Source organism: Equus asinus, chromosome 2 (genome assembly GCF_041296235.1).
Source record: "Equus asinus isolate D_3611 breed Donkey chromosome 2, EquAss-T2T_v2, whole genome shotgun sequence".
In the NCBI taxonomy this organism is placed as follows: Eukaryota; Metazoa; Chordata; class Mammalia; order Perissodactyla; family Equidae; genus Equus; species Equus asinus.
The window spans coordinates 92,904,181-92,976,269 of NC_091791.1; the positions used below are offsets into that span (position 1 = coordinate 92,904,181).

The window sequence follows — 72,089 nt, forward strand, 5'->3', positions numbered from 1 at the left end:
TGCTACATGCTGGAGAAATGGAAAAGAAAGGGACATGATTTCGCATCTTGCAACACATACAGGAGAAAGAAAAATTATTGAGTGATGACTGTGCAATGTGTGAAGTGTGACAAGAGAGACTTGCAAGGAACGACAACTGAAGATGGAAAGTCTTGTAGAGAAAATGACATTTGAGTTAAATCTTAAGTGTTCACAAGGCAACACTTGAGAGGTGGAAAGAAAACATTTATGAAAGAGAAGAGAGATGTGCTAGAATGTAATATGTTTAATAAAATGGAATTCAGTTATGGGGGAAAAATGCCTGAAGAGAGAGGTAGGCATCACCTTAAGGAGAAGCCACACTTAAAAATTGAAACTCTGTTCTGAAAGAATAGACTCTGGGAACACTGAGAGATAAGGCTTCACTAGATTTTGAGAGAGAGAAAGAAGCTACGCAAGCTTTCTGATTCCTAATTGGTTCAGCTGGATGGATTATGGCGACGTACTTTGAGATGGGAAGCACCAGGGGTGGATCACTTGACAGTATGTGTATATGTGTGTATAATAAAGAGGAGAAGGTGTAAGGTGATGTGTTCACCTTTGGTCATGTTAGTTTTGAGGTACCCCTGGGTCATACAGGCAGAGGTGTACATAAGGCAACTTGATACACAGTCATGGAGATGAAGGCTGAACTTTTGGATGGAGACAATGACTTAAAATTCATACAAATTTAAGTGAAAGCCATGTTCCTGGGGCAGAATGTGCAGGTAGAACAGAACATTTAGAGTGGGAAGACAAAGTGATGCTATTTAATCAGAAGTTACAAAACTACGCAATTTTCATAGATGAAAGTTATTCAATTCTGCTACAATGGCCTTGTCTTAGCCAATGAAAAAATGTGAGCACATAGCCGGCCTTCATTCAGTGGCTGAGTATGTACCACTTGCCAGGCACCAAGAAAGACACGGAGCATATTTATACAAAAGTTACGCAAGTTATTTTTTAAGCAAATTAAGTCTCACAGAACTACAGTGTGTGTTGATTTCTAATTGCTGTTTGCTAAAATCCTGGAGAAACAAGCTTCCAGTTCCAATGTAGCAACATTAGGAGGGGATATGTTAGTGAGTATGGCGTTACATACTGGGGAAAGCTGAACCAGTAAGGAGAGCTCTTTGCTTCTAATAACAGGTGGAGCGAGATGGAAGGGTGAGAAGACTGAGACTGCTCATAGATAGGACACTGGTTTTATATATCCAGCTGATTTGAAAGATGCATTAATATCTACCTCAATGGCTTGTTTTGTGAAAGCAATTGAGCCAAGAGCATAGCAGCAGGCAATGAAAGGTCTACCAGTAGTCACTATACTGCATTCACATGTAGGACATTCTCCTGGTATTTGGGAATATCCTTCCTTGGGACCATGGATGGACATGACTATAGGAATTCTCCATTCTCTGTCCACAGTTTCTCATTAGATAGAGATAATAGCAAAGTAAATAGAGAGATAGACAGTTAGCTAAACAGACAGACACACAGACATATGCTTAATGTGCAGGAATCCAGGATCAAGGAGAATTGAAATAATGCTGCTGCCCTTTGTCCTCCTCACCCTGCTCCTAATCTTCTGCCCATCTCTGAAGCTATCTATGGATTTTAATCCCTAAAGCCTTTTATGCCTAAGCATATTCAAAGCTATTGGATTTTTCTTTGACTATACTGAAAAGTAATTTGAGCAGAGATAAGCTTGGGCAAGTCTGAAGCATTTTGACAAATGTAAAAGGATGGATTTCAGAGTTATCTAGCCAGAGAATCATTAAAGAAAATTGTCTGTTCATCATAATAGACCCATAAGAACCCCTCAATTTTTGAAACTTTGAATCTAGTATGGAAGTAGAAGATTAGGGATGTAACCAAAGACTTTCAATTTCAATTACTTGAGAAATAATTAAAATTGATTTCTTATATATTTTATTGTGCTGTGAGTTTAGTCATATTTCTTGGCCTGCTGTTAACCATTTTTTGAGTTAAGGTGTGTCTCTGAGAGAGTTGTATGCTTTTTTCCTCAGTAAATATCAAAGGTCCCTCACATCCTTTATTTCTTATTAACTCTATTAAAGTTAAGCTATAAAGTACGTGGTACCAACTGACAATTAAGGGGTTGAAATTTTAAAATACAGGCAAAAGTTAGACAGTGATAATATGGCTTTATTCACATGTAGCTTAGCACTTTGGAGAAAATAGGCAAATAGTCCTACTGTCTGTTTCAATAGCAGAAAAAGTAATAGATTTAGCATTACTGTCTGCTATATTTCAGTAATTATAAAAAGAGTAACACTTTGGGAGTTGGCAGACCTATGTTCTCATGAAGACCTTTTTTATAGCTGTCTCTGTGATCTTGAAAACCTACACCCTCTTTGGGTCTCATTTTTCTCATCTTCGAAAAGAGAGAGACTCATTCCTTCAAGTCTGATATTCTACGAGTCTATGAAATAGTGTGAATTCAAGAGCACCTAAGCAAAGCTTGGGAGGGGAGACGTGTGCCATCTTAGGCTCAGGCAGATCCATGCTCAGTTGCCACAAACGATGATGTAATGAGATCTGCAGGGTCCAGCAACTTCTGTGCTGGATGCACGGATGTTCTCGTTGTAGTTTGCATCTCAGACGCCAGGAGCTGACAACTTTTCCTGATTCAAGTAAGCAGATGCTCTTCTCCCAGCCACCCTCAGTCATCTGCTCCCTGACACTAGTAAAAGGAAAGACTTCAATCAGATCCACAAGGTCCTCGGTGCCACTGGGCATTATGTGATTAAGTCTCTAAATAACACTCGGGCAGAGATCAAATCAGAAAGCCTGGATTGCAATTGTCAGGGCATCCGCTGGCTATCTGTGTGCTGAATAAATATTCCTCTTCCCTTGGCACAAACTTGCTAAGATATTCCTAATTTTTTTCTAGCGTGAGGGCTCCCAACCAGGAGCTGTGTCCTGGGAGATTTGGGGAAGCTCCAGTGCACACCATTTCACACACCTGTTTTTGTCCCCATAAATTTGCAATTACTTTTCCAACAGGCTCAGACTGATTCCAGCATTCTTCTTTCCCCTCCAGTTGTTACGCAGGCAGTTCTAATGTGCATCAGCTCGCAATGCCAGAACAGGTCAAACCTTTACCTTTTAGCTTCCCCAATGAGCCCAGTTTGAGTTTAAAAAAGGAGCCTTTAAGCCTTGCTGCGTACTGCTGTCTCCTGGCCTCTGAGCAAGGAACAGGAGAGCTGGTAATGATCACAGCAGAGAATTCATTAAGCTGCTTTAATTGAGGGCTGGGGCAAGGCGGGAGTGAGGGCCAAAAATTTGACCTCATTGAGCCTGGAGACCGGAGTGGGAAGACAGCTAACACTTTGTGAAGCCTCTAAGAACTAGAGGCTTAAACATTTTAATTTACCCTCATGGCATCTCTCTAGGATGAGAATGAATGTTACCATGTTACAGATGGCTCAGAGAGGTTAAGTAATTTCTCGAGGGTCACATATCTTCAAGTAGAAGAGCCATGTTTAGAATGCAGATCTGTCAATAGGCCAGTGTTGTTTTATCTGTTTCCTAGCCTGCAGGGGAGAAACACCCAGACTTCGGGAAATATAAAGCAGTATGAAGAATAGTTTTGGGAATCAGTTTCCTGTGGTAGCAAGAAGCTGAATGAAGCCTGTTGTTGGAGCTGGAGGCGGGAGCATGGAGAAGGAGTGGAGAGCACGTCTGAATGAATTATGGGTAGGAAGCGCAGGGTGGGAGAGAAAGCAGCTTGGTATCAGGCTTTGCAGTGAATTATCCGAGGCCTCAACAGTCTTCATAGATTAGGCTCAACTTAAAATTTCTCTTACTAGCAATCAAGACCCTCCAAAGCTGGCAACACTGGTGCTCCAACCTTACTGCTGATTGCTAACTCTCAGATTCCCCGTGTTTCAGTCAAGTAGTATGACCACATGTGCTTCTTCCCTGGACTTCACACACTGGAGAGCCTTTCCCCAGGTCTGGAGATCTGTTTCTTCTCCGTTTCCCAACTCCTTCATCAAGGTCCAGAGCCAATGTCTGTAGCTTTCTCTGACTCTCCAAGGTGAAAAATGAACCTCGTCCTACTGAATTTCCTCAGCACGTTTATTAACTTCTAACCACCTGGTGGTTTCTGTACAAGCTTTGTATTCTGTGCTAGATTCTCAGGTCCTTAAAGGTTAGAGATATGGCAGAAGAAGCACACGTTTGAGGTTTGAAAATCTTCTCCTTTCCCCTCCTGATCTCCTGCACAGAGACGATGCTCAGAAAATACATACAAAATAAGGGAATTTGCTCCCTCCATTATGCTTCCTTTTTCTTTTCTTTTCCTCTGTAGAAACCACTGATCATCCATTGAGTGAGTTTATTTAGTAAGCATGAACTCTGTGGATGTTCTGTGAGGGGCTAGGTCGTAGAAGGCTTCCTCTGTCATGCTAAGACACTGAGTGTACTTTTGTTTTAGGGAGATGTGAACATGTATGACTCAGGAAAGTGACATGATCAGATTTGTTTTCCAGAGAGATTCTTCTAGATGCAAGGTTAAAGATAAAATAGAGAGAGCTGAGCCAGGCAGTAGGGACAACAGAAGGATGCGGCAACATTCCAGGCATGAGATGATAATGGCTTAAATCAATCTTTACAATGGAGAGGAAACAAATAATAGAACCGTGGGTGTGTGTTCACAGCCTTTTACAGACCAGGCTTCATCACCTCATCCTTTACCGTTGATTCTTGGTACCTGACTATTCCTTCATTTTCATTCCACGGGGTTTGATTTTCTTCTTTGTAGATTTGCCAAACACGATAGAAAAAAAATAATGAAAAATTATTACTAAAAGAGAAAGAACATGTGTTACTTTTAAGTAGTAGATAATTCATATCATTAAGCAGAAATGAGTTCCAGAATGTGAGGATCTCAGAAGGCTGTCATGAAATTGCCATGAATCATGGACCATATGGTAATTCTATCTTTAGCCCTCTGAGGAATCGCCAGACTGTTTTCCACAGCAGATGCAGCATCTTACATTCCCACCAGCAACGTACAAGCGTTCCAATTTCTCAACATCCTCACCAACACTTGTTATTTTCTGTTTTTTTTTTAAATTATAGCTATTCTAGTACGTGTGAAATGATATCATAGTTTTGATTTACCTTCTCTAAAGACTGTTGATGTTTAGTATGATTTCTTGTGGTTATTGTCCATTTGCATCTCTTCTTTGGATAAATGCCTATTTATCCACTGTATGCCCAATAACATAGATTTACAATTATTTTTATGCCTTTGTGTTTTAATGCATGTGGGAAATAAAAAGTGGAGTTACAAAAAATTCAGCAATACTGGCTTCTATAGTTGTCCGTGTATTTACCTTAACTGGGGATTTTTATTTCTTCATATGGCTTCAAGTTACTGTCTAGTGTCCTTTCATTTCTATCGGAAGGACTCCTTTTAGGATTTCTTACAGGGCAGGTTTACGGGTAATGAACTCTCTTAGCTTTTTATTTATTTATTTTTGTCTAGGAATGTCTTAATTTCTCCTTCACTTTTGGAAGGTAGATTTTTCAGATATATAATTATTTCTTAACAGATTTTTTCTTTCTAAACTTTAAATATATCATCATACTGCCTTGCTGCCACCATGGTTTCTGTTAATCTGACTGAGGATCTCTTGTGCTCAATAAGTTGCTTCTTTTTTTTCTTACTACTTTTAAGATTTTCTTTTTTGTCTTTGGCTTTAGCTAGTTTGATGCTAATGTGTTTTGTTATGAATCTCTTTGAGTTTATCCTAGTTGGAGTTTATTGTTTCTGGGATTTGTAGATGTATGTGTCATCAAATTTAGGATGTTTCCGGGTGTTATTTTAAATATCCTCTCTGCTTCTTTCTCAGCTTAATAATGCATATGTTGGTCCACTTCATGCTATCCCACAGGTCCCTTAGGCTCTGTTCATTTTTCTTCATTTTTTTTTCTTTCTGCTCCACAGACTTGATAATTTCAATTTTTCTATCTTCAAATTTACTGACTCTTTCTTCTGCCTACTCCCATCATCTATTGAACTCCTCTACTGAATTTTTTGTTTAAGTTTTTATGCTTTTCAGTTCCAAATTTTGATTAATTTTTATGTTTATCTCTTTATTGATATTTTCATTTTGTTCCTATACTTTTTCCTGATTTCCTTAGGGTTTTTGTCCATATTTTCCTTTAGCTCTTTGCTTATATTTAAGACCATTGATTTAAAGTCTTTGTCTAGTAAGTCCAATATCTGGGCTTCCTCAGGGATTGAGTTTCTGTTGGTTTGTTTTGTTATATTTAATGGGTCATACATTCCTGTTTTTTGGTATACTTTGTAATTTTTTGTTGAAAAATAGACATTTCGATATTATAATGTGATATCTCTGGACATCAGATTCTCTCCCTACTCCAGATTTTTGCCATTTTATTGATTGTTGAAGGCTAGAGTAGCCCATTCATTTAGTGAATTTTCCAAACTATTTTTGTAAAGATGGTGTGCATTCTTGTGTGAGGTCTCTGAAATCTCTGCTCCTTTACCTTACATTCAGCTAATGTCTAGATAGAGAATCCCTTGAACACCAGGAGCTAAAAAAAGGGAAAAAGAAAAGAAAGGAAAAATAAGCAAAGAAAACCAAACACCTCTCCCAGTCTTTGTGGACTGGCCCTGTGCTCATCACTCCAAAACCCAGCCAAGGTTGCACTAACCCTAGGGATCAGCTCAAGGTGAAAACTTAGAGATTTCTCAGGTCTTTTATGAGTGTTTCTTGCCCTGGATGTACACGTAGTTTTCTAAAATCCACTTTATGCACAGGTGCTTTTTTTTCTTTTTTGGTGAGGAAGATTGTCCCTGAGCTAAGATCTGTGCCAATCTTCCTCTATTTTTATATGTGGGATGCTGCCACATCATGGCTTGATGAGCAGTGTGTGGGTCCATGCCTGGGATCTGAACCCACAGACCCTGGGCTGCCAAAGCACTTAACCACTACACCACTGGACTGGCCCTGCATAGGTGCTTTTGAATGTCCTAATTTCCCAAAGAATCTCCCCCAAGTTTTCCTCCAGAGCTTTAGATGGTCACATACATGTTTCAACTGTAGTCCTTTCAGCCCTCAGCATCTGCAAGTTGTTGGTTCGCCGTGCCATGACTTTGAGCAATGCCTGCCACTTTTCTATCCTGAGTTCCAGGCTAGATTAAACACAGGTGAGCCACACCTCAGTCTTTCAGGTGGCCCCTAGACAGGATTGAACAGATGTACGTAATAATTTCAGAATAGGACCTGCTCTGCTGCTTCTAGATCCAGGGGCTGGGATTCCACACTGAGCTGCTATTGCCTCAAGATCTCCTACAAAGGGGAGGAGGTGGGGCAAGGGCTAACAAACTAGAACAATTTTCTATCATTTCCAAGTTGCCTTTTTCTTGATTTGTTATTTGCTTGGTTGTAAACCTTTGACCATTTTTCAGGAGTTCTGCGAAAGCTGGTGCTGACAGTTTCTGCTTGTTTAGTGATGTTTCTGTCAGGGAATGAGACCTTGAGCCAGCCCATTTCACCATTTTACTGACATTACTCCCAATGTTTTTACTAAAGTAAAGTTTTATTGAGGTAAAACCTACTTTCATATAAGTCCCCAAAACGTGAGGATAGAGCTTGATGGTTTTTCCCAAATTGGTACAACTGTTTAATAAGCAGTCAAATAAAGAAACAGATATTACTTGCTTTCCAGGGGTCCTCTTCTGCTCACTTTCACCAACTCTCAAGTGTGGCCATTCTCTAACTTCTAACAATGTACGTTGGCTCATGCTCTTTTTAAACTTTTATAAGTGGAATTGTATTGTACGTGTTCTTTTGTTTTCTAACATATTTTGCTCATCATTATGTTTTTGAGATTCATCTATGAAACTGTGTACAGTTATAATTTATTAATTTTCATTTCTGTATTTTTTTTCAGCTTTTCCCTTTCTCTTGTCAATGGGCATTTGGGTATATGCATTTGCTGACTATTGTCAGTATTACTACTATGTGCATTTTTGTACACATCTTTTCCTGGATATATGTGTCCATCCCCAGGAGAGAAATATCTAGGTTATAGGGCACATGTTAGTTCAGCTTCAGTTTTTCAAACTGCTTATTCTAAGTGACAAGCCCTCCAAAAGTGGATGAAAGCTGAGGTTCTGTCACACCTTCAGGAACATCTGCTACAGTCTGTGTTTTGTTCATTTTGACCTTTCTGGTGTGTGAATCATGATTTTCTAGCATTTTACACTACTACCAGGAAAATATAAGAGTTAAGGATCCTCCACTTCCTCGCCATCCTTTGGTATCATCAACTTTTTTTTTTTCCTTTAAGGATTGGCACCTGGGCTAACAACTGTTGCCAATCTTTTTTTTTTTTTTTTTCTGCTTTATCTCCCCAAACTCGCCCTGTACATAGTTGTATATCTTAGTTGCAGGTCCTTCTTGTTGTGGGATGTGTAACGCCGCCACAACGTGGCCTGACGAGCGGTGCCATGTCCGCGCCCAGGATCCGAACCCTGGGCCGCCGCAGCAAAGCACGCAAACTTAACCACTTGGCCACGGAGCCGACCCCTCATCAACCTTTTTAATTTTAAGCATTCTGGTGAATGTGTAGTGGATCTCATTGTGGTTTTAATTTGCATTTCCATGATGAATAATAACATTGAAAATGTCTTCATGTGATTATTGGTTATTCATATATCTTGCTTTGAAACTGTCTTCAAATATTTTGCCCATCTTTTAATTGCAGCTTTCATCTATACAATATTTAGTTGCATGGGCTGTTATACATGCTGAATACCAGTCATTTGTCAGATGTATTTTTGTGAATATTTTGTCCTAGTCTCTGGTTTATGTATTCATTTTCTTAAGAGTCTTTTCATAAGCAGAAGTTTTATATTTTAATGGAATATAGTTTATCATTTTTAATGTTTTTTGCTATTTATGAACTAAGAAATATTTGCATGCCTCCAAGTCATGAATGTTATTCTAATTCTTATTCTAAAGATTTCATGAATTTAGCTGATATATTTAGGTCTTGTATACATCTTAAATCAATTTTTATGTACACTGTAAGGTAAAGGTTGAAGTTTACATTTTTCATATATATCCAAATGTTACAACACCGTTTGTTAAAAAGATTTTCGTTTTCCCATTAGATGGCTTTGGCACCTTTGTTGAAAATCACTTGCTTGAATCAGTGTGTTTTGAGGCTCACTCTTATACTCATTTGTTCTAGATGTCTGTCTTTGTGTATGTATAATATATAACTGTCCCATTCTTTTGATTAGTGTAGATTTATAGTCAAGCTTGAAGTCAGGTTGTGTAAGTCCTCTAACTTTGTTCTTTTTCAAGATTATTTTAATATTTAATGTCATTTTCATGCCATATTAATTTTAGAATTAGCTAACCAAATGCTTGTTTTAAATATGGCTTGAAATTTCATGAAGCCTATGGACCAATTTTGGAATAATCAATATCTTAGCAATATTGATTTTCAAACAGTATAACTTTTCATTATTTAGTTCTTCTTTAACTTTTGTCAGCAGTATTTTGTAGTTTTCAGCGCCCTGCAACTACCTATCTTCACATATCTTGTGTTAAATACATCTCTTAGTTTCAATGGTTGGTGATATATCAAAAGAATGAAATTTTTGCTTTTATTTTTCATTTCTTTTTTGTTAATATATAAAAATGTTTATTTTTGTAAACAAACTTTGTGTTCTATGACATTATTAAAGTCACTTATTCAAGTAATTGTTTTGTAAATTTCTTATGTTTCTCTTTGTAAATAATCAAGTTATCTGCCAATAAAGAGAATTTCACATCTTTGTTTTGGTACCTTTTGTGTCTCATTTCTCTTTTCGTAATCATTTATATCATCTACATCTTTGGTGATATTTTATCTGGTTGTTCTATCATTTAAAAGAGAAGAGTGTTAAAATCTTCAAAAATGACTACAGAATTGCCTACTTCTGATTACATCAAATTTTGATTCATGTGATTTTAAGGATATGATTCTTTATGTCTTCTTCTTGAATTGAGCTTTTTATCACTATGAAATATCCCTCTTTATCTCTTTCAAATACCTTTGGTTTAAACTATATTTCTTCTGGTGTTAATACAGCTATCTTGCCTTCTTATACCTACCGTTTGTACAAGGTGTCTTTTTTTTCATCATTTACCTTCAACCTCTATTTGTATTTATATCTAAGATGTATTTCTTGTAGGCAAGTCATGATTTTTTGATCAGTTTCAATCTCCACGTTTTCTTTTGTCTTAGTCCAGTAACTTTTAAAATAGTTACAGATATGATTAGATTTACTTGTACCATTTTATCTTTGGATTTCTCCTTGTCCCCACAGATGTTTCTTTCTCTGTTTACCATTGCCTAATTTCTTTTGGATTATTTAAATCCCTTTTAGAATTCCATTTTAAATTATTTGTTGGCATTTTTAGATATGCCTTTTTTGCATTAATTTCCTAGTGATTAACCTTGGTGTTAATATTATAAACTTTTCCATTTATTTAAACCTAATATGGAATCGTTTTAAATAAATGGGAGAAAACTTGCAATCATGCATGACCATTTATCCCCCATCAATACTTTGCTCTAGGGTTTTTATATGTGTTATATTTAAATAACTAAAAAATAAATTACAATGTTATTTTTTCCTATACCTAAGTATAATTTTCTTGTTCTTTTTATTAAGATTTTATTTTTGGAGAGACATTAGCAACATGGCTGAATAAGATGTCCCTCGTTCATTTCCCCCCTCCAATAATAGTTTGGCATCTGTCCGTGGACAAAACTACCTTTGTGGGAGTTGTGGGATCTAGCACCGTATACAGGGGCCCTAGGAGGAGTCTCGCCCACACGTGCATTGGCTAATTAGCATACAAACTCTGGTCCTGGCTGTGAACCTTGCAGTTGCTCATGAACAGGCTCAATTCTCTCTCGATCATGGGTCTAGAAAACCCCAGGAAACAATGACTTAGATAATCATGGATGAGAGGATTTATAGATGTCCAGGTTTCCAGAAGAGAAGTTCCAGCACTACAATAGGACAAGAAAAAAATACGAATTTGATGCAATGGAGAGGGAAAGAGGAACAGTTGACTTTACCTGTGTCACTGCTCACCCAAATTGGCACAATTCAGTGCCAAAAGAGATCTTCTCAGTCCATGATTTCTCCTTCAGGGGAATGAGAGAGCATGTGAGTGAGTGCCTGGCTTCTCTGGCTGTGCAGGAGGCTGCCAATGAGGCCCATTTCACTGTCACTCCATCCAGAGTACTGAGTCCTGAGCTGCATGACTGGGGATGGGAAGAGGCTGGGAAAGTGGCAGATAGAACTCATGGAAGGCATTAAAGGGATGTGGATCCTACTAACCGTATTGCAGATTCCACCATGAAGCCCATCCATGAGCTGCGGAGGATGCCTCACCTGCAGAATCCCCCAACTGATCCATGGGCACCCCCAGTCCTCTCTATACCTCACCCTCCACCCTCCTACCTGTGGCTAGCTCTCTGTGGGTGCTCTCAATAGCAGTAAAAGTGAGCTTTGGTAGATGGCTAGTGAGCATGCACAGAAAGTCAGCTCGAATCTGTAGATTGGGGAGAGACTAACAAATCAAGCTCTCGCTCTGCCCTTGGGAAAGCAAAAAAATCTGAGACTGTCAGCATGCAGCATGGTGCATTGCATGATCGAGAGAAGGCATACAAGTTTAAGAAGTCTGCCACAAAACAGAGGAAGAAGTATGGCACTGGTGTGTTCATAAAAGTTGTGAGAAAGCCTTATTCCTTAGCAGAGCTAATGGAAGATATGCCTCTCCTGAAGTCAGTTAGTGAAGACTGGAGAGGTGACTGCATCTTCAAATGTGAAGAAAGCAACATAAGACTTCAAGGAATATCAAGGAACCATGACATCAACAAAGGATCATAATAATCTTCCAGTTACTGACCCCAAAGGCATGGAGATCTGTGGTCTATCCAATAAAGATCTCACAATAGCTGTTTTAAGGAAGCTCAATGAGCGGTAAGGAAACGGAGAAATATAATTCAACAATATCAGGAAAATAATACAAGACCAAAATGACAATTTTAATGAAAATATAGAAATCATTAAAAAGAATTAAGTAATAATTCTAGAGCTGAAGAATAAAATGAATGAAATGAAAAATGCAGTAGAGAGCATCAACAAAAGAACAGGTCAAACAGAAGAAAGAATCTGTGAAGACAGGACCTTTGAAATTACTTACTTAAAGAAGAACAAAGAAAAAAGAATGAAGGAAGCTTACATGACCTGTGGGAATCCATCAAGAGAAACAATCTACAAATTATTAGTCTCAGAAGAAGAAAGGGTGAAGGGGGCAGAAAGCTTATTACAAGAAATAAGGGATAGCACAGCTGGTTAGGCTTTGGTTACCTATTTTCCCTCAGGCAGACCTATTTATGAAAAACAGAGTGTGCTAGCATATTTCATAATGCTTCCTTTCCCCTCCCTTGTGGAAGCAGGAGGAGGTTGTTTTCTGATACAGTCATGTATCACTTAACGATGGGGATACGTTCCAAGAAATGCGTTGTTAGACAATTTGGTCATTGTGTGAACATCATAGTGTACTTACACAACCTAGATGGTAGAGCCCACTATATGCCTAGACCAAGATGGATGACCTATTGCTCCTAGGCTACAAATGTGTACAGCATGTTATTGTACTGAATACTGTAGGCAATTGTAACACAGTGGTAAGTATTTGTGTATCTAAACATAGAAAAGGAACAGTAAAAATATGGTATAAATGGTACAACCGTATAGGGCACTTACCACTAATGGAACTTGCAGGACTGGCTCTGGGTGAGTCAGTGAGCAAGTGGTGAGTGACTGTGAAGGCCTAGGACATCACTGTACCCTGCTGTAGACTTTACAAACACTGGACACTTAGGCCACCCTAAGCTGATTGAACAATTTCCTTCTTTAATAATAAATTAACCTTAGCTTACTGAAACATTTTTACTTTATAAACTTTTTAAAAATATGTTTAACTTTTGACTCATAATAACACTTAGCTTAAAACACAAATATGTTGTAGAGCTGTACAAAAATATTTTCTATTTTCTTTCTTTATGTCCTTATTCTATAAGCTTTTTTCTACTTTGAAAAGTTTTTTTTGTTTTACTTTTTAAAGTTTTTTTTTTTTTAACAATTAAGACACAAACGCACACATTAGCTTAGGCCTACACAAGGTCAGTCTCATCAATATCACTGTGTTCCACCTCCACATCTTGTCCCACTAGAAGGTCTTCAGGGGCAATAACACGCATGGAGCTGTCATCTCCTGTGATAACAGTACCTTCTTCTGGAACACCTCCTGAAGGACCTGCCTGGGCTCTTCTTGAGGAGGTGTCACTCTTTTCAGAAATGGTGGTTTGCTTGGTTTGTTTCTTTTTTCATCATAGATTTACTTCTAAGCAGATAACGCACCATGAATATTCCTCTCTATTATAATGAAAACCTTTTGGTATTGGGGTCCATGTTTTCAAAGTTTTCAAGGAACTTGATGAAGTCTGTAAAAACTTCTGCTAAACTCTTCACTGTGAAGTTTCTTGGAAGTTCTTCTTTTTCTTCTCCTGCAGTTTCCTTTTCTCTTGCCTCTTCTTCACCTATGCATTCCTGCTCCAGTTCCAACAACTCCTCACTAGTCAATTTCTCAGGAACTCCTCAATATAATCCTCATCCACAGCCAGGTTAAATTTTTTTGCCATCTCAGTCATAGTATTATTGGCTTTTGCAACCTCCTCATCCTTGGCAAATCCTTTGAAGTTACGGAAGAACCTCGTGAGTGTCTTCTTCCAAATGCCATTTATACACTACCTGGTAACATCACCCCAAGACCAAGAAAGCTTCTTGATGTAGTCATAGATGTTGTAATCCTTCCAGAATTGCATCAGTGTCTTCTCGATGTCTTCCTCATTTGCAGCAATAGCCTGGGCAAAGGTCCTCCTCAGGTAGAAGGCCTTAAAAGCTGCTATAACTCTTTGATTCATTGGTTGGATCAAAGAGGTTGTGTTTGGAGGGAGAAACACCACTTTGATATTGGGATGAAGATCACCAATAAAAGGAGGAAGTCTAGGAGCATTATTGACAGTAAGCAAAATCTTGAAAAGTATGTTATTACATAAACAGCACTTCTCCACTTCACTGGCATAGCAATTAGGGAGGGCATCTTGGAAGAGGAGCTGGATCATCCATGACTTCTTATGGCTCTTGTACTACACTGGCAGCGTGTCCTTACTGATTTTCTTGAAGGCCCTGGGTTCTCTCTGTATCAAATCACAAAGGGTTTCAACTTATAACCTGCAACACTGTCCCCAAGCAGGATTGCTATCCTGTCCTTAAAAGCCGTGAGACCTGGCACTGGTGTGGCCTCCTTATGGATGAAATTCCTTTCAGGCATTTGTTTCCAGAATAGGGAGTTTTCATCCATATTGAACATTTGGTGTGGCAAGTAATTTTCCTCCACAATCCTCTTATCTAGAGTTTCTAAAAATTCTTCTGCTGCCTTCACATCAGCACTCACAGACTCACCTTTCACTTTCACATTATGAATGAATAACGATTCTTGAACTGTTTAAATGACCCAGAGCTAGCAGTAAAGTCAACATCATAGTTGGGTCCAACCTTTTCTTTCAACATTGCAAACAAATATTTTTGCTTTGGCCATGATCATCCCAGTGCTGAGAAGGATGCACTTCTGTGTCTGGTGTTCAGTCCAGATCATCAGAAGTTTCTCGATGTCTGATATAGGCCCTTCTTGAATTCTTAGTCTCATTGCTTTTGATAAAGCAGATCCTTTAACAGCTTCCATCACTTAGTTCTTCAAGATCGTAGCTATGGTGGGGTGGGACACACCTGACTGGTGAGCAATAACCACCACTGATTTTCCACCTTCATTGTCCTCAATCACCTTTAATTTTGTTTCCAGGTCAGTCACTTGATGTGGGCTCTTCCTGGCAAAAGCAGCAGTGGATTTTGTATGCTAAGGGGTCATGACAAGCAAAACAACTTGAGATTAAATCAAGCACAAGAGAAAATGATGCAATCAAGACATGCGATAAACACAAGATGTATGAGGCTATTGCTGGCGTAACACAGCATACTGTTTTACAGTAAACTTTTTTCTTATAAATAGAAAGAATCACTCTAAAATAATGATAAATAGTATACTAAATACATAAACATGTAACAGTCATTTATTATCATTATCAAGAATTGTATAGTTTACATAATTATATGCGCCATACTTTTATATGATTGGCAGCACCCTAGGTTTGTTTACACAAGCATCACCACAAATATCTGCGTAATGCATTGTGCTATGACATTACAACAGCCACGATGTCACTAGGTGATAGTAATTTTTCAGTTCCACTATAATCGTATGGGACCACCGTTGTATATGTTGTCCATTGTTGACCAAAACATCATATGCGGTGCATGACTGTATTTACTGTGGAAATCTGGTCAAATGCCTGGAGGTAAATCTCACAATATTGTGGGGACCCCACTATAAATGGGTCCTCCTGGACTTTTTAACTCTCAGAGATGTCTACACCGAGCCTGCAGCAGTTTGTCAATTACAGTGCAGGTTTTTCTACCCGGGCACTGATTCCCACAGCAGTTTCTGCTAATGAGCCTGTGCTCCAGTAGGTCATGACTCCCTGTCTTCACCTGCCTGTCTTTCCAGTTTTGGGGGCAGCAGTTTGCCCCGTGTCCTCAACTCTCTTATGGATCCTGGAAGAGTATTGAACTTTTCAACCTACTTAGCTTTTTACTTGTTAGATTGGAGTGTTGGCTTCCAAGCTCCTTACCTGCAGAATTGGAAATATTCTCAAATGTAGAAGACATTAAAGTTTTCCAGGGTTTAGAGACAGGAGGATTGGAACAGGTGAGTGCAGTCATGAAAGGGCAACACAGCAGATCCTTGCGCTGATAGAACTGTTCACGATAATGATGGTAGATGCGTGACCCTACACACGTGATTCAGTTGTATAGAATAAATACGCACAAACACAAAATGTAGTTCATTCTTGAGCAAGAGATCCATGTGAGATAAATTGATAGTTGGCAATATGACTTCTAATTATCATATTGCCGCTCCAGGATTCTGAAATTCACTGTCTCAATGTCTACTCCAAAAAGTAAAAAGTAACTTTGTATTAAGTTATAGCAAGAGCCAAAAGTTGAATTTGTGCATCTAAGATTTTAGCGTAAGTATCGGAAATGTGTCTAACTGATTTAGGGATATAGAATTTTTCAATTTATAAAAAATACCTCATCAATGACCAGCTTACATTCAGAATTGCTGTTGGTATATTTATGCTATTTTAAATACAATATCCTGAAATTGTCAGAAATCTGTTATTCTTTATACCCTCCCTTACATTCTATTTTGTACAAATAATTTTAATTATTTTTAATAAGCTTTTATATAACTTGGAGGAATAAATATAATTTAAATAGGGAAAAAATTTACCTGACGTAAAGAGAAGCAAGTAAATGAATGTGATCCATAATGAGAAAACAAACTATTAATTAAAATAGACTCAGAACTGACTGAAATGTTAAAATTAGAAGACAAAGGCATTAAAACAACTTTTATAACCATATGCCATATTTTCAAGGAATTAAGTAATGACAGGAAATAAAACAAACTGAAATAGAACTTGTAGAAATAACTACAACGGCTGAGATGAAAAGTACAGTGGACGAGATTAAAAGCAGAAGCAAGAGCAATGGGGGAAAATGGCAATAGAAACTGTCTAGAATGAAAAATGAGGAAAAAAATTTAAATGAACAGAGTATCAGTTAATGGAAACAATTTTAAATGTCCTAATACATAATATGTGTTACAGGAATCCCTGGAGAAGAGAGAGAGGGAGTAAAGAAAAAAAATTTTGATAAATAATGACCAAAAACATTTCAAACTAATGTTAATGTTTTATAGCTACATTGTCAGTATTTATAACATTCCATTCTGTTTTGTAAACAAGATTTCCACATTTTATTAATTCGGTAGCTAAATACATTAATGCTTTCTACTTGCCTTTTTTCCATTGTTTCTCCCTTTTTTCTTTGTCAAGTAAAATACATCCTCTGGTGATTTCTTTAAAAAGGGCTAAAAGTAATAATATTTTCAGAGTTTCTGTACATTCCCAAAATGTTGTCTGCTTCCTTTATGTTTGAATGATTGTGTATACAATTCTTGAGTCAGACTCTCCTTTTCCTTGAGAATTTTTAAGTTTTCAATTGTCTTCTAGCATTAAATATGGCTGTGGAGAAGTCTGAGGCCAATCTTATTTTCTGTTTTTAAGTGACCTAATCTTTATCAAGCTGCCCCAAGCTGAATTAAATAAGACATTTTTTTGTGTTGCCCACCTGTGTCAGGTTTTCCTAGGACACAAAATAAATTTTAGTCTCTGTATTAAGACCTTGTATGTTTCTGGAAAGTTTTCTTGAATAATATCTTTAAAGATAGATTCTCTTCTACATTTTTTTCTTTAGTTACCCAGTTTATGCAATTTTTGTATCTCCCTTGCCTTTTATTGTCTCATAATCCTTTTAGGAACACTTATTTATATCTATTTCCTTTTGCTTCTTATTTATGTATTTATTTATTTATTGTGTGGAAGATTGGCCCTGAGCTAACATCTGTTGCAAATCTTCCTCTTTTTGCTTGAGGAATATTGTTGCTGAGCTAAAATGTGTGCCAATCTTCCTCTATTTTATGTGGGATGCCACCACAGCGTGGTTTGATGAGTGATGTGTAGGTCTGCACCCGGGATCTGAACCTGTGCAAGCCCAGGCCAGCGAATGCCCAAACTTAACCACTATGCCACCAGGCGGACCTCTTGCTTGTCTTTTTAAATCCTTCTTTTATGACCCTTATAGAAGATATGGCAACATGTCTTCTGTTATCATGAACAATTTTGTCTTCATTTCTGTGATTTTTATCGTCTCTCCTTTCTTTTCTCAGCTCTTCTATTCGCATTTTGTCATATTCTAATCTTATCGTCTTGTCCCCAGTTCATGTATCTTTGCTTACATCATCTTGTTTTTATTGATTGTTTCATTACATTTTTGAATTCACAGTGAAATATTTGTTCAAGACTTCCTATGTTGTTACTGTTACTTTTTAATGGTGAATATGCTTCCTGTGCCCTTGGGTTTATTTATTGCTCATTTCTCATTTTATCTTTGAGCCTGGGACTTTCCCTTTTTGACTAAATGTTTCTGAAGTAATTTGTTTCCTAAAACTGTTATTTTCAGGAAGTTCCTTGAAGGAGAGGCCAGGCCTAAGTGTCATGGTAAAGGAGTGTTCCTTAAGAATGAAGATATCACATGTGGCTGCTTTTGGCATTTGTATCTTGCTGGGAAGTTGAAGGACTGATCGTGGACTATACTCTTTCTCCTTTCTCCATTTCTCTTGACACCCAATCCATAAAGGTCAATATTTTGAAAGATAGCATTGAGTTGCTATTTCTCATTAAACTTGTTGTTTTTGCATGATTTCCCATTAGACAATAAAGAAAAGCCTATTTATTACATGTCCAACTTAGACATGTCCAACATGTGAAATTAGAAGTTCTCAAAAATAATTCACAAGTCTGGGAAAAATGATCCTGTATTCCTGATAATTCCCCTAGACTCCAAGTTTTCCAATGTAAGAGCCAAGATTTTGATACTGTAGTATTCTGGATTTTCTAACTATCCTGCCTAAGATAAGAGAAGGAGAGAAATGGGCCTTTAGCTTGTGGGCAAAAGCAAGTGCGATATCAGGTAAACATATCTGTTTATACTTTAACATGATTTCTGCATGTGATCTGCAATTGCTTCTCCAAGAGGTGATGAGCAAGAGGGTTGACAGGAACCTATCTATGTAGGCCTGATCTAAGGCAGAAAGAGCATCAGATTGCCTGTGCCATCTAAGCATTCATTGACATCACAAGAACAAAAAAACAGAGAATTAAAATTTGTAGTAAAAGCTTCAAGGAAATAATGCATTTTTCTTTATCTTCTGTTGACTTATCTTCTCAAGTTTTCTTTTGGCTGAGGTCCAAAGCCACTTCTGTGACTATAGAGGTCACCAAGGAAAGGCATAGCCAAATGTGTCATACTAGGCCATCAGAATGGAAGGCTTTGCCGGTGCATACGTCTGTAGGTGTGAGTAGGCTGATCCTTTGCAACAGGCCCTGAGAAATACTGTGATCGACTCTAAGGAATGTGATGATTGATAGGATGTACGTGAAGGGGGAAAATTTGAGAATGATGCCTAGATGTCTTGTTTGGCCATCTCAGTGGATAGTTATATCTTCACCAAAATAAAAAGTACAGAACTGGCAGCAGGGCTGAGAGTGCAAAATAATGAGTACAGCCATGGACAAGTTAAGTTTCAGGTGTCTGAAGGATATCAAGGTGATGTCCGGTAGGCAGTTGAATACATGGTCTAATGCTCAAGAGGGAGATATGGGCCGGAACAAAGATTTGGAAGTCATCAACATCATGTCAAAGGCTTGTCAAGTGGGAACTCAAGTGAAAGTCCCAAGATTCATTTTATAGCCAACAGACCAAATCAAATACCAGGAAATTCTTTGTGCAAATGGTACATTGCTCTCTGAGGAATGGCTTGCCTGCAGCAGAAAACTTGAGGATTTCAAAACTCATTGCAGGCCCCCCCCCATGAAGTCCAGCTTTTGTTGAGAGGTAATACTGTCTCTGTCCCTGGGCCATAAAATGTCTAACCAGGTAAAGTCATAATGGAGACAATAAAAAGAAAATAGTATACAAGATTTTAACTTAATAAAACCAGCTTAGGTATTTCATCCGGGACTCTGTAATTATTGACATAACTTTTAAGGAAAGGGAGTTGTGAGAAAAAGTGGGAAGAGAAAGACTGTTTAAATTTGTATTTGTGTGCGTGTGTGTTTATTGTGGTAAAATACAAATAAGATAAAATTTGCCATTTTAACCATTTTGACATGTAGATTCAGTGGCATTAATTATATTCACAATGGGCAACCAACCACACTATGGGAAGTAAGTGCTAAATGGGCACTGGGTTTCCACTGGGCATGAAAACCAGTTCTGGAACTAGACAACTGTGTGTGTTTTAGGCAAAGGTTTGTCTTGAAAAAGAGCAAGGTAACAGGGAAGTGGAGAGGCTTGAGAGCTGAGTCTGCCCTTCCAGAAGTGGGATCTGGCCCCTGTGTGTAAGACATCTCTCAAGGCTTAATTTCATGCTCTGTAAAATGAGAGAGAGCCTCAAAAGTATAGGATTGCAGTGATTATAAAATCAAATTGCACGTATGTGAGACTTATCACAAAATGGGCATTTAATACATGCCAGTTTATTTCAACTACAGGCCTCTACACTTGAAGCCTAAAGTGGAGTTGGTGTGTGTTGGACAGGAACTGTCCAGCAGCTGTCCCCTGGCAGTGACCTCCCCATGGTTACTGGGCATCTCACTAGAGAAGTGAAAACAGTGGAATGACAACAAGCAGTCAAATGAATGGCAAAGATTACTGTGCTTTAAGGGCGTAGAAGCAAGTTCATTTGTAACACAGAATATTATGTAAATAGGTTTTGAAATGTAACGAAGAGATTTAGGAAACTGTAAAGGACATCCACAGCATTCAGGAAGAAGTTGCTGAAGAGGTGTATGATTTAATCTTAAGAGATGATGAGACCATAGTTGAAAAGTCAGAAGCAGTATTAGGCACCTATTGAGGAATTAGCAGAGAGATGAGAGACAGGGGGCTTGGGATGCAGCAAATGGGAGAGGGAGGGAGGAGGGAGAAGGATGTAGTCCAATTTGGTCAGGCACCATGCCTTCTTTTTCTAGGGAAAGCTGCAAAGTCGTGATATCCAAAAGCCAATCAAACAAGAGGCTAGTCAGGAGGGTGGCCTGACTCTCCATTTTCCTGGAGACACAGCTTTAAGAAAGAAGGGGTCCTCAAAGCTCGGGGTGAGGTGACTGTGCATCTCCAAGAGATGAAGGGTAGAATGTCACCTATTGATCACACTGTTATTATAACTCTGTTCCTCAGCGCTTGCAACTAAAGGAGTAGATTTTAATTTGTCAGAAAATCAAATTTTGGTTTCATTGTTTATTCACTTGCTTATGCATTTATTTGTTTAATCAACAAATAAAATTTGAAAATCTACTATAGGCAAAGTCAGAGATGCTCCAAAATTTTTTGTTAGATGTTTTGTGAAAGGAAAAATAGGAAGGAGGAAAGACAAAATTTTAGTGTGAAAGTAAGGGCCCGACAGAAATGTCAGGAATGGAGGAAGTTCAAGAATTTGAATCTGCTTTCAGATGTACCTGAATGCGAAGTCAGTACGCTCACATGAGCTTCCCCCGGGGTACCATTCTCACACAGGTGGAACTCACTTCAAAATAAGGATCAATTATAAAGCTTGGTTATAAATTCCTTGAAACTTAAATCATATTGCCTCAAAAACACAATGCCATGCATGGTAGAAACTTCCAATGTTTTCCCCATAAATACCTCATTAATCCCTAACGTGGCAGGGAATAAAACTACCAGTGTTAATAGAAGTGTGCAATTAATCTTCCTGCCATGTCCCTAGAGCTCCGGTTTAGAAATGCTGCCTTAATTGGATTATGGTCAAGTTGCACTTAACTGTGGAAATTCAACTAAACAGCACTAGGGAAAAAGTTAGAGGCGGGCAGAAATAAAGAGAAACATTTTAAATGGCAGTCATTGGTCCCATCTGACATTTCCTCCAAAGAGATTATGTCCAAGAGTGAACATGAGACGGTGGCATGAGACTGGTGGCTTCAGTAGGTCTCATACGCATGTACCCACTTTTCATAATGTGAGTGTCTCCCGCTGAAAGTGATTCCTGAGTTAAAGATACACAGGGGGCTTATGAGTCGGGAGTGTAGGAAGAGTTTTCCTATGTATGGAAGCCAGAGCCACTGTTCCATCTCTAGATGCTGCTTTCCTCTTTAAGATTTATCTCTTGGAAACTGTTGGCTTCCTATCTAATTATTACAATGGATTTTTCCAATGAGAACGTCACTCTGCTTCTCCCTGAAGACTCTCACTTCTCTCTTTAGTGACCCAAATTTTCTGACTCCCATCTCTGTGTTCTTAGTACAACTAGAACTCTATGGCAACTCTCTGAATGGTCCTGCCGTGTTCTTCCCCTCTCATTGAGAGCAGCCAGGGGCAGTATTGTCCAATTCTTTTCCTCTGTGCTTTCTTTGAATATATATACCCAAATGTTATTATCTCAATGCTAGAGGTTTGATATTACCACTGTATCTACACTGTGGTTTAATAGATCTACAAGCATTAGATGAAGTTTATGACTCATAATAAGTAGCATCCTTTCTCAGTGGTAAGGTCCACTTTTAAAGGCCACTGTATCAAAAGCAGACTCCAGCTTCATCACTCAATCCTTTTTCCCATAAGGGCAGCAAAAGTCAAGGTCTTTGTTTTTGATAATATGCAGTAGGAAAATCTTTGACCTCTGGGGGAAGGAAAACAGTGCCCACCAGTAGGCCTGGCACATAGTATGAGGTCAGTAGATATTGTGCGGCAGTACCATTGGCCAGGTTGAATTGGGAAACCCCGAGTGTAAAGAGGCCAACACATTTCGTGATGTAAAATACTGTATTTATTTGAATCTAAGTTACTATTATAGTGTCATTATTTTACGAACTACAAAGGAAGAAAAAGTATAGTCAACTTTTGACAATATTTTCTTACATAGAAATTTTATTTTAGATGTATTTTAGATATAGAGTTTTAATACATATGTTGCTGCTCTATTCTATAACTTTGGAAATATACAATATCTTCTGTTTCACTTCTTGATCATAGTGTATTATTTTTGAGAACTTTTTTTGTTGTTATATACTTTTTATTTTTTATTGCAGTAACATTGGATTGTAGCATTATATACTTTCAGAAGTACATTGTAATATATTTCGAATTCTGTATAGATTACATCATGTACACCACCCAAAAACTAATTATAGCCTATCACTACACGTGTGAGCCCAATCACCCCTTTTGCCCTCCTCCCTCCCCCCTTTCGCTATGGTAACCACCAATCCAGTCTCTGTTGCTACATGTTTGTCATTGTTTTTATCTTCTACTTATGAGTGAGATCATACGGTATTTGTCTTTCTCCCTCTGACTTATTTCACTTAGGATAATACCCTCAAGGTCCATCCGTGTTGTCACAAATGGCCGGATTTCATCATTTCTTATGGCTGAATAGTATTCCATTGTGCATAAATACCACATCTTCTTTATCCCTTTGTCCCTTGATGGGCACCTAGGTTGCTTCCATGTCTTGGCTAATGTCAGTAATGCTGCCGTGAACATAGGGGTGCATGTATCTTTATACATTTGTGTTTTCAAGTTCTTTGGATAAATACCCAGCAGTGGACATTTTTAATGGCAACTCAACTCAACACATCTAGTACTAGCAATGCAAATAATGCACAAATCCATGAGACCATGGACAGCTATGACAAAGCTTTCCCAAATCAGGCCATAACGACCTGCAACAGAAGTGGCTGCGGCCGGCAGCCTGGCTGATGCATATTGAAATAGTCCATCGACCCTAAGGGATATCAGATTTCAGGAATTTGTACTACGTGAAAAAAAATACAACTAAAATTTTTGAAATAGCATAAACAAGCTCTCTGCTTTTATCGCAATGAATTTCATAAACTTAAGGGTAGCTCTACTCCAATCAAATGAAGTGCAGATATGTGGGACAAGAGTTAATTCTGAGGAAATTGATTCTAGCATGTTGAAGTTTGTTACCATGACAGGAAAATCATTGCTGCATGGGGTTTGCTGTCTGTCCCTGGTAACAGATACCAAGCTTGCCGTTAAAGCAAGAACACAGCGATGGAGGGAAATCGTGAGCACGCAGAGGACAAGCTGCTTTCTACTAACAGTGATGGCTAACACCTGCGTCTATAGAGCGCATCATGCACTCCAAGTTTTGTCATACATTATTTCTACTAAACTTCAAGGCAATTTTATGAGTTAAGGACTATTGTTAGCACATTTTGTAAATGAAGAATTGAATTGCAGAAAGGCTAAATAACTCACCTGATATCCCATAGCTAGTAAATAGAGGGACAGAATTCAAAATTAAGCAGTCTGTCTGCAAAGCTCAAGCATTTCCTGCTCTGCTCTGCCGTCTCCTGGCAAGTCAGCTTGGACCCGTAGCCTTCCTCTTTATGTGCCAGGTGTTCATAAATTAGGCATTTGTGAGCTGGGAAATCGCTCTGAAACTTTGGCTTTCTATCAGAAGCAATCATGATTCACTCCTGGCTTCACTGTGGGACCAATTGACACAGGTGCACTTGGTATCAGGATGTTTGAGAGTGAGTGGTTGCAAAGCACTTGTTTGTTTTTCTTTATATATTTTTCCTAGAAGTTTTTAGTTTACAGGGTTATAAAATTATTTTTCAGTTACAAAATTAATAGTGTGCACTGTTAAAATTTTAGTCAATAAATATAAAAGCAAAAGAGTTTCCTTCTTCCGTTCCCAACTACTCCAAGGGTAAATCACAGTTCACACTTTGCTGTGTATCTTCTATGATGATTTTTATATTTATATAGACACAAGTTTTAAGTCTTATAAAAATTACATCAAAGTATTTATATTGTTATAAAACCTGCCTTTTTACTCACCAATGTATCATCAAAATAGAAACTCAATTCGATCTGTTTCAGCTTAAAAGAGGAAATTATTGGCTCATGTATTCCAAGGAAGAAGTGAACGATTAAACTGTAGGAGCAGAAGGGTGGAGTTGGGCCTCAGCATCTCCTGGAACCAAAAACTTGAACACACTTCTCTACTGTCAGAGTTTTACAAATTGTCTGCTTAGTTGTTTCTCTCATTGCAAAGCAAATTCTCTCTACAGGACAGGAAATGTTGCTGCCAGCATTCCCCAGGTGGGGCATTGGAGGCACACAGTCTCTCTTGCTCAGTTCCACTTGAAAAAAAATATCTATGGCATGACTCAAATCGATTCAACTTGGCTTAGGTCTCCATCTCTGGATCAATCAACTGTATGCAAGAGACTGGGAATTATGACTGTCACATCTTTGTTCATGTACCCAAGCCTGGAACATTCAACAGTGGCCCATGGGACAGGATCATTGCAAATATGCCAATTTCCATCTTGAACCAAATACTTGGGGACAGGAACTGGGTGTAGTTTCCAGAAGTATTGATGGTCTTTCCATATCCCTAAAAAAATATCTCAAGGGCAAAGTTTATCTGGACGGGCAAAATGATAGGAGCCCATTGAACAAAGTATGAATGTTGCGTAGATAACTTGTCATCTCTTTATGGATGTGCATTCATCTTAGCTCTTATTTTTCATCATTACACATATTTCCCATTATTATAAATAATGCTACTATGATTATCTTTGCACACGTATCTTTGTGTCCATATAAACATGTCTGTAGAACAGACTTGTAGAAATGGACCCACAAATTATAAGTATATACATGTTTTAATTTTATAGATATTGTAAAATTCCCACTTAAAAAATATTTGTACCAGTTTACACTACCATCAACGGTGAATGATTTTGCCCCTTTCAAATCCCCCAGAAAATATTAGATACCATTAACTGGAAGGAAATTAAACTCTTTCAGAAGTGGATTATAAATTCATCACCTCAAGATAATTGAAATTTCTAAACTCTGTTTTCACATTACTTCAAGTTATGTGGCTTTGAGAGTGAATTGGCACTGAATAGGTATTAAACTTCAGAAATTCGGAGATCTTTTTCACCAACAGAGGAAGAACAATTTGATGTCAAAAGTGTGTAGAGAGATGACTTGGGTTCTTTCTTAGGAAACAGAAAACTCTATGAAAGATCTCTTGAAATCTGGCGTCATTGATGGCCAAGTCCAACATTCATTCGTTGCCTCTTTCTCAATCCAACGGCAACTGTCAGTCTTCTACATCAGGAATCATTGCGTGCAGTGAGGACAGCGAAAGTGGAAGTAAAAGGTGTACCCAAGAGAGCCTCATACAGACGGGGGATATATTTGTGTATTCATTTTTGTAGATGACTCAATTATGTTCTGAACACACATACTATATTTCTCTCAAAATATTTTGTACAATGACGCACCTGGAGATCTTGTAAAAATGCAAATTCCAATTCAGCTGTTTAGGGATAAAGAGTTTACCTTGCTAACAAGCACCCAGGTGTGCTGAGGCTGATGGTCTGTGAACACATGGTAGTGAGAAACTGGCTTACTGGTACAAAAAAGAGAGAGAAGTCATCTGAGATTTAAGCATCATTATGTTAATTTTAGAGATGAGGATATCAGTTCACAGACAAGTTATTGGCCTAAGGTCACATGGATCTTAAATTTTGAAGCCATGATTGAACCCCAGGTCAGCTTGAGTAAACAATCCAGTTTTTTCTTAGCCGCAAGTGAACACTCAAGTGTTCAAGTCTCAGAGTCTGAGAGTTTGAAATTAAAAAGGCAACTTAAGGAGAATCTCACATACTTACTATCAAAGACTTCATGACCTAGTTGAGGAAACACAAAACATTATATACAATGTGATATGTTCTGTAATACAGGGATATGTAAGAGAGAGTTGCGATTTATAGGAATTTTATTTTTCTTATAAAGTTACTGTTTATATTGGATGCAAACTAGAAAATATGTAAATGAAAAAATAAAAATAAATTACCAATCATCTCAACATCCAGAGATTATAATCAATAATACGTATATGTTTTGTATATCATTATATTTTACAGGCATTTTTTCTATAAATACATAGATTTATGTCAAAATATCTCAGAAATAGTTTCTGGGACAAGACCAACAGGTAGTGTCTGACATCAGTTTAACCCTTCCGGAAACCCAAGGCTGGCTGTTTCACCTACAAGTCACAGTCAGCATCTGCCAACCTTCTCTGCATAGAGAATTTTTTCTAATGTTCATGTGGTTGGCTGTCTCCCCTATGGTATTAAATAATCCTTACAAGACAATCAAGTATATTAATTATATTGTGTTTTGTATTTCTTTATTATATTATCTTATACTCTTCTTCCTCACCTCTTACCCCAAGAATAACAGCAATCATTAAATTGTTTATAAATGTAATTTAGAATGAAATAAATGGCACCAGAAGGGATGGACTTCAAGGCTTCTCTTCTTCTTTCTCATCAATTCAAAAGTTATGTGTTATTTTGTTGTTCAAGCTCCAAGTTGTCCAAGAACGTTCCCATATATAGAGACTTATTTTTGTCTATAAGTAGCCCTTGTTCAGCTCTTCATGGTAACAGGAAGAAAACCAATATGCTTTATTTTCTGAAATTTATTTCCAGGTCCTTATTTACTTATTTTATCACCAAACATGTTTTAAAACTCTTTATGTGCCAGGTCTTGCATTAGAAGTGGAAATGTAGAAATACATATAAAATAGCCTTCCTTCCAACAAGCTCATAAGCTGGTTGGAAAGACCAAAATGGGAAAAAGTCAAGAGGACATGGTGGTCCTACAGCAGAGACATGGACAAGTCTTGGTGGGGCCACAGAAAAGTAGCTGTCCCCCAGAGTTTGGAAAGAGCCTGCCAGTGCATTCTTTTCAAAACATATGTGATCATGGCATGAACTTCCTTAAAATCTTTTAATGTTCTTAAGATAAATTAGTTTACCTGGCCTTCCCAGATCTCACCAACTCAATTCACTTCCCCTACTTTGCTTTCTGTGTTCTATCCGTATTGATCTTCATTCAGTGCACTCACAATTCATTGCTTTTGCACTGTGCGTTACCATTGCCTCAAAAACTTGTATGCCTCACAAACTTCACTTACTATATCTATCTCAAATATCTATCTATCTAATATTTACATTAGTGCCACTTCCCCAAGGAGAATATCTTCAATCTATCCAAATAAGTTAATTCACCTTCTTTTAGTAGTATCCTCTGCATGAGTAGATTAATTATTTGTTCAAAATTTGTGTTTATCACAAGGTCACAAGTTCTTTGATGAGAAGATGGTCCTTTTCATTCACCACGGTATATCTAGTGTCAATCATGGTGCCTGGGACACAGCAGGATCTTGATGTATAGTTGAAATTTTTTTAAGTCATGAAGAAATTAACTTGGTAATGATAAATGAATAGGAGCAAAAAAGGCAACTAGAATGAGTAAGACATTCTGGGGGAAAAGGGGATAGAATGTGCAATGTCTTAAAAAATGAAAAGTATAGTATGTTCTAGACACTGTATGTAATTTGTTATGTTTTGAACATAGAGTGTGAAAGTAGAACAAGGGGAATAAAGGGATGGAGTAGGGTTTATCATAAACATTCTTGAATGATACAGCAGAATTTTCAATTTACTCTATTGGCGGAGTTGGACTACGGAAGGATTGTAAAGAGACAGGGTGTGAAGTCATTTGGGTTTGTAAAATAATACCATTGTCAAAATGTGAAGATGCTAGAAGATGGAAAAAGAAATTAGGAGGCTGGTGCAATTATCTGCATAGTGGAAGTGGACCGTGAGATACCTGTGTATCCATGGAGACAGAGTGAAGCAATATAAACAATGCTAAGGAATAGTAAGACTCTCTGGTTTCTGATTTGAATAATCCACAGCCTGATTCCTCTAAAAAGATAGAAAAGAGATTTTCACTCCAAACATAATAGCATGGGTATTTTCTCTAGTGTGGAAAAATATATCCTTATATCTTTAACTTTTATGAGAAAACTGATGTCAGATGACATTATGTTAAAATAAACTTTCAGGGCCAGCCCCATGGCCGAGTGGTTAAGTTCGCATGTTCCACTTCGATGGCCCAGGGTTTTGCTGGTTCAGATCATGGGCGCGGACATGGCACTGCTTGTCAGGCCACGTTGAGGGGCGTCCCACATGCCACAACTAGAAGGACCCACAACTAATATATACAACTATATACTGGGGGGATTTGGGGAGAAAAAAAAAAGAAGATTGGGAACAGTTGTTAGCTCAGGTGCCAATCTTTAACAAGTAAATAAATAAAAATAAAATAAACTTTCAGCTTTGACTTCCTACATAACAGTGTGAGTCACTCTGCTGACCCACTCACCAGGGAAACTGGTAAAAAATATTCTTTTTAAAAAAACAACCGTTTAAAGCCTCTGGATATGGTCCCAAGGACAAACAGCAAATTAAAAGACATATATTCAAGAACGTTTATGAAAATTCAGTGAGAAAGGGGAGAATCTGTGGTATCTGAAATAAGGCCACTGCCTCTCTTCTTCCTCCCAGGTCAGTGAAGCAGAGAGTCCACACTAGACTGTCATAGCCAAGAACACAGGACTTTCTCTCCCCTAAGCTACCAGACTTTCTTCCAAGAGGAACAGGACATGACTGTTTTGTATCTTGCCTACAGGTACCTGTTGCTGAGGCTAAGTCCCCAGTAACTGTAGGTTAGAGGTGGTGCCTTCCTTCTTCCATCCAGCCCCTTCTTGTGGAATGGAGGCCCTACCTTAGGTGCAGCATGCTGAGACACTAGGGTTGTGATCACCCTTGACCCAGCATGTGAGGCAATGTTTCCACGACAGGAGATGCAAGTCAAGAAAACTAGGCTGCTTCCCCAACACACACCTGGATACTCACCTCCTAGAGCAGGAGTGTCAGAGAAAATTTGCCATTGTCCCCCCCCCCCCCCCATCTTCAGAGTCCTGAGTCAGAGACTTTGCATGGGAGGAAAAATGGACCCAAAAACAGATAGTTCCTAATCACTTCACAAAGAACTGACTTCTTTTGCAACGGAGTCTACAGAAGGGCATTCCCAAAAACAGTTCTTTGAAGAGAACGCAGTGTTCTTTTCATTCACCACAGTATATCCACTAGAAGTTGCGGTGAAAGGCAATTGGGAAGAGATTCAAGATACAGGCTAAATGGTGGACTGGCTGGTTTGCTTAAGAGAACTGAGAAATAATACATCTGGGAGGAGTCTTCCTGAGGTCAAGAGATGTCAAACGGTGACCTCAGAAACTGTTCTTTTGAAGGAACCATAATTTGATTGAATTCGTTTGTAGAGGAATTATGCCATAGGACATTTTTGAAAACAACAGAGGAATCAACTGGCGATTAGTGGAGTTTTAAGTATTCACCTGGTCAGAGAAAGAGGAAGAGAGCCTACCAAAACCACTGTCATTCCAGGGCAACTGTGGCTATATTCAAAGATGCACCCCCCTGAGCAGCAATATAAGAGGCTTAACACTGTAGGAGGGAGGAAAAATAAATTTCACTAAAATAGTCCATCCAGGCATAAAGAAAGAAATAAGTAAATAACAAGCTGGAGAGTAGGTGCAGGGACCATTACACAAAGTTGCTAAATGTATTACGTAAAATGTCCCATTTCCAAAAAGACATTATGAGGTATGCAAAGAAACAAGAAAGTATGAACCATAAACTGGGGAAAAAGCAGACAACAGAAACTGCCTGCAAGAATGACCAGATGTTGATTTTATCAGCAAAAGACTGATCATGTTAACAGAACTAAAGGAAACTATGATTAAAGACATAATGGAAAGGATGATAGCAATGATAATATTGCATCAAATAGAGAATATCAATAAAGAGATAAAAACTATAAAAAGAACAAGATAGAAATTTAGGAGTTGAAAAGTACAGTAATGGAAAGAAAAAACACATTAGATGCACTCCATAGTAGATATGAACTGGCAGAAGAGAGAATAAGCAAACATGAAGGTTGATTGGTACAGATTGTGCAGGCAGAAGAACAGAGAGAAAAAGAATGAAGAGTGAAGAGAGCCTCAGAGAAATGTGGGGCATCATTAAACACATAAATATGAAGCCTAGTACCTGAGGGTTAATATTCAATAAGATTGACTTTTGACCTTGTTATGAGAAGAAGTTAATCTTGTCAATTTGCTGATTTCTTGGTTAATCTGGGGAGTAACTAAAGGGTGAGAAGGATTTATCAGCTTGTTTTACAAAAGAAAGAGAATGCCTACAACATCACCAATAACTAGCCCTAGCTGCCATTGATACTCAAAAGTCAGACTTCCCAAGGGCTTATCAGGAGTGAAAGAAAAGCAATTACCCCTTTGTTTCTCCAAAACTCCTCCTACCACACTCCTTAGCTCTATAAAACCCCCTGCCTTCTTCTCTTGTTAAGGTGAATTTGAGAGAACCCATGTTCCTCCCTTCCCATCTTGGGCAATTGGAATAAACCTTTCTCTATCTCCAAGCTCCAATGTTGCAGTGTTTGGCTTACTGGGCATCAGAAGCATGGACTTGAGATTAAGAATTTCAGTATCTCATATACACATAATGGGAGTACAAGGAGTAGAAAGACAAAGGAGCAGAAAACATATTCAAAAAAACAATGGCTGATAAATTCACAATTTATTGAAAAACAATCATCTACACATCCAGGAAGCTCAACAAACTACAAGTAGGATAAGCACAAAGAAATCCACAAACAGACATAGAGTAAAATACTAAAATTTAAAGTTAAGGAGAAAAACCTTGAGAGAAGAAAGAGAAAAATGACTCATTACTTACAAAGGAACCATAATAACACTTACAGCTGACTTCTCAGCAGAAGTAATAGAGGCCAGAAGGTAGTGGGATAACATATTCAAGGTATTCAAAAAAAATTATCAGGCAAGAAAACAAAGCAAAGCTATTTCTCAAAGTTAAAGGCAAAATAAAGACTTTCTCAAATAAAAACTGAGAGAATTTGTGGTTAGCAGGCCAATCTTATAAGAAGTACTAAAGAAAGTTTTCAGGTTGAAAGCAAGTGACCCCCAGATAGTAATTTGAATCCACATGAAAATACAAGGAGCCTGGTAGAGGTAATTATGTAATTATAAAAGGCAGTATAAATGTATATCTTGTCTCCATTTTTCTCTTAACTCATTTAAAAAGCAATTGAATAAAATAATACATATGTATTGCATGGTTGGAACTATACTATGTAAAAATGTAATATATTTGCCAATAACAATATAAAGTAGGAGTGTGGAAGCAAAGCTATTTTGAGCTAAGGAAATGAATACATATGGGCTAGTAAACTTATCACAATGTGTAATTGAGTTTGTAACATTAAGAGACATAATATGCATAATAATAACACCATGAAAAGGAGAAAAAGGAATAGAGTTATATCAGAGCAATGTTTTTATGTACCACTGGAATTCAGCTAGTATACATCTGACGCTGATTCTGATAAAATTGTATAGGATAAAACTTAGATAGAACAATCATTAAAAATAAACTAAAAAGATATACTGAAAAATTATTAAAGAAATCCAAAGCCTCCACTAGAAAATATTTAATTAATGCAAAACAAAGTAGTAAAGGAGGAATAGAGGAACAGAAAAATATGATACAGAGAAAATAAAAACTAAAATGCCAGACATAGACCCACCTGTAGCGATAATAACATTAATGTCCATAATAGTTCCACAGTAAGTGGAAACTAGAATTAACATTTTCCTTGTTATTATTGTTATGATTACTTTGTTACCTGTCTCAAAGGATGCACGTGTGATCAAGTTAAGTGATGTTAGCATAGTCCTGGACCATGGCAGGCTCTCAGGCATGAGATTCTTTCTTTTCATCATGGAAGAAACAGGAGAGTCAGATGTTATATATCTCATATATTAAAACAATTTCCTAAAAATAGAATTCTAATTTTGAGCTAATGTTTTGACTTTTATATCCTTGGTGCCATTATGCAAATTGGACTCGAACAAAGAGATTTACAGTTAATCAGAACCTGAATTTGTTTTGTTTTTTTGGAGAGGGAGCAATTTTTACAAGAGTGTACTGTTAACAAGGTGTCACAATAAGTGTAATGAATGTTAGGGCCAGCATCACATTCTTAATTTAATCCTTCTGTAAGCTATTAATTACCATTCCAGGACTTTCTGTTGACTTCCTATGAAGTATTGACATATGAGAAAGATACTTAGAAAATTCAATCACAAATTTGAATCTATTTGATTAGAAACCATAAAACTTACTACAAAGCAACGGTAATCAAAACAATGTGGTACTAACACAAGGGTAAACATATAGATCAATTAAATAAAATTGAGAGTCTAGAAATAAATTCATGCATCTCTGATCAACTGATTTTTGGCAAATGTACCAAGACCATTTAATGGAAGAAAGAATAGTTATTTAAATAGAGGCTTCCATGACAGCTATATAGCCACATGCAAAAGAATGAAGGTAGACCTCTCAACTCACACCGCATACAAAAATTAACTCAAAATGTATCAAAGATTTAAATGTAAGAGCTAACACCATACAACTGTTGGAAGAAAACATAGGGGTAAGCATTCTTGACCTTGGATTTAGCAAAGTGTCCTTAATTGTGACACTAAATAACAAAAAAACAAAGAAAAAAATAAGCTAATTGGACTTCATTAAAATTAAACTCTTTTGTGTTTCTAAGAACACCATCAAAAAAAGTGAAAAGGCAAATCACGTAATGGAAAAAACTATTGATATATCATATATCTGTTAAGGGACTTGTATTCAGAATATATAAAGAACTCTTACAATTCAATAATACAAAGACAACATTAAAAAGTGGGCAAAGGATCTGAGTAGATGTTTCTCTAAGGAAGAGATAAAAATGGCCAACAAGCACATTAAAAGATTCTTGACATCATTAGTCATCACAGAAGAGCAAATCAAACTACAATGAGATACCACTTTGCACTCACTAGGATAGCTAGAATCAGAAAGTCAGATAATAACAAGTGTTGGCAAAGGTGTGGAGAAATTGGCACCCTCACAGACTGCTGGTGGGAAAATAAAATGGTGCAGCTGCTTTGGAAAACCATCTGACAGTTCCTCAAAAACATAAACATAGGTTTACTATACAACCCAGTAATTCTACTGTTAGGTATATACCCAAGAGAAATCAAAACATATGCCTACACAGAAACTAGTACTGGAATGCTTATAACAGCATTATTTATAAAAACCAAAAGGTGGAGTCAGCCCAAATGTCCCTGAATGGATGGATGAACGCAAGGTAGTATATCCATACAGTGAAATATTACTCAGCCATAAAAACCATAACGTACTGATACACACTACAACATGAGCGAAACTTGAAAACATTATGATAAGTGAAAGAAGCCAGACACAAAAGACCACATTTTATAAGATTCTTTTCATATGATATGTCCAGATCAGGTTAATTTACAGAAATAGAGAGTAGATTACTGATAGCTTAGGACCGGATGTGTGTGATGTGGTTCAGGGGTGATACCTAAAAGACCATGGGGTTTCTTTTTGAGATGATGAAATGTTCTAAAATTGCTGTGGTGATGGTTGTAAATATGCTAAAAACTGTTGAACTGTACAGTTTACATATATGATTTGTAAGGTATGTGAATTATGTCCCAATAAAGCTGTTTAAAAAAAGTGAGAAAACTGCTTGATAATACCTAGCCTTGATAACTTCAGTTCTTGCTATGACTTCAAAAGGACTCATTGAGTTGTAATTCTAAGCCCATGGCTGGGCCTCAGGAATCTACTTGCTATCTAGGTCCACACTCTTTCTAAATCAGGAAGCTGGTTTCCAATGACCTGAGAGAATTTGACCAAAATTAGCTTGTCCCCTCCTTAAAACACATCCTGTTGACATAATGAGATTTTTATCTGTTTTGTTTGTTATTAATTTTTTCTTTATTCTGTTATTTTTCTTTGTCTCTTTTTTGGTTGTTTTCTTCCTTGAGGAAGATTTGCCCTGAGATAACATCTGTGCCAACCTTCCTCTATTCTGTATGTGGGTTGCCACTGCCACAGCATGGCCACCATTGAGTGGTGCAGGTCTGCACCCAGGAACCAACCTGGGCTGCTGAGGCAGAGCACACTGAACTAAACCACCAGGCCACAGTGCCAACCCTTCTTTGTTTTTTATTCTTTTCTTTTTCCTATTTTTCTTTTCTCTATTCCTCATAATTCTTTTCTTGAGTTAGTATTTCTTTTTCTTTTTCTTTTTGTCTGGCATTGTATTTTGACTCTATTATACAATCAGTTTGTCAGGTAGACTTGGAAATGATTTTCTCTTCAGATGATTTGGATGAAGACTGTCACCAGCTTTTCTCAATTTTAAGCTTATTTTGGGACACCTTGAGTGCAAGCCCAGCAGTAGGTCCAACAGGCAGCAGACCTCGGAGCCATCTATACTGAAGAGGAGACTTACATTGGCAAAGCAAGCTCTTCATGACCATCACCAAGGATAACTTGGCAAAGGTGAAGTAGGGCCAGCACATCCTGAGTAGGAGCAGTGACAATCAGCCTCCAGAAAATATCCTGTGAAGTAGGAATCATAAGGTCACTTGACTCATCCCAACATAGTTAAATTATTTGAAGTGATCAAGACGGAACAAATGCTCTACCTCATCATGGAGTATGCTAGTGGAAGAGAGGTGTTTGATTACCCAGTGGCTCGTGGCATGTGAAAGGAAAAGAGGCTTGAGACAAATTCCACCAGAAAATATCTGCTGTGCGGTATGACCACCGGAAGTGGGTTGTATATAGAGCATTAAAGGCAGAAAACCTGCTCTTGGATACCAAAAGAAACATCAAGATTGTAGACTTTGACTTCAGCAACAAATTTACCTTTGGCAACAAACTGGATACCTTCTGCAATAGCTCTTTTGCTGCCCCAGAACTATTCCAAGGCAAAACTTATGATGGACCCATGTTGGAGATGTGGAGCCTGAAAGTCATCTTATATATGGTGGTCATTTGATCCCTGCCTTCTCAAGAGTCATAAGAATCTCAAGGAGTCATAAGCACAGGTTCTGAATGGAATATACCACATTCTCTTCTACTTGTCCATGGAGCGTGAAAACCTGCTCTAGAAATTTCTCATTCTCAATCCTGCCAAGAAAGGCACTTTTGAGCAAATTATGAAAGATCCATGGCTGAATGTCGGTCATAAAGGTGAACTAAAGCCTTAAGTGGAGCTACTCTCCGACCACAAGGACCCCAGAGGACTGAGTGGATGGTGTCAATGGGTTACACACAAGAAGAGATCAATGACTCACTGATGAGCCAGAAGTATGAGGCCATGGCCAGCTCATCTGACCAACATCAGCACTCCTTCGCCATCCCACACAGTACAGCATGGCCTCTCTGCCAACCCCAACCAGTGGGGTTTTAGTAATTGATCTGGTCCTGCCATTCCCATCTCTAATTCTTGGAATACTCAGAGTAGCAGTGCAGAAAATCAGCAGCCTTAGGAGGACCAGGAATCAGAACAGAAGACCAGCATTACAGTCAACATGCCTGCGACCTCCCTGCCTGGCCTGGAGACGATGATAACTCTTGTTCCCTCCAAACAGCAACCTCTCCACCAACACAAATTAAATCAGGAACTCCCCCCTTTTGGAGAGGGCCAGCCTCACCCATCTAGAAAGCAAAGAGCCTAACAAGGCTAGGGTCTGGGGCCTCTGCTGTTTCAATGCAGAGCCTGGCCCTGCCTGCACTAGAAACCCATAACAACCTTGGTGCAGCCCAGCCAGGCCTTTGGGAGGTACCCCACAGATGGTAATGATGAGGTGCCTCAGCAGGGCCCCCTCGGCACGTCCCTGTGCCTGGCCCCTCTGCCTACACAACGGCAGCAGTGGCAGAGCCCCAAACAGGAGATTCCTTCCATGCCAGCAGCTCTGATATGCACAACCAGGAGAATTTGCTCTTTGGGAAGACCCCAGCTTCTCCATTTGGCAACAGTCAGGGCTGCAGGGGGCTATTGGGAGCTGCTGCAGCAAGATCATATTCAAGTTTATGGACACATCTGTGTTTCAGGTTTACCATAAGGAACCAGAATGAACCTGAAAGTGAAGACCTAGCAGAGATGCTCACACTTACATGGTGGGCAACAGAGGCAATGATAAAAGAATTTTGAAAGGCTGAGTAGTGCTCACTCTGCTTTACGTGGAACATGAAGATCAGAAGTCCCATGGAGTCAATTGGGAGATCTGTAAAGCCCTTGATGCAAACAGCTGCCATGGGAGCTAAACAAAAAATATGTGTTGCTGTGCGTGCACAGCTCCCAGCCCCAAGAGGACTACCTCCAGTGGAAGACGGAGATGTGCAAGGTGCCACAGGAAACTCTCAGTGTATTCAACATCTGGCCTTCACAACATTGCCTCTAAAATCCCCATGGAATTTTAGCTTTAAAAGGCTGCCAGGAGCCACCAGGGAGACAAGAGGAGAGGTAGGCTGGCCCTATGTGCCAGGCCAGCCACTCTACCTCCACATGAAAGAAACTGCAGAGACTGGTGTGTTTCCCCGGGGGCACTTCTCCCCTCCTCTGACTTTCTCTGCCTTTTCTTCTGTTTTTGTGGGGCAGGGGAGATGGTTCTATTGAAAGAAAGACAGTCTATCCAAATAGAAAACATATGTATACTTCTGTCCCTTTCTGTCTTTGCTCTTTTTCTCTCATGTCCTGGTTTTAGCTTGTAACATCTATTAGCATTTCTTTGAGCTGACTAGAGTGAGTCATTCTTTATAATAGACTACACATTACATAGTAAATGCATTTACATCATGCAAAGGAGAAGCATACAGATATAAAAATCTCTGGGTCAGGTGGTTGAAAGTGTAATCACTTAAAATCAGGGATGGCATGAGAAGACAGGAAAGCACTGAGCTACTTCTGCAAAGGAAAATAAATTTATTTTCTCTGGAATAAATATAGGCCAATAAAGCTCATTCAAATGACCTCATGAGCATAAATGTTTTCCAGTCAAACACTATGAAGGGCTAAGATGAATACACCCAACCTGTTGCAATGAAGCTGTCCAGTGGTAAGAGCTCCTGGATTCTGTAGCTCTCAGATGGATTAAATATTTTATCTTCCAAGGAACAATAATCAGATAGGGAGAGGGAGAGCTTCGGCTCTGCTTTATATTTGATTTACTTTCCCTGCCATTTCTATGAGTCACCTTTTGGTGTTGATTTTTCAATTCAGCTGCTGTTGTAGCACCAGAATCCTGAATTATGAAAAGAAAAGAGTGGTTTCATTTAGGAGAAGTAAATATTCCAGCAGCTGTGAACTCAGGATTTAAAAATCATTCTAACTTGCTGAAAGCAAGCAGACTGAGCATAGAGTCAAGTGAGAAGCAAAGGGCAGAAATATCTGTGTGGATCCAGTCCCTGGGGATACAGTGTGTGGCTGGTCTGTAGCTTGCCTATGTTTTCTGCTTGTTTCTTCCCCCACTTTCATCAGGATGCCCCACCCACCTACCCAACCTCTACAACTCTGCCTCTGCAATCCAAGAGATTCCTTTATTCTCTTCACTTATTCATTTAATAAATGTTTACTGAGAGACTACTAAGTACTGTGCTCATCTACGGGGATACAATATTTAAAATAATTCACAGTAGGCAAATTCATGAACAAATATACTGTGCTAAGGGCTATTTTAGGGTATCTACTGATAGCTGTTGGAATAGAGAAAATGGTATAATTAACTGTGAGTGGAATGATCAGTGGATGAGCAGAAATATAAGCTGCCAATATATAAGGAATCACATTCTAGGGAGAAAGAGCTAGAGTAAAATTGGAGCACCTGGAAAGTTCTCTGAGATAGGTAATGGCAAATAATTGGGTATGGCATAGGGGTGACATAGGATGTGATATGTGGCAGAAGTGGTTGAAGACAATATAGAAAGATAAGTGGAGATAAGATTCTGAAGAACCTTGAAGAGCAGAAGAGCTAAGTCTTTGTTCTAGGTGAATCATTGATGACTATGATCAGATAAAGTGTGTATTCTAGGATGATCACTCCGGTTTCAAGATGGAGAATTTGCATTAAAAATCACAGTTTCAAGCCAGCCCTGAGGGCCTAGTGGTTAAAGGTTCAGAGCTCACTGCTTCAGTGGCCCGCGTTTACTTCTCCATCTCAGAACCACATCGTTCATCTGTCAGTTGCTGTGCTGTGGCAACAGCGCACATAGAAGAACTAGAATGACTTACGACTAGAGTATACAACCATGCACTGGGGATTTGGGAAGGAGAAAGAAAACAGGAAGACTGGAAGCAGATGTTAGCTCAGGGTGAATCTTGCCCAGAAAAAAAAAAGTCCCAGTTTCTAGATTTTTCCACAACATATACAAAAATTTTTTGAGATCACAGTTTTTGCTAATACTTATCATCAACACAAAATAACCAATGGCCATTTTGTAGATAAGAGATGTAAGGTGAGCTGTACTTGGGTCAGAGTGAGGATTATAACTCTGGAAGGCCTTTCTCAGAAGGGAAGAAAATGTTCTGGAGAAGCATGGCTTTTGGTACAGTCTTATATCTTTTCAAACAAAGAACATACATTAAATACTCCCAGGATACATATTCATCAGAGATTCAAAGAGGTCTTCAGTTGCAAATTCGCAGGTCAACGTGACCCAGATGTTGGGAAGGGGACTAATACTGGCATTACCAATAGGGCGTGGGAGGGGAAGCCTGCATTCTTATCTGGAGAGAGTTCATTCTTTAATGGTTAACGCAGATGTACAATGTATGTTCAATAGTCCATAAGTCAGGCTTCTTTAGTTCAAGCTGAATCAGTTTTGAACCCAAATAGTTACACCATTTACCCCAATATGTGAAAATCTCTTGTTAATATCAATTATCAAGGTTGTTGCTTTTAAGAGGGACATATTTTTAGTGAAATTATTGGTGTGTACAATTCTCCTCACTATATAACAGGCTATAGGAAAATGAAGTTATTTCTGCATATCTTAAAATTAAAGAAAGAGGTAATATCGTTAGTAGGGTCTGAGTCTCTTTTGATCTTCAATAATGACACTCTCCAGGAGACAAAGACACTGAATTAAAATCAACACTCAATGGAAAGTAACTGCTCATCGGAGGTGTAATAGAGAGCAGCAGCTCAGTACCAGTCCATTCTTTAGTAAACTTCCCCTCTCACAGTCCCTGTGTATTTGATGCACTAAGGAACCTATTCCCAAACCATGGCCCCAGGTGGCTGGATAAGTGATAGACTTATGGCATAAGGACAATCAAGCCATTCAAATGGCCTAATGCACCTGTTGCCTGACTTGATAAGATACTCTCTCTGCCTTGCCACACAAACCCTGACCTAAGGGACAGGCATCTTTGGCATCACCAGGTAGCTTTTTAGAAATGCAAAATCTTAGGCTTTGTGCAAGACCTCCTGAATTCATCTGCATTTTACCAAGATTCCCAGATGATTCATATTCACACTGAATTTTAAGAAGCACAATTCTAGACCAGCAGGTCTGACTGTCTTGAGAATTTAAGAAATATTGAAAACATGTGAGTTATTAGCAGACTAGAAAGAAACAGACCTACAAGCCATCGCTGTGCTCATGTTCATGACGAACTACTTCAGGAGAAGCCCTCTCACTCATTCTGCTACTGAGGGACCTGCAGCTACCCCATGTCTAGACTCTCTTTCCAGTTCCAGGTGTTCAGATTCCTCCTGTAATGTTTCTGTTCATAGATTTCCATGAAAGTCACATCTTTCATGTAAATATTTATAATAAATTTCCCTCCTCTCGGGACTAGCTTGAGATTCTTTGTTTCCTACGACAAAAATTACCAAAATGAGACACTTCTAGGGTAGCAATCACTGAGAAGTTAATATGAGCAAATCTCCAATTCAATCCAGTCATCCTAGCAAAAGCAACAATTTCTCTTGTGCACAAAATTGACAGCAATTCATTTCCCCAGTCAGAGCAGGTCAGGGAGGGAAAAGCAGATCACTCCCATTTAAGACATGCATTAATCTCTTTAGGCTAGCAGAATAACATTCCTTGTAAAGAAAAGGTTCATTTACTCATGAGCTAAAAGAAGGGAAGAAGCCAGTCGAGTGAGAGAAGATTGTCCTCCCTTTTCACAAGTGGAATTGGCAATCTTTGCTGATGCTTCCCCAGGGAGGAGAACAGGGGGGTGATGTAGATATTCCAATTTTAAATTCAGGAGGTTTGACTTTTTACGAAGACCCTTTCCAGGAGAGTCTGCCTCTTTATTGCCATTTCCTCTTTTGTTTTCATATACTTCTTCAAAGAAAGCAGTATCCACGGTGAACGTTCTGTCCTGCCTCATTGCAAGATATTTGACCTTGAGCAGGTTTTTGAAACTCTATGCTTCTCCATTTCTTTATTTATCAAAAGGGGTCATATTCCTGTCATTCCTCCTATATGATGTTGTACCATAATCAAATCCAATTATATATATATATATATATATGTATATATATATTTTAAATGTCAGGTAATACAAATCCAATTTTATGTTTGTGTGTGAGATCTTTGTATTATTTGATGTGTGTGTTTTTGTGTGTGTATGCATATAAAATTGCAAATATATATATGTACTTTTCAATGTCAGGTATACAAGGCAAGATTTTCCTAAAGTGTTTGGTGGTGTCAGTACTTTTTCAGTATTTTTAGCAGTGGAAATTTTTGTTCAAAGAAAATATTGCATATTAAATAAATATAAGAGCTGGTGGTCTGGTTGAACTAGTTATATGGTGATGAAGGTTCCTGGTGATATGACAAAGTGACTCTTCAAACATTGTAACTAAATGCAGGGTTTTGTGAAGAATAGTGTGAAAATCAGATTTCTATATAACTTGAGACATAATATATTCATCTCAACAACTATTTATAGAGTGTTTGAACTCTATATCAAGAATGCATCAAAAATACAAAGATCTCAGTTTAGTTGAGAGGGAGAAATTTTAAAAAAGATATGCAATACTCCATAGTATGTGTTGTTAATTGATTTTTGAGTAACTGTTATTGAAGCACAAATCTCTCTTCAATTACCTCTACCAAATGAAAGTAGGGGAGAATTTCTCTTGCCTCATGATGATTGAGGAGAAGAGAAGTGAGGTTATATTTAACCTAGACCTTTAAGAATTTTTATGAAATTTTGTGTGAAATAAGCAAAAAAAGAGTGTTCCAGGCAAGGAAACACATAGGTAGGTAAAGCCACAGTGCTATGAGTGAGTGGCTTCAAAAAATCACCTAGCCTGGTAAGATTGGAACTTAGTTTACGAGACAGTGCAAGACAGAGTGGTGGAGAAACACTAAAAACAATAGATTAGGAGTGACGCCAGCATCATGGCAGAGTGAACTTGCCCGGGCTTTTCTCCCCTCCAACATACAATGGAAAGGGACATTCATACTCCAACAGAAGACATCCTAACACAACACAAAAACGTCGGAGAGACACAAGCAGCCATATGACAGAAGGCAGAGAGACTGAAGCCCCCCTCAGAAAAGCTGGAGCAGGGTAAGAGAAAACTTCGATTGTTCCCCCAATAGACTGTGATCCATGACTGCAGAAGGCCTCCAAGAGGGAACAAGCAGGGGAGGGGACATGCATTTGTGGGAACATCAAGGACTCCCAAGGGCCCGGGCAGCCTAGAGGGAAGACCTCTACCAGGGAGACAGCTTTCCCTGGGGGTGACCTCATCAAGCCAACACCCCAGGAGAGCAGATAGAGAGACTGAGAAAGCCCCGAGAGTATGCAGGAGAAAGGACCCCTCCTCCCACCCTCCCTGCTCCCACCTCACTGCCTGGGATCTCAACTGAAGGCAGAGGGCTCAGAATACACAGCTCTTGACCCCCACCCAGTGGTGATAGGCAGTGACTGCAACCAAATGATTTCAGAATGAGTAAGACCAGAGCCACCCCCTCAAGCAATATCAAACACTATATCAAATCTCCAGACCAAAGAGAAAATGACAAGTACCCAGAATTCACACCTGAGGACACAGAAATATGTAATCTAAATGACAAAAGAATTCAAAATAGTTATCATCAAAAAACTCAACGAGGTAAAAGAGAATGTAGAGAAATAATTCAATGAGTTCAGGGGCTACTTCACAAAAGTGATTAAAACTATAAAGAAGAATCATTTAAAAATATTAGAGATGAAAGACACAATGGAAGAGATAAAACAAAATACGGATTTCCTGAATGCTCAAGTGGACATCACAGAGGAGTGTATCAGCATAATCGAAGATAGACATGTTGAAATGCTCCAGACAAAGGAAGAGAGAACTAAGACTAAAAAGAAATTAAGAAAGTCTCCAAGAAATATCTGACTCAATGAGGAAATGCAACACAAGAATTATAGGTATTCCAGAAGGAGAGAGAAGGAGAATGGAGCAGAAAGTGTGTTCAAAGAAATAATAGCAGAGAAATTCCAAAATCTAGGGAGAGAGGGGGAAATATATGCGGGAGAATCTTCCAGATCTCCTAGATTTGTCAATGTAAAAAGACCTACTGCAAGGCATATAGTAGTAAAACTGGCAAAAATGAATGGCAAAGAAAGAATACTCAGGGCAGCAAGGCAGAAGAAAATAACCTACGAAGGAACCCCTATCAGGCTTTAAATGGATTTCTCTGCAGAAACCTTATAAGCAGAAGAGATTAGAATGACATATTCAAATCTTTGAAAGACAAAAATTTTCAGCCAAGAATACTTTATCCAGCAAAAATACCCTTCAGATATGATGGAGAAATATAAACTTTCCTGGACAGGGGCTGGCCCGGTGGCACAGCGGTTAACTTCACCTGTTCCGCTTCTCAGCGGCTCAGGGTTTGCTGGTTTGGATCCCGGGTGCAGACATGGCATCACTTGGCAAAGCCATGCTGTGGTAAGCATCCCACATATAAAGTAGAGGAAGATAGGCATGGATGTTAGCTCAGGGCCAGTCTTCCTCAGCAAAAGGAGGAGGATTTGTAGCAGTTAGCTCAGGGCTAATCTTCCTCAAAAAAAAAAATCTTTCCCAGACAAACAAAAGCTAAGGGAGTTTGTAGCCATGAGACCCTCCCCACATGCAAGAAATCCTCAAGAAGCCCCTCATACCTGAAAAACAAAAGGGAGAAAGTGGTTAACAACCACAGAGTAAGGAGATAAATAGGTAGACAGAATCAGAATAGGATAGTGAATACTCAAGTACAGCATTAAAGATAAAGGGAAGGAAAACACAAAAAACAAAGATATTCTTGCCATTTTAACCACAAACTCACAACAGAAGCTGGAATAAGATGTGAGAAAAACAACTCAGGAGGGGAGGAGGAGAGGGACTGAATCCGCTTAGACTAAGGAAACAAGAGGCCATGAGAAAATGGACTATGTTATACATGAGGTTCTGAGTAGAGACCTCATGGTAACCACTAAACAAAAACGCAGAACAGAGACACAAATACTAAACAAGAAGAAAACAAAGAAATACAGCATAAAAAACTACATAATTCAATGGGTAGACCAAAACACACAGGATGAGAAACAAAGGAAATGCAGGAGAACAGGAAAATGAGTGATAAAATGACAGCATTAAGCCCTCATACATCGATAATCACCCTAAACGTAAAAGGATTGAATTCTCCCATAAAAAGTCACAGAGTGGCAAGATGGATTAAAGAACAAGACCCAACAATATGCTGCCTCCAGGAAACACATCTCAGCTCCAACAACAAACACAGGCTCAGAGTGAAGGGACGGAAGATGATACTCCAAGCTAATGACAAACAAAAGAAAGCAGGTGTCACAATATTTATATCAGACAAAGTAGACTTCAAGATAAGACAGGTAAAGAGAGAAAAGAGGGGCAATATATAATGATCAAAGGCACACTCCATCAAGAAGAAATAACACTTATAAATATCTATGCACCCAACACAGGAGCACAAAAGTTCATAAGGCAACTATTAACAAACCTAAAAGAAGATATTAATAATAACACAATAATCGTAGGGGACCTTAACACTCCACTTACATCAATGGATAGATCATCCAGACAGAAAATCAATACTGAAACAGTGGAATTAAATGAAAAGTTAAATCAGTTGGACTTAATAGACATATATAGAACACTCCATCCAAAACCAGCAGAATACACATTCTTCTCAGGTGCACATGGAACATTCTCAAGGATAAACCATATGTTGGGAAACAAGGCAAGCTTCAATAAATTTAAGAAAATTGTAATAATAACAAGCATCATTTCTGATTGCAATCTATAAAGCTAGAAATTAATTACAAGAAAAAAGCTGAGAAAGCGACAAAGATGTTGAGACTAAACAACATGCTATCAAACAAGCAATGGACCATTGAAGAACTTAAAGGAGAAATCAAAAAATATCTGGAGACAAATGAAAATGATAACATACCACACCAACTCTCATGGGATGCAACAAAAGGCATATTAAGAGGGAAATTCACCACAATACAGGCACACCTTAGCAAATAAAATGATCCTACATAACCAATATCAAATTACACCTAACTGAGTTACAAAAAGAAGAACAAATGAAATCCAAAGTCAGCAGAAGGAGAGAAATAATAAACATCAGAGCTGAAATAAATTCTATAGAAACAAAAAAGGCAGTAGAAAGGATTAATGAAACAAAGAACTGGTTCTTGGAGAAGATAAATAAAATTGACAAACCCTTCCCCAGATATACAAAGAAAAAAAGAGAGAAAGCTCTGAGAAACGAAATTACAAATGAAAGATGAGAAATAACAATGGACACCACAGAAACACAACGGATTATAAGAGAATATTGCAAAAAACTATATGCCAACAAAATGGATAATCTAGAGGAAATGGATAAATTCTTAGACTTTTACAACCCCCTAAAGCTGAATCAAGACAAAACAGATAATCTGAATAGACCAATCACAACGAAAGAGATTGAAATAGCAATCAAAAGCATCCCCAAAAATAAAACCCCAGGACCAGACAGCTGCCCTGGGGAATTCTACCAAACTTTCAGAGAAGATTTAATACCTATCCTTCTCAAGCTATTCCAAAAAATTAGGGAAGATGGAATGCTTCCTAACACATTCTATGAGGCCAGCATCATTCTGATACCAAAGCCAGACAAGGACAGCACAAAAAAGGAGAACTACAGGCCAATATCACTGATGAACACAGATGCAAGAATCCTCAAGAAAATTTTGACAATCCAAATTCAGCAACACATCAAAAGGATCATACATCATGATCATGTGGATTTATACCAGGGGCACAGGGATGGTTCAACGTCCACAAATCAATCAGTGTGATACACCACATCAACAAATTAAGGAATGAAAACCATATGATCATCTCAATAGATGCAGAGAAAGCATTTAACAAGAACCAACAGCCATTTATGATTAAAAAAACTCTTACAAAAATGGGGATAGAAGGAAATTAGCGCATCATAACAAAGGCCATATATGACAAACCCACAGCCAATATCATACTCAATGTTCAAAAACTGAATGCCATCCCTCTGAGAACAAGAACAAGATAAAGATACCCGCTATCACTGCTCTTATTTGACATGGAGGTTTTGGCCAGAGCAATTAGGCAAGAGAAAGTGTTAAAAGGAATCCAAATAGGGAGTGAAGAAGTGAAACTCTCGCTATTTGCAGAGGACATGATTTTATACACAGAAAATCCTAGAGAACCCATCATAAAACTATTAGAAATAATTAACAACTGCAGTAAAGTTGCAGAGTACAAGATCACCTTACAAAAATTGAAAAGATGTTCAACATCACTAATCATTAGGGAAATGCAAATCAAAACTACACTGAGATACCACCTTACACTTGCTAAAATGGGTATAATCACTAAGACTAAAAATAACAAATGTTGGAGAGGGTGTGGAGAAAAGGGAACCCTCATCCACTGCTGGTGGGAATGCAAACTGGTGCAGCCACCATGAAAAACAGTATGGAGATTCCTCAAAAAGCTGGAAATAGAACTACCATACAACCCAGCTATCCCACTACCGGGTATCTACCCAAACAACTTGAAATCAACAATCCAAAGTAACATATGCACCCTATGTTCATTGCAGCACTATTCACAATAGTCAAGACATTGAAGCAACCCAAGAGCCCATCGACTGATGATTGGATAAAGAAGACATGGTGTGTATATATATATATATATATATATATATATATATATATATACACACACACACACAATGGAATAATACTCTGCCATTAAAAAAAAGACAAAATCATACAATTTGCGACAACATGGAAGGACCTGGAGGGTATTATGCTAAGCGAAATAAGCCAGGCTGAAAAAGACCAACACCAGATGATTTCACTCATATGTGGATGACGAACAAACACATGGACAAAGAAAACAGTTCAGTGGTTTCCAAGGGAAGGCGGTTGGGGGTGGGCACAGGGGGTGAAGGGGAGCACTTATGTAGTGATAGTCAAGAAATAATGTACAACTGAAATCTCACATTGATGTAAACTATTATGAACTCAATAAAAAAAAAAAGATAGGTTAGGACCAAGTTGTGAAGAGCTTTGACTTTCATGAAGCCCTGTCTTTTGGCAATAAATGTTTAATAAAAGAAAACAAAATGGCTCAATGTTTATTTTAGAAAAATCTCTCTCCTTTTGCTCCTGCAGGTCTACAAACAATTGTGTCATCCTGCTCTCTATTTTCCAGGAATCTGACCTTCATAAATTGCATCAATGTGCTGCCGTGACCTCTAGCTTCCAGCAAGGATCCATCAATGGGAGGCATCAGCAGGTGACTAGAGGAGTGGGAGAGAAGGCTGTTGGGCTGTTCTTTGCCTTCTGGCTTTCTCCCTTCTGTGTCACCACTGGTGAATTGCATCCCTGTATCAAAGGCCACAGCTCCTGCTGTGTGGCTTTCTTCACATTCTGGTAATCACTTCTTCCTTTTCCTTCTCCCTCATTTATTTATTTATTCTTTATTTATGTCAGCATGGACTCAAGCATTTTAATTTTATTCAATGGGGCTATAATCAGCTCCATCATATTTGTTTTCAAATCAGATTGTCAGTCTTAGCTATTAAGAGTCCTTTGAGCTTGCTCTGACGTCCTTTACACATGTCCCAGCATTCTTTGAGCACTTCCTTGCTTTGAGGCTCGACTCAACATTCTAGGCTCCTCTTGTACTTTAGGGCCCCAGCCCTAGTATCAGCCATTTCTCCATGGAGATCTAGTTCTTCTTAGTGGTTCAAGGTGTGCTTGTTGCTATTGTGGTGCTGCTTCTAGGTCCTCTCAGCCAACAGACCTGGGGAAAGTCTACAAATTCATATTGATAACTCCACACCTAATCTAACACCATAGGATTCATTCTAGTCTTCCACTTTCCATATGTTTAATTCCCTTCTCCAACCATCAGAAACCTGGTTGCCATTATCCTTAATACATATTTATTTGATTGTCCAATCCTAGAATATATGGAAATTGGTTTCAGAATTACTAACTCATATTATTGAGAAAAGAAAACCCCTTGAGGTTTAGGGACACATAGTAGGTCTCTGCTGTCAGTAGCCCTTGGATATTGCACCATTTCTTATTGGTTTCCCTAAAACTCCAGAACACCTTTGCTAACAGGCTTTTTTAAAGACATTCTTTAAGTATCCAATTTAACTCTGCCATCTGCTCTCTACTGGGACCACAACTGATAAAACGTGCTAGAGAGTGACTACTTACAAGGGATTTAGAATATGTAACAAGAGTCAGTCTGCCCCAGTTCTTATCTCTCTGCAGGCACTGAGCATTTTGCATTAGCACCAATGGATTTATCCACTTCCTGACTTAGTCATGAGCAAAACTGTAGTGAGCCACGCAAGAAGAACCTTATATTATGAGATGTATGTAGACTGAATCTAGGGAAAGGCACACACCGTTTATACATTTTATAGAAATAAATACATAATGTTTTAGGCCAACTAGTTATTCCCACTCTGATTAATAACATCCTACTCTTTTTGCTTCTCCACCTGTGTGTGATCTGGGGACACATGAGGGTTCCTCTATCACTACCTCTGCACTGGCAAGACTCATGAAGAAACATGGATCATTTCTGCAAAAAGCATGTTACAATGTGGCATCATGACATTTTCAGATGGTGTCATATTGTGATTTATAATAATAAATATATATTTGGTCTTTGTCCTCATTTCAGGCACAGAGCACCTAAAACCCTTGGAATTTCCTGTGACTAGAACAATGACGCGTCTTCTGTCATGTTAATGAGGTGATTTTGGAAAGCACCTAAGGATGGGGGCTGATTGCTCCCCATTTCAGCTAACCATGTTATTAGCTCATTGGAACTTAAAGTCCCACCCTCCCCTCACTCCCACTTCCTGTGATTGATTGAGTTCAATCACCAATGGCCAATGATTTAATCACTCACATCTATATAATGAAACCTCCATTAAGTCCTCAAAAACATAGGGTTCTGAGAGCTTCAGTGTTGGTGAACACATAGAGATATAGGAGAGAGGCCCTCTGAGAGGATGCAGAAGCTCCATACGCTTTCCCCATCCCTTGCCCTATGTATCTCTTCATCTGGCTATTGATTCATATGTTTCAATATCTTTGTAATAAACCAGTAATCTAGTGAGTAAATTGGTTTCCTATGAGTTCCGTGAGTGCTCTAGCAAATTAACCAAACCCAAGAAGTGGGTCGTGAGAAGGTCTGATTTATAGTCAGCTGGTCAAAAGCACGGTGAACAAGCTAGACTTGTGATTAGCATCTGAAGTGGAGGCAGTCTTGTGGAACTGAGCCCTTAACCTGTGAAATCGGATGCTATCTCCCAGTAGACGACATCAGATGTTAGTTGAATTGCAGGATGCCCAGCTGGTGTCGGAGAATTGCTTGATGGTGTGTGGAAAAAACCCACACATTGGAATTGGGTGCAGAATCGTGACTGGAAAACCTAGAATTTCTCTAGTAACACCTTGAATATGTACATTAACTGCTTTAAGTGCTCATGGACGTTTCTGGAAAGAACAGAAATCAGAGCTGAGATCCTAAGGCTGAGAAAAAGTTAGCTATTTGAGTGATCAAAGCTTGTATTTACTATGTGACATGATTTTTCGTGTATTACATTTTGCAATAATTAAAAATAATATATTAACCATGGTACCGGGAAACATGGAATTCCTGAGCCTTATACCTAAGAATTTAAAGTGGTACACACTTTCTTAATGAGAATGTGGTTATTTTGCCATGCTTTTGGTGCAAATTGCTTATACTATTTGATTCAGAAACAAACTCTTCTCTGATTTATTCTTAAAAAAAATCATGAAAAATGATCAAAGAGGGTTTTGTTAAATCATTTTCATTACATCATTCTGGCAAGAGATTTTCACATGTCGAGGTATATGGTGGTAACTATTCTGGTTTAGATCTAATTCAGCTTGAACTAAAGAAGTCTGACTTATGGCCTATCAAACACACATTGCACATCTGCTTTAATCATTAAAGTAAAGAATGCATTAAACATTATCTCAAAGCCAAAGAATGCACTCTCTTAAGACAATAGTGAATGCTTCCCCTCCTATGATGCCAGTATTTCCCAGACATCATGGCCATGTTGGCCTGTGAATTTGCAACTGAATACCTCTTCGAAACTTTAATGAATATATATCCTGGGCGTGTTTGATGTATGTTCTTTGTTCTAAAAAGGTATAAAACTGTACTGAAAACTATTCTTCTCTGGAATGCTTCCTTCCTTTGTGGAGACTGCCTTCCCAGATTATAGTCCTCAGCCTGACTCAAGTAAAGGCCACTTTATCTCTCTTATCTATACACTGGTTATTGGTTATTTTACCTTGACAATTACTGTTAATAATTAAATCTTGAAAACTTGTGAAAATGTTCAACATTGATAGATCTCGTAAACTTACTTTGATGAAGCTTTTATGGAGTTATATTTGGTTCCATGAACAATGGTGGACAATTACTTACAAACTATTAGAAAAAGCAGGACATGAAATGGGAAATATAACTACAAACTCATATTAACAATATTAAAAATTACGGACTCAAATCAATTAGAAAAGTAATGTTATAAAATGTAAAGGAAAGAAAATAAATTGGTCATTGTGGGAGGATGCTAGTGTCAACAGAAAAATAAAGAGCCAAACGAGAAGCATAGAGGCATTCATTTTGAGATCAAAGAACTACAATTCGGGGTTCACATAACAACCCAAATAGTTTCCCACTAGAGAGTAGGAGGTGGGGATTTTAAAGGCAAAACAGGGAGGTTTGCATTACAAAGAATGTTAAGTGGGATTGTGGGCAGAAAGCTAATTTTGGCTAAACATAATTGATTGTAAGACTATAGCTAACAGGAGGTAAAAGTCCATCATCATCATGGTGATGAGTTGCAGGGTTTGGGCAGTCATCTCAGAATGTTTGTGTCTTGACTCAGTTCAAAAGTTCATGTTCTCAGGCCGGCCCTGAGTGGTTAAGTTCCCCCACTCTGCTTCAGCAGCCCAGGGTTTCCTGTTTCGGATCCTGGGTGCGGACATGGCACTGCTTGGCTAGCCATGCTGTGGCAGGCATCCCATATATAGAGTAGAGGAAGATGGGCATGGATGTTAGCTCAGGGCCAGGCTTCCTCAAAAAAAAGAAGTTCGTATTCTGCCCAATGAGAACGTGCATAAGATCCATTTCCTAATGGCCTCTTGGCTCCATTTTAAAGCCCTTACAAACAAGTGACTCCATTTTGTTTCACATTTTACACTAGCGAAACAAATTATTATTTTGAAAAGCAGGTAAGGGGCCGGCTGGTGGCACAGTGGTTAAGTTCACACATTCCGCTTCTCGGCGGCCTGGGGTTTGCCGGTTCAGATCCCGGGTGTGGACATGGCATCGCTTGGCACACCATGCTGGGTAGGCATCCCACAGATAAAGTAGAGGAAGACAGGCACAGATGTTAGCTCAGGGTCAGGCTTCCTCAGCAAAATGAGGAGGACTGGCAGTAGTTAGCTCAGGGCTAGTCTTCCTCAAAAAAAAAGAAAAGAAAAGAAACGCAGGTAATTAATGGGAAAGGTCAAAAATTTGGCTATATTTTTTTCTATTAAAAAATATACTAGTAAATAACCAAATAGAAGCAGGGGGCAAGATTTTATTTATAGAAGCATTCCAAGTAATACATGAAGAAAAATAAAAAATAAATAAATAAAATAATATTTGATATATTAACTTTTTAATACTTTTAAAGACATATACATTTTTTCCTATTTTGCAAGAAGTTTAGTTTTTACTTTTTGAGGAAGATTAGCCCTGAGTTAACATCTGCCACCAATCCTTCCTCTTTTTTGCTGAGGAAGACTGGCCTTGAGCTAATATCCATGCCCATCTTCCTCTACTTTATATGTGGGATGCCTGTCACAGCGTGGCTTGACAAGCAGTGCGTAGGTCCACACCCAGGACCCTAACAGGTGAACCCTAGGCCGCCAAAGTGGAGCACGAGAACTTAACTGCTGTGCCACCAGGCTGGCCCCGAAGTTTGCCTTTAAATAGGAAAAAGAATGATGACTTTAATGAAATGACTTTTTCTTCATCATATCATAAATTCATTCAAACACTTTAAGTAATATGTGTAAATCATAAAAATCATCACTATCATCAAAACAAATATCCAACTATCAACCACCCAATTAAGAAATAGAATGTAAAACCCAATCAAATGCCTTTTCTTCAACTATATGGCCTATTTTCTGTTTCACATTGTTTTCTGATTCTAAATTTGGTTGTGCTCATTAAAAGTAATTTTTAAAATACTGAAAAATATAAAGAATAAAATGAGCAATGTGCCATTTCACCACCTAGCAACCAGCACCCTTATTAACCTTCTAGCATTTCCAGTGCTTAGTGTACATGCATATGTTTATGTGTTTACAAAATATAATCACGCTATTTTAACTGGGGGTTTTAAAAAATATTTATAAATGTTTTGCTACTCTAAATATTATAAAATGTTAAATCTCTATTCCCTTATAAAAGGTTTTGATAGTAAAAATAGTGGATTAATGTGTACAAACATTTTTTAGTCATTAAGTATTCCTAAATAGCTTTTCAGAAGGGTGGAACCAACTTACATTTCAACAATATATTTTGCAATTCATTGTATGTCAATTTTTTACATATAACAACATACACTAACTTTTCAAGTGTTCATAATTCATGTATTTAATGATTTTTAAAATAATAATTTGAAACATTCACACTGCTTCCTTAGGCAATAGACAAATTGCTATTTATTTTTCTTTCTTTTAAGTTTGTTCTGCATTTTTATTCGACATTTTTAAAATTCACAGTTAATAAGTGTCGTCATTTTCTTATTAAAGATTAAGCTGTACAAATCAAACTGAAAAAGCAATTAAAGTTTTTATGCTTTCAAGTTGTATGTGAAATGGTGCATTCTTAATGCTGTGTCGGTGGTGACGTTTGACTGAGAAAAATTTTAGGTCAAACTCTGCAAAGTTAACAGAAATCATACAGGAGACATCAAGCCAGGTATACTGTACTTTCACAGTATCTGTGTTGTACATCATACTTGTCTATGTGAAAATTCCATCCCACCGCTTTTTGCTTGAGTCTGACACGTTGAGAACCACAGAACAAAGTTAAAACGACAGATATTTATTAAACGTCTGGCTGCTCTAGCTAATGGGGCTTAGAGTCTCTTGCATTTCTAGTTTTAGCTGCCAGTTCCCAAGCCTGTGATTCTGCAGATAAGGGCGGCTTTGACAGGGGAGAAGCGAGGGAGGCAATATGATTCGGGGAAGCGTACAGGTTTAATGGAAGGTATTTTTAGAGCCGAAAGAGAAAACGCCGTCAGAGCTTCTTTGAAGCTTCTGTTAAGTTGATTCCAGGATACCATCACCACCTTCCTTACAAATGAGGCCTGGGGACGTCAGGAAAAACCAGACCGCCCAGCATGCAGAACAGGATTTCAGAGTTGAGAGAGTAAGATGATTTGGCAAGGGAATTTGGGTGGGGATATGGGTAAAGCTATTCTTTGAGAGGTTCTTTTGACCTCACATTTTTAATATTTTATTGCACTGATTTTGTCTTTTTGCCCTGACTCCTAGACATTCTATAGTTCAAAAATACAAAGTACATTGAATGCTTGACATGGAAAAAGGGGTTTGGTAAAACGTAATTTAGCCTTTTTAACACATCTTGTATCTGGAGATTCTCCCAGCAGACAGGGATCTGGAGTCTTACTTCCGCCATGAACATTCCACCATGGCCCATTAGACCTCAGCAAGGTATGCTGACCTGGACTAATCGGCCCTCCTGACATATGGCTGAGCTCAAGGTTTGGCTGGGCTCTGGGCCAATTCTCTGTGTCTTTTCCACGGCTGCATGGAACAATCTCTTTTTCTTTCCGACTATCCAGTTCTCTTTTCCCACATGTAACCTAACCCTGAATTCACTTTTTAAATAATTATCCTCAACAGTTGTTAGTTTCAGCTTAGCATGATTGATTTTTTACCCTGTTGGACACACACAAGAATTCTCTGCTTCAATAATCAGGAACCAGAATGGTGAGCACAGCGCTTTGCAGCTCCTCTCACACCTCTGGTGCTCTGGCTCTCCTTATCTCCCTGGGTGCACCTGTAGCCATACCCTCGATGGCCTGTGCAGGAGCGTGTACACCTCCCTGCCATTTGTGGAACTCGGCTGCCTCCTGTGCGAGGACCACCGGAGTCTCTGTTCTCATCCTGGTTAGCCTGACTTCACCTCAGTGCTGCTGTCTCTCACCACCTGCCTGCCCTTACATAATTTCATGCAAGAACTTAGATTTAATAGAACAAAGGCAGGAAGGGGTGTTACCTTCAATCACCTTTTGTTTTGCACTGCATCACAAGCTTTCTCTAAGTATGTATCTTGGGTTTGGAGGTGAAAGGGAAGATATGAAGGAATTTAAGCAGTACTAGGTAGGCATTTAGCTAGGTGAGGGGTAAAAATGAGAAATCAAAACTCTTCTCTCTTGACAGATAATCTAATTCCATTTGTATGCACCTGGACTTCAGACATCTAGATCATTTAGCATAAGGATTTTTAGAGGGCCTCCACAAGACTCAGCAATAACTGCGACTTTCCTTAGATGACTTGACTTTAGAAACCCAACATATGCAGAATATCTTTATTTTTGAAGATATGTTAATAACACATTGGAACTTTATATTCAACACACAGCAGTTGGGCAGCAATAGAAGTTGCATGTGGTTGCGCATATCTGAGTGTGTTTTGTAAAACCTCTTCCCTAGGAACTTCTGGCTGAGCTGCTGATGTTTCAGCAACATTTTTCAATACACAGAGTTGCAATTTTAAAAGGGGTTAAATCCTAAAACTAACAAACAATCTTTCCAAAGTTCTATTTTGTCATTAACGTACTTAATAAGTATCTTAATAGGTGTACAGGAGTTTTGGAAGCAAATATAAAACAGTAGGAACAATAGAGCCCAAGTCCTTCTGGACTCCAGAGGATGGTTTTGAATTCTTTTAGAGAATGAAAGAGTGACATTATGTTTGCAGCCAGTGAGATGTAATGGAAGATTCCAGAAGACCTAGGTTCATGTGCTCAGCTACATTTTATATACTTGATTAGAGACTAAATACAAGTAAGCATTGTTTAAACACTAAATTTCTGTATCAATGGTTATTACTTTGTTATTCCTAAATCCTAAGATATTGAGGAAGCTGTTCCAGCCTCCACATAATCAAACACAAGGATAGGCTGTAGGTTTTCCTCCCCATATTGTGGAAAGTTCAGTGTTTAATGTGTACCTACATGTATTTAATCTCTGATCAAGTATATAAAATAGGGTCTCTATGAACTACATTGTAAAAATAAATAAAATTGTAGATTTAAAACTTAAATAAGCACATATACCTGATTATGGGATGTTACTTTAAAAGAATGCATTGAGTCCCCTGTTAGTAGGAACCTGAACTATATGGAGTATCTTTGCCCCTCCCTGATCCCACTCAAGCAACTAGTCAGTGATAGCCACAAGCTTTCATTCGTTGGTTGTGATAGGCTAGGTTCTGTGAAAATGCTTTCTTGCTTTATATTATTAATAAAAAGCCTGCGTATGCCACAAGCGTCAAAATGTTTTTGCTTGAAGTAGTGCAATTGGGGCAATATGATGTGATGGGCCAAACCCAGGGCTCATGCATCTTCCCCTCTGTGTGAAGCAGCAGAGGTTGGGCAAGTAGATAGAGAACATCCCGAAAGGACAATATTTGCACACAATGCCTAATCTGGAAGGTTAAGGCACAGTGACAAGCATGAGTGGAATGTAGTAGATAGGGAGAACTCCACATCGAATGGCTTAATTCCACTGTACACTAATAAAAATGCATTGTATCAGGGAGAAATTTCTTCCAGAATTCCATCTATTAATTCATCAGTTAATCAATTGATGAGCAGATATTTCTTAAGGCTTCTGAATCTTACATCTGCTTTAGGTTCTCTTGTGCAGCCTTTGGATACGGAGTTGAAGTTAAAAATTTGTTACTTCCATGGAAGATATATTTTAAGACAAGATTGGAATGAACTGAAAATAATATTAGAACACTATGTAAATTTGAAATATACAATGTGCCGAAATCTTCTCAGGAAACAGTAGAAAACTGGGCAGGGTAATAACCATGAAAAAAATTCTCTTTAATGAACATGATGTTCTTAATTTTATATGATTTAACAAAGTGGTGTCACCAATGTGCCTGGTGATAAAATGTTCCATAATTTCTGAATATCTTTGTGACTTACTGTGATAAAGCTAAAATAAATGTTGACTTTTTTATCTTTGTATCTTAAATTTTTTAATTAAACAGAATATTGCACATACATCTGAAACCTCCTTGTTATTCTCTTTAGTTCCACCTCTTCCTTTTTTTCCTCAAAAGCAAACACTGTTGTTTACTTGTTTTACATAATTTTGGTCCATGTACTAAAACTGTTACTGTATAATTTTATCCATAAATAACATGGCTAAGCGTGTGTTTTAATTTATGTAATTTTTGTAACTTCGCTTTTTCATCTAATCTTATGCTTTTGAGATGAATTCAAGTTAATACAAAGGTTCTATTTCAATTATTCAAATGTTAGGTTTGTTTACATTATGAATATAGCACATTCCTTCACTGAGGTTCTTTTTGCCAATTAGAAGGAGGTTTTCAATATGTTTTGCAAGATATAGTTTATCAGGATGAGGAATTCTTCTCCTCTTTCTATTTTTCTGAGAATATTTTTCAATCATAAGTAGCTCTTAAATCTTGCTATGTGTATTTCCAATCTTGGGCTTAATTATGTTAACGTATTATTGTAACAGAGAGAACCAGCAGTTAGGTCAAATACAAACACCAGCAATGGTCATTTTCAGTGCCATATGACAAAAATTATTAAGTGCTATCTTTGTGTAACAAATTTCCCCAAATATATCTTAATTAAAAAATAAACAGCTTTATTGAGATAGAATTTACATACCATAAAGTTCACCCATTTACTGTGGTTTTTAGTACTTTTTAGTATATTTACAGAGTAGTGTAATATCATTATACTCATTTTAGATCACTTTTATCATCCCAGAAGTAATTTTGTACCCAGTAAAAACACTAATTTTGTGTTAATTAAATAAGTTCCTCCTCTCCCACCCATATAATTCCTACCCAGCCCTAAGCAACTGCTCATATACTTTCTGCTCCTATAGATTTGTCTATTCTGGACATTTCATATGAATAGGATCATGTAACGTGCAATATTTTGTGATTGTCTTCTTTCACCCAGCATAACACTTTATGTTTCTAAGATTCATCCACATTGTAGCACGTTTTGGTACTTCATTCTTCATTACTACCAAAAGAATCCCATTATACGGACGTGCCACATGTTGTGTATTCATTCACACATCAATGGACATTTGGGTTGTTTCTAACTTTTGTCTATTGTGATTAAAGTTGCTATGAACATTTGTGTATAAGTTTTTGCATAGCCGTATATTGTCATTTCTCTTGAGTAGAGACTTAGGAGTGGAATTGGTAGATTATATGGTAAGTCATTGCTTAACATTTCAAGGAATAGCCAAACTGTTTCCAAAGGGCTGCACCATTTTACATTCCCACCAACAGTGTGTTAGGGGTTCAATTTCTCCTCATCTCTGACAAAACTGGTTAATGTCTTATTTGGGGGTTTTTTGGTGAGGAAGATTGGTCCTGAGCTAACATCTGTTGCCCATCTTTCTTTTGCTTGAGGAAGATTGCGCCACTGCTAACATCTGTGTCAGTCTTCCTCTATTTGGTATGTAGGATGCCTCCACAGTGTGGCTTGATGAGCGTTGTGTAGGTCCACACCAGGGATCCCAACCTACAAACCCCAGGCCACCAAAGTGGAGCACGCAAACTTAACCACTATACCACCAGGCCAGTCCCTATCTCTCTTTCTGAGTACAGCAATCCTACTGTTTGTGAAGTGGTATCTCATTTTGTTTTTCTCTAGTGGTGGATGATATTGAGCATCTTTTCACGTGCTTCTTTGTCGGTTTAAAATCTTCTTTGGAGAAATGCCTGTTCAAATCTTTCACCCATTTTTAAGTTGGATTGTTTGTGTTTTCTATTATTGAGTTATAAGACTTTTTAAAATAAATATATACTGAATACAATTATCTTATTAGATAAATGATTTGCAAAGAGTTTTCCCATTCTGTGCATTGTCTTTTCACTTTCTTGATGGTGTTCTTTGAAGCACAACTGTTTTTAATTTTTATTAAGTCCAGTTTACCAATCTCATAACTTTTGCTTTGGGTGCTATGTCAATCATTATCTAACAAAAGATCATGATTTGTTCCTGTATTTTCTTCTAAAAGTTTTATAGCTTCACTCTTATATTGAAGTTTATGATGCATTTTGAGTTAATTTTTGTTTGTGGTGTGAGACAGGAAACCAAATTAATTATTTTGTATGTGTATGTATCCATTTGTCCCATTTTACTCTGTATCTTAACATGCTGCCCTTCTTCTGTGGTTATCATATTTATTTTCTTTAAATCTTAATGAAGTGAAGTACATAGAAATTTTCTGGTATTGTACCATCCTTCTACTTCTGTTATGAGTTAAACTTGGTCATAATACTTTATTTTAGCACACTACTGAATTTTGTTAAAATTTTACTTAGAACTTTTTCAGCTGTGTCAATAAGTGAGATAATTCTGTTAAAATGAAAATATCCATTTCTTTTTACACTCCTTAATCTCTTCTAACATCAGTTATACCAGCTTATGAAACAAAGTGGGCAATTTCCTTATTTTTATACTCTTGAAGCAATTTTATTTATTGAGATTCAATAAAATGCTATCTGAATGTAATGACTTACTTCCATCTATGTGTGTGTGTGTGTGTGCATGTGTGCAGTGGGTTATAGGAGAATGTGAAAGGATTTTTGAAAACAAAATAACTATTTAAAATAATCTTTCACATTTTTATTACCTTAACTCAATTTGTATTTATGAATAAAACTTATGTTCTCCTAAAAACTGTTCTATTAAATCATTTTCAAATTTATTGAAATACATTTTCTTTCAAATTCTGTGTAATGTTCACTTTATATAGCTTTGGATCCCATTTTTATTCACAATATTTTCTTACTTTCAGTTCTGTTTCTTTAGTCTTGCTAGATGTTTACATTTTCAGCCTTTTTTATGAATCAGTTTTCAGTATCACTTTTTTAATTTTTATGATTTTTTTATTTTGTATTACAAGTACTACTCTTTTCTTTATTATTTTCTTTCTACTTTTTGATGTAGAGATAATGTGGGTGATGAATGTAACTTTATCAATCTTTAGCTAACTGTTTCAAAAACTATACTATTTTCTTTTTTTCTTCTTATTGAATGAATTTAATGCTGAAATTTCTAAGTATTGCTTTAGCTGCAAATCACAAGTTTTTTAACGTATACTTATGTTACTATTTAAAATGGGATATTGTATAACTTCTATTACACTTTCTTCTTAAACCATGGAATAATTAAGATATCCTCTTTTCAGTTCCTCCCTATAGGGTTTAGATTCTCATTTAACTGATGATTTCTAATTTATTTCATTGTGATTAAAAAATGTAGTCAGGATAGTGTTGATTCTTTGAAATTGGTTGAGACTTCACTGATAGCGTCATACGTGGTCTTTTTTTTCTTTTGAAATATTATGTTTATCTTTTTGAAAAATGCGTTTGTTATTTTAATACTGTTAAATTAACAATTAATTAAAAGCTAAATTTTAATTTACTTTGCAAACCTTTCCCCATAGCTTTTGCAGCTTCAACATTTGTAAGCCTATGAGCCATTCTGGCTTCAGCTTCCAATCGTTGCCCTGATTCTGAGATTCCTGTTCATTTATAACACTTAACCATTTCCATCTTTTAGTTCTTAATACTACTATCTGTCAAAACACTTTGTTATATTTATCCAGAAGTATAGGAGAGAGAAGGGTGACAAATCAGCTCATTTATTTCTTCAAACTTACCAGGAGTCAATAAGAGTAACTTTTAAAGTTTTCAAAATATGACCTTTGTTTTTCTTTTTTGAGGAAGATTAGCCCTGAGCTAACATTCACCACCAATCCTCCTCTTTTTTGCTGAGGAAGACTGGCCCTGAGCTAGCATCCATGCCCATCTTCTTCTGCTTTATATGTGGAACTCCTGCCACAGCACAGCTTGATAAGTGGTGTGTAGGTCCATGCCTGGGATCCAAACCAGCAAGTCCTGGACCACCAAAGCAGAGTATCTGAACTTAACCACTTCACCACTGGGCTGGCCTCAAAGTATGACCATTTTTAAAAACTGCCCAGATCAAATAGTTAATTAAGACAAAAATTGCTTATAACTTTGAAGAACAAAGATTTTAATACTTTTAGAGACATTATAGATTACATAAAAAGGAATACTCCTCAATTCATTTTAAGGAACTAGAATACCAATTAAAAATGGCCAAGGTAACACAAAACAGAAGTACAAAACATTTGTCATTATTTTAGAGGTCAAATTTCTATACAAAAATAATGCAAAAAGGTTTACAATAAATTAAAACAACAAAATACCATAACCAAGTAGCGTTTATCTAATAAACAAGAAATTTAGAGATGACTGAACTTGGAAATCTGATAATATATAAATATATTTTAAAGGATCTAGGAGAAAACAAATGTGGTTATTTAGTTTTACAATGCAAAAACATTTAACAAAACACAAGGTAAAATATGTATTTCTGTTAGTAATTCTAAGAGTAGAATGATACTTCTTTTAGATGATAAATGTCACTCTGAAACCATAATAATAATAAAAACAACAATTATAAATAATAGAATAATCATCACTTTAATGCTTGAAACTTTCCCATTAAATCATGTCCATAGTATGTCTCATATAAACCATTCTTTAAGAGTTTTATGGAAATTGTAATCAATCCAATTTGTAAAGTATGAGAAAATGGAAGAATATAATTGGAAAGGGCTACAAAATTCATCAGTATTTGCAGACTATATGACATGGAAACCTGAGAACATAAACTGACAAAAATTATTAACCACGATAATAAATTACAATAAGGTGTCAGCTTATAAATGAAGAACACAAAAACAGCTATCTTTCTATATATAGCGGTAATCAGTGATAAAATTTAAGAAAATACATAAGAATAAATTTTAAAAGGGAATTATAGCAACTATCTGAAGAAAACAAGTTACTGACTTGCATATAATAAAAAGGGGGTAATTCAGAAAACGTAATTTAAGATATATATTCTTATCAAACTTATCTGTTTGTGAAAACCACATCAGAATTCTTTTTTAGAAATAAAATTCTAGAATTCCTTTTGAAAGATAAATGCTCCGGGATACTCATATTTCAAAGTAATAATATAATAGTGAGGTGTGAGCTGTTCTCACAGACACTAAGCCCTACCAGAATTTTCTGATCTTGTGTAATTTCAGCACATTGATTCTACACACACTGTCACCTTTACCTGCACTTCTATGGGCCAAATCCACACTTTCCTGTGAGATGGTGCAACTAACACCATGGTCCATTATGCAGAGGCATTCTCTTTTATCAACTGTAGCAGTATCAACATCTGTGTCCACTACTGTATGTGCAACCATTAGGATAATTTGTTTCATTGTGTTATTTTATAAAACTTAGTGAAGAGCAAAAACTTATATCTCAAAATCTTAACATTGTTAAGGTGATGATGAAAATCACTAAATGTAGAAAAAAATAAATGAGCTTTGACCTCAGTCTCACATCCACTGGGTTTAGCTTGATGTGCCATTTCTTAGAAATACCCAAATTCAAGAACAAATGGCTGGAATGGAACTTTGCTTATACTGAGGCCTTGAAGTTAGAGTAAAGCTGCATCTGGGTCCTCGCTCATGCTTTATGCCTTTTCACTTACTTATCTTCTGCCTTATAATATAAGCAATCTTGGCCTAGAGACCTGGTTTATCCACTTCATCTTTCTATTCCACATTCCTAGAACAATGCCACACATTCAGTAGGTACATACTCAATAAATGCAGAGGTAAGGGAAGGAAAACCTGTTTCTTAGGTATCTCGCATGGCAGCATAGCATGCCAAGAAACTGGCCATGAAGTGAAGAAAGAGATGAAGGGAGAGGCTAATGAGTGGGCAAGAAGGCGTGTTGAGTCCTGGTCTGTGAAATGGGATATTTCAGTTATCCTGGTCTCATCTCCTTTCCGTAGATCAAGGACAGAAAAGCAGTGCCTACAGGAAAACTCACAAGTTGGTCAAGAGGCTGCTCACTAGCACAGAGCATCCCAGTTTGAGGGCGACGACTAGAACCAATCCTGGAGGTGTTGTAACAAAGTACAAAATCCAGTATCCATTCGGGCTAGCACTGGTGGTAGCCACAGAAAAAAGCACCAGGGGAGGAAACCCTGCCCATGGACCACATCTCAGTGCCCAACAGCCGTGGTCTTGTGATTCCTGAAGACGAAATTATGTCGATGTGCATTTGTGAATTCACCTTAGAGTCTTGCTAAAACTGAGAAGGGGCCAGAAGAGAAAGGCAGCACTTTACCTGGCTGAAGGGGTGGAGGGTAGAAATTTTTAGTTTTTTCTGCTTTTGTGAACTCATTGCACCTCCCAACTCCTCCAGCCTGGGAAAACACCTGTTATGCTTCCCAAGAGCTGGTCAAATTTTTTCTGCTCTACAAGTGGAAATACAATTCCCTGTAGGTTTCAGAGCCTATGTTTCTAGGGACATTTTCTGCTTGTTTTCCTCTTCTCAGTTTCCATTTCAAGATGTCTCTGCAAGTTTTTCTCTAAGCAAGCTGTATATAAATGAATGTGTAGGGAGGGGCGTTCCCTGCATATTAGAGTCCAGGGTATTGTGATACACATCTGAGAAGTATGCAGAGGAAATCGTCTAGGGTGAAGGCAAGAGCAGGCTAAGGCAGGCTCTGAAGATTAAGATCTGCAAATATGTCATCATCACACTCTGGCTGACCCTGCTGAGCCCCATTCAGAAACGGAATATACATTCAAATTGGTAGAAAGGCTTTCCTACCGGGGAGAGATTTCAGGCTGGAGGGGTGCAGTCTCTGACTGGGCTTGCCCACCTCCTTATACACCAGCAGGGAGCTCAGAAGCACTTTGTACATTCTTACCATCCTTGTCAACAAATTAAGGGGGAAGATTTTTGTAGTATCTTCTTTTAAAATGTTAGTATAATAAACCAGTGAAAAGAAATTGATTTGTAGAATATTGGAGCAGAGTAAAAACTATTTTTAAATTTTATTTTCATACTTCGTGGTATAACACTTCCCAAGTAATTTTGGTAATTGCAAAAGGAAGGAAAATTAATGATACTATATCACTTAGACCTGAGTTTTCAAATATCTTGGTGAATTCTATTGTATGGTTATCCTCTATTGGTTTTTTTAAATTATAAAAGTAAGAATAATTTATATGTACCTTTACTGTTGAGTTTTAAGAATTCTTTGTATATTTTGGATAACAGTCCTTCACTAGATATGTCTTTTGAAAATAAATATTTTCTACCAGTTTGTGGCTTGTTTTCTCACTCTTTTGATATTATCTTTCACAGAACAGGATTTTTTTAATTTTAATGAAGCTCAGCTTCTCAAATATTTCTTTCATGGATCATGTCTTTAATGCTTTGTCTAAAGAGACATCACCGTACCCAAGGTCATCTGGGTTTTCTCCTATGCTATCTTCTAGAGGTTTTATTGCCTTGTGTTTACATTTAGGTCTATGATCCATTCTGAGCCATTTTTGTGAAGGGTGTAGATCTGTGTCTGGATTCATTTTTTGGCATGTGGATGTCCAGTTGTTCCAGCACCATTTGTTAAAGAGTCTGTCTTTGATCTATTGTATGGCCTTTGCTCCTTTGTCAAAGATCAGGTGATTATGGCAGTCTATTTCTGGGCTCTCCATTCTGTTCCATTGATCTATGTGTGTATCCTTTCACCAACACCACACTGTCTTCATTATTGTAGATATAGAGTGAGCCTTGAAGTCAGGTGGTGTCAGCCCTCCAATCCTGTCAGTGTCCTTCATATCGTTTTGGCCATTCTGGGTCTTTTACTTCTCCATATGAACTTCAGAATCAGTTAGTTGATATACATAAAATAGTTTGCAAGGATTTTGATTGGGATTACATCAAATCTACAGACCAACTTGAGAAGAACTGACATCTTGACGGTTTTGAGTCTTCTTACCATGAACAGAACTATTTTTCCATTTTTTAAGTTCTTCTTTGAGTTTGTTAATCAGAGTTCTGTAGTTTATCTCATGTAGATCTTGTACAAATTTTCTTAGAATTATACCTAAGATTTTCAGTTTTTTGGGTGCTGATTTAAATGGTATTGTTTTTAATTTCAAATTCCCTTTCTTTATTGTTAATATATTGAAAAGCAAATGACTTTTGTATATTAACCTTCTATTCTGCAACTTTGCTATAATGAACTTTCATAATGAATTAAACAATTAGTTTAATTCTAGTTTCTAGTTTCACGAGGTTTTTTTGTCAATTCTTGTAGATTTTCTACATAGACGATCATGTCATCTGCTAACAAAGACAGTTTTGTGCCTTCCTTCCCAATCTGTATACCTTCTATTTCCTTATATTACCTTATTATATTATCAAGGACTTCCAGTATGGTGTTGAATATGAGTAGTGAGAGGGAACGTACTTGCTTTGTACCTAATCACAGTGGGAAAGCTTTGGGTTTCTCATCACTAAATATGATGTTAGCTGTCAGTTTGTTGCAGGCAGTCTTTATCAAGTTCAGAAGGTTCCCCTTTATTCCTAGTTTAATGAGAGTTTTTATCATGAATAGGTTTTAGATTTTATCAAATGCCTCTTCTGCATTTATTGATACCACCATGTGATTTTTCTTTCATTTTTAGACATATTGGTATGATGGATTACCTTAATTGATTTTTGAATGTTGAACCAGACTTGCGTACTTGGAATAAACCCCTACTTGGTCGTGGAGAACAATTCTTTTTATACTTTTTAGGATTTCATTTGCTAATATTTTGTCAAGGACTTTTGCATCTGTGTTCATGAGCGATGTTTCTCTGTAGTTGTCTTTTCTCATAATGTCTTCTTGTGGTTTTAGTATAAGGATAATGCTGAGCTCATAGAATGAAGTAGGAAGTACTCCCTCTACTTCTGTTTCCTGGAGGTGCTGCAGAGAATTCCTAAAGTTTCTTCCTTAAATGTATTCACCAGTGAAGGCATCTGGCCCTGATAATTTTTGTTTTGAAAGGTTATTAATTATTGAATCAAAATCTCTAATAGATATATAACCTATTCAGACTAATTCCTTTTGTGTGAGTTTTGGCAAATTGTGTCTTTTAAGGAATTTGTCCATCTAGATTATCAAATTTGTGGACATGTAGTATAGTTATTCAGACTATTCCCTATTATCTTTTGAATTTCCATGGGATCTTTAGTGATATCCCCTCTTTCATTTCTGATATTAACAATTTGTATCTTCTCTCTTTTTTTCTTAGTTAACATGCCTAGAAGCTTATCAATTTTATTGATCTTTTCAAAGAACCAGCTTTGGTTTCATTCATTTTCTTTATTGATTTTCTGTTTTCAATGCTATGGATTTCTTTTCTAATTCATATTACTTCTTCCTTCTCTTTACTCTGGATTTAAGTTGCTCTTCTTTTTCTAGTTTCTTGAGTTGGAAGCTTAGAATATTGATTTTAGAACTTCCTTCTTTTCTAATATATACATTCAATGCTATAAATTTACTTCTAACCACTGCTTTTGCTGCATCCTACAAATTTTGATAAGTTGTGTTTTCATTTTCTTTTAGTTCAAAATATTTCTTAATTTCTCTTAAGATTTCTTCTTTGACCCATGTGTTATTTATAAGTGTATTATTTCATCTCCATATATTTTGAGATTTTCCAGTTATCTTTCTGTTCCTAATTTCTAGTTTAAGTTTGTTGTGGTCTGAGAGCAGACACTGTCTGATTTTAAATTTGTTAAGGAGTGTTTTATGGCCCAGAATGTGCTCAATATTGCTGAACGTTCCACGTGAGCATGAGAAAAATGTGTACTCTGCTGTTGTTGGATTAGGTAGTCTGTAGATGTCGATTATACCCAGTTGATCGATGGTGGTGTTGAGTTCAAATATGTCCTTACAGATTTTTTGCCTCTTGGATCTGTCTGCTTCTGATAGAGGGGTGTTGAAATCTCCAACAATGAAAGTGTATTCATCTATTTCTCCTCACAATTCTATCAGTTTTTGCCTCACAGTTTGATGCTATTGGTAGGTGCATACACATTAAGAAATTAAGTCTTGGTGAGTTGACCCTTATCTATCCCCACTATCAGTAAGTGGAGCCCTTCTTTATCCCCAATAACTTTTCTTCATTTGATTTATGCTCTGTCTGAAATATCCTGCTTTCTTTTGATCAGTGTTAGCATGGCATATTTTTCTCTACCCATTTACTTTTACTCTATGTATTTCTTTATATTTAAAATGGGTTTCTTTGCTGTTATTCATTTCACTTATATATAAGCATATATAAGAGTGTATGTATATATGGTGTACATATATAAGCATACATAATCTAATACACTATTGGTGTTATTATTTTGAACACTATTATCGGTTAGGTCATTAACAGGAAGAGAAACAAGCTTTTTTTAATTTTACCTTCACTTATTCATTCTTCAACATTTTTCCATTCTTTATGTAGATCTGAGTTTCTAATCTATATTATTTTCCTTCTTTCTAAAGAAGTTCTTTTTATATGTCTTGCTAAACAGGCCTACTGGCAACAAATTCCCTCACTTTTTGTTTATGTGAGAAGGTCTTTATTTCTGCTTTATTGTTGAAGGATAATTTTGCCGAGCGTAGAATTCTAGGCTGGTGGGTTTTTTCTCTCAACACTTTATTTCATTCCACTGTCTTCCTGATTGCATGGTTTCTGAGGAGAAGTCACATAAAATTCTTGTCTTCCTCTATAGGTAAAGTGTTTTCTCCTCCAACTTCCTTCAGGATTTTTTCTCTGTCTTTGATTTTTCTGTAGTTTAGAAATTACATGTTGGTGTTGCTTCTTTTGGCATTTTCCCTGCTGAATGTTCTCTGAGCTTCCTGGATCTGTGGTTTGGTGCCTGATATTAATTTGATAAAATTCTCAATCATTACTATTTCAAATATTTCTTCTGTTCTTTTGTCTCTTTCTTCTTCTTCTATTATTTCCATTACATGTATGTTACACCTTTCCCAGTTGTCCCACAGTCCTTGCAAATTCTGTTCTATTTCTTTCAGTCTTTGTTCTTGTTTCTTTTCAGTTTTTGAAATTTCTATTAACATATATTCTATCATAGAGATTCTTTCCTTTGTTCTGTCTAGTCTACTAACAAGACCATCAAAAGAATTCTTCATTTTTATTACAGTGGTTTTTTATCTCTAGCATTTCTCTTTAGTTCTCTCTTAGGATTTTCATCTCTCTGCTTACATTGTCTATCTGTTCTTCCATGATATTTTACACATACGAGCCTTTAGTATAGTAGTCATAATGGTTTTACATTCCTAGTCTGATAATTCTACCATCCTTGCCATGTCTGGTTCTGATGCTTCTGCTGTCTCTTTAAATGGTGCTTTTTTTTTTTTTTTCTGTATACCTTTTAATTTTCTCTTGATAGACGGACTTGCTGTACCAGGAAAAGAAACTGTTATGAATAGGTCTTTAATGATGTGGTGGTGAGGTGTCAGGGGGAGAAGTGTTCAATAGTCCTATGATTAAGTCTCAGTCTTTTAGCGAGCCTGTGGCTCTGGACTGTGAACTTCACAAGTGTTTCTCAGTTTTTTTCTCCCCCTTTAGTTGGAATGAGATGGGTAGAGTGGGTTGGAGTTGGGTATTTCCCTTCCCAGGGTCACTTAGACTCTGATAATACTCTAGCATTTTAGGTTCGTGTTAACTAGTTTCCCCTGAGCACAGGCCTTGTTAAGAACAAAGTGCTTTGGTATATTTCAAAATGGTCCCTTTTCCCCTCCCCCTGCTAGACGCAGAAGGGGATTTTTCTTTGACGTTTACTATGGGAATCTGGTTAAGCTCCTGGAGATAAATCTCACAACATTGTGATGGTCCTCCCATGACTGTGTCCTCCTGGAGTTTTTAACTCTCAGTGTTGTCCACCCCTTAGCCTGTAGAAATCTGTCAGTCACAATTCACGTTTTCCTACTCTACCATTGTTTCCTGCCCCTGAGTGTCTGCCCAGGAAAACCTCCCTGCCTGTCTCTCCCATCCTAGAGACAGTGGTTTGCCCTGTGTCCTCCCCTCTCTTATGGATCCAAGAAGAGTTGTTGATATTTCAGTCTGTTCATCTTTTTACTTGTTAGGATGGAGTGGTCACTTCCAACTTCCTTACATGCAGAACTGGGAACTGGAAGTCCTGTATGTAAACTTGAAACTTTTTCCTAAATTAATTTCCTCTAATAAATATTTATCTGTATTTCTTGAAATATACTATTCTACCAGAGCTTGATGTCAAAAAACGGGAGTAGAGATTTAGTCCAATCTTGTCATTTTATAGATGAAGGAACTGGAGAACCTCAAAGAACAATGATATATTCAAGTTCCTGCAGCCACAGCAAGGCTGAGGTACTTCGAGGGTCCTTTCTACGCAGCTAGTTTTTTCTGAGACAAATAGAAGGGAAGGAATGAACGTAGGTGGATTACTGCTTCCAACAAGCTTCTCCTGACTCACAGCGTGTCTAAACAAGGTGTGTGAAAGGCAAAAACAGTGACCCATTGCAAAAGCTGAAGGCACTGAGAGAAATTTAGTTGATGAATATATTAAAAATTTTTTAAATACTCAATAAAAGGGCTGCTCCATATTCATGCACGAGATCAAAGGTAACTCCTTAAGGGAAGTCCTACTGAGCAGAATAATTTTCTTCTTCATTTGCATTCCTACATCACTTTGTTGACAACTACATTATGACATTTGCCACATTTATTTTAATTTCCTGTTCAAATGTCATCCTCCAACTAGACTGGGACTATAGTAAGCAGAAAACCATCTATTATTAGTTTTTTTAGTCCTAATATTTAACTCTGGCACATAATAGGCTATCAACATATATTTGGTGAATTGAGTTGCCACATATCATCATAACAGGTAGCTTTAAGCATGTAGGTGTCTGACATTTTGCAAAAGTGTGACTTCGTTGCATGTCTTCCAAAATAGCCATTTAATAAATATGTATTCAATGCAGGCTCCTTTCCAGGCTCTGTGCTAAGACTAAGGATAGAAAGATGAACCAACGCTGTTGTCCTGTTCTTTATAGGGCTTTCCTTTTAATGGGGAACATAGAAAAAATCAATACATGCAATATGATAAAACTATAATAGAGAAACATGTAGACATAGGACCGTCACCTCCAGACAGGGCAACTCTCCCAGTAAGCTGCCAAGAAAATGATAAAATTTGTGGGCATGGAAGATGGATAAAAATTTAATCATGTACATATGGTAGGGAAGGTTTTCCATACAGAAAAAAAGGTTTGTTTTAAAGGGACAGATGTTAGTGTGGATGGCAAGGGGATGGAACAAGGATAGAGTGGCTGGAACAAAAGTTAGTCTGGGAAGCGTGGGTTAATGGTTAAGCAGATGAACTTCTGTCACAGTCTGGAATGGGGTAGCAGGGAGTGGACATAAGCTTTGAAGTTTTGGGTAGGAGTGTTGAGGTTTTTTTTTTTTCTTAAAGATTGGCACCTGAGATAACAACTGTTGCCAATCTTCTGGGGTTTTTTTTCCCCCTGCTTTTTCTCCCCCGATCCCCCCAGTACATAGTTGTATATTTTCAGTTGTGGGTCCTCCTAGTTGTGGCATGTGGGATGCCGCCTCAATGTGACCTGATGAGTGGTGCCATGTCTGCCTCCAGGATCCGAACCAGCAAAACCCTGGGCCACCGAAGGCAGAGTGCGCAAACTTAACCACTCGGCCACGGGGCCGGCCCCGGGAGTTTTAACCCCTAAAATTAGTTATGAATTTTCCTTTCCAAAACTTTTTCCTACATTAATCTACTGCCATTTTAATATATGACATTCTCACTTAGTTAATCCTGATGGAAACCGATCAGAATCATTAGTTTCTCTCTTCTTGTCACCCACTTAGCCAAATACATTGAGCACATTGACCTCTCTCCATCTCCACTGTCACCACCCAAGTGTAAGTACTGTGTCTCTAACCCAGTCTACACTGTGCCTATCCTAACTTTCTTCCTATTTTCATTCTTCTTGTTCTTTAATAAAATGCCTACACAAAAGCTGCAGTAATTTCTCATAAATGTCAACCGGAAAGCGTTTCTCTACCACTCCAACTCTTTATAGCTTCTTATTTCATGTAGAATAGAATAAAACCCAAGCTCCTTATTTTGACCTATAAGTTTTGCATGCTGTGGCTCATGCTTTCATTGCCAACTTAATTTCACGACAGTACTGCCCAAGTTTATCATGCCACAGTCACAGTGAGCTGCTCTCGGTCCTCCACATGCATTTTTCCCTCTCTTTCCATATCCTTCCTAGGACTGGCTCCTTCTCATCCTTAAATCTCATACTCAGAGTGTTCTTCAAACATTTTATATATAACAGATTTCTTTCATTTACTTTTAAGCTTATTTATTTACCCTCTTACTCATTGTATAATAAAATGCAGATACAGAAAATTACTATAAAATGCATGTACAGCTAATTAATTATTATGAGGCTAATGCGTTTATTAACATTTTACCAATCAGGTCAAGAAATATTGTCAATCACACTAGAAGCCCCTCAAAATGACTCATCCCAGCAAAACCCTGCTATTCTTCTTAAGCAAATATTCTAGGTTTTAGTAATTGCTTCCTTGTATTGCTTTAGTTTTATCCTACATGTGCACTTCCCTAAACCCTATGCTTTAGACTTATCCATTTCTTATTGTTTTGTTTTGATGTTTCCTTACGGTGGATATTGATTTATAGGTTCTGTTTCTGTCCTTTTTTCCTTATGTTTTATTTTTTAACGGAAGTATAATTTCCATAAAATAGAAGGCAAGGATTTTAAATGTACATTTCAATAAGTCGTTTCAAATGTATGCACCCCTGTAACCACCAGGTCGCCATCTCAAAGTTTCCTCATCCTTTTTTCCTGTCAATTCCATCTCCCAGAGGTAAACTGTTCCGATCTTTGTCACCAATTTTTCTTAAACTTGAATGTTATATAAAGAAAATTATGCAGTGTTCACTTCTTTGTTTCTAGGTTCTTTCCCTCAGCCTAATACTGTTTCATGTATTAGTCATTTGTTTTCCTTTATTATTTAATAGTATTCTGTTTCATGAATATACGATATTATTTCTTAATCCATTCTCTTGTTCATAGACATATAGATTGATTCCAACTTCGAGGAAATATCAATAAAATATGAACATTCTTACACAGGTTATTTTGCGAATATGTTTTTCATTTCTGTTGCGAAAATTTCTAAATGTGGAATTGCGGGCTTGTGTAGTAGGAGTACGTTAATCTACATAAGAGATCAACTGTTTTTCAAAACATTTGTACCGTTTTATGTTTC

At 37.6% G+C, this 72,089-nt stretch overlaps 1 pseudogene; it reads left to right on the forward strand.

The window, feature by feature from the left end:
* The first annotated feature begins 15,643 nt into the window (after positions 1-15,643).
* On the forward strand, positions 15,644-37,301 carry LOC106825510 (serine/threonine-protein kinase MARK2-like; annotated as a pseudogene).
* Positions 37,302-72,089: the final 34,788 nt, after the last annotated feature.